The sequence below is a fragment of the Magallana gigas genome, chromosome 5 (assembly GCF_963853765.1).
Source record: "Magallana gigas chromosome 5, xbMagGiga1.1, whole genome shotgun sequence".
Classification (NCBI taxonomy): Eukaryota; Metazoa; Mollusca; class Bivalvia; order Ostreida; family Ostreidae; genus Magallana; species Magallana gigas.
The window spans coordinates 4,410,094-4,482,182 of NC_088857.1; the positions used below are offsets into that span (position 1 = coordinate 4,410,094).

The window sequence follows — 72,089 nt, forward strand, 5'->3', positions numbered from 1 at the left end:
AATACAAAAATATGGCAATTTTCGGTAAAATTATCAAAAATAAAGATAAAATAGCAAAAAATCTAGCGAGAACACATATCATTTTTTTACATCAATTTATTTTAAATCACTTTTTCTTTACGCATAGAAACAGTTGATAAATTTGTCTAAACTGTTTAAAAGTTACTTGCAATTTCTCAAAATAACTCCATCTCGAAAAATGCTTATTTTCCTATGTAATAATTAGAAAAAGCGTCAAAACAGCACCATCAATAATACATGTACCAAGCTCAAGACGGCACTGCATAAAAACAGCGTAGACAAATTTGATAAATATTTTATATAATGAATTGTAAATCCTACAGAACGATTTGACAAATTTTCAGGGTATGTTTTCTCGTAAGATTTTTTATGGGGTAGACCTGCGACCCACCTTAAAATTACTGATTTTAATGTGGGGAAAACAATTGAAACATTTTCATACCTTAGCTTTATGATTTTGATTTGTAAAATAATTGTCAAGCCTTTCCCCTGTTTATTATTAATTATAACCTACATACATGACCTGGAAAGTGCTAAGATATTAAACAAGAATTTGTATGATGTCTTCATCATGGAAACATTATTGTTCAATTTAAGTTTGACAAAAGTTTACAGCAAGCTAATTTCAGCAAAACCGTATTAACTATTTCATTTTTGAGAATTTTACTCTACTTTGAGAGGAGTTATTCCCCTTTAATTACTCCCCTTAGAATGATAATCATTGTGTACGGTAAATAATGGGTCATTTGAAGAGAAATATGGTACAAAAATATGTTGTGTCAGTATTTTTCAGTTACTGTTTGTATTTACACTCAAATTAAATATGTATGGAAACATTTTAAGTTGTTGCCTTGGATATTTCTTTATGCACCTCCCTATATTGCTTTCTTGTGCATTGAGGTAATTTTATAAAAAAGAAGACTCTACTGGTGATATACTGCATGCCATTATGTTGATCATGATTGGGTGATTATTTAAGGCTCTGAGGCATGTTATATGAGATAAATATCTGAAATTTAAGCTATTGAATATTATAAACCTTTCTATTTGCTTTGAGGCGTAGCAAGTTTATTGTTCCGTGAGACAGCATTTACAGTATAAAGGGTAGTTTCTGCGTCTTAAAATTTCTGCAGACTTGCCCATAAAAGGTATCGAATAATATTCTGCATTTTCATCAGAAGGTAAAAGATATTTTAAACAAAGATCTTTTGCATTAAATTTTGACCCCACCAAGAGTTATCGGACTTAAACGTAGCAACTCTGAGTTTTAAATGAGGTAAATTACATGCCGCCAGTGAATAATTTTATTGACTTCTCACCATGGGCAGAATCATGGAAACTATTTCACTTAGCTTATATAAACAGTGAAAATTCAAAATTGTTAAAAATGTGACACTCAAGAGTGGCTCACAGATTAACATGAAAATATATGTTGGAAAATAATAAAATTTCTCTTGTCAAGCATACCAGTAATATTAATGCTTTAATTTTGTGAGAATACTATATTCAAGCATTCTCAAATAATGTATATTTCATATCGTTAAAATTGTGACTCCTGAACTTATACTAAAACACAAGAGGTTCAAAGTTTAACATAGAAATAAATAGGAAAATATTTTAATCAGTCCTCTTTAAAACTACGGTACAATCATAACAGTGTGTGATATTAAGCAAGCATACCAAGATTTCTTATCATTGTCCAAATAATGCTTATATCAATGTATATATAATATATTTAAGTAATCATTGAAACAACTTTGTTATATACTAAGTGAAAAAAGTAAAATCTAGTCTTTTGGTATTTATTTTTTCTTCTCTAATTACCTACTCAATGTCTAATGATTTACACGTAGAATGTAGGCAAACACTTTCAAAATAATTTTAAGTTGTGTTAAAACATTTTAATTCAATTTTTAAGGGGGGGGGGGGAGGTGAGAAGTAACTATGCAATGCATCATACGTTCAGCATTAAAATAATAAAAGCATGATGTAAACTGTTGTAAAGTGTGTTCCAATTTCTCTTTCTAGTCACCTGAGAAATATATTTTTAAATTTACAATGTGCACTTTTTAAAGTGAGAGAAAATTCCTTGGCTATAGTAGGGATTTATTTACAATGTGTATGAACAGTCTTAAAACAGAAATGCTAAATTGTTAATATGCTGTATTAAACCTTCTCAAGTTTGTAAACGATAATGTACAATTAAAATAGCTATAATATTAGTATGTTAATAAATGTTTTATATCCATAAAAATTATATTTAAAAAACCTATTTAATGCATCACCCTTTTTTCAGAAACGTTGCTGAAGCTGAAGGTCAAAATGGAGGAAGACGATCCCGACGACGGGCAGATTAACAATAGTGAAAAGTCAGTAATGATATAGTAGCGGAAGGATCTTATACTTTCATCATTGTATTATTTTATATTTTTACATTTAAAATTTATTTTTTGCTCTAAAAATGTTTCACTTAAATGTAATTTAGAAAACGTTAAATGTTGTATTTTTTCGTTAGGCCATGAGTTGCGGTCGTGTTTGTAATCTGTATTCTGGAAATATATTTCATCTATAGTTCATTGTTAAATGATAACAAATAAATAATATACAGGGTTTTTTTTTTTTTATCTTTTTTATTTTGGTTTCGTACAAAGAACTTATTAAATCGGGTTCGTTCATTATGGCTTGCAGAACGTTGTCTTCTTCTAACAGTTGTTGTCCATCCGTCACGGATTCTTTTTCTAACAGCGCTTTATCAAGTCTTGCTCTTCTCATTAGGCCTATATACATGTAAGGAGACAAAGTTCTTTTACTAAAAGTCTCTTGTCAATCTGTACGGAACCACGGAATTCCGTTGTCACCTACTAAAAGATGAAAAAACTTGATCTCTTTTAGGAAAAGATGATAACGGTAAGGATCGGGTTAACCAACTGGCGACACCTGCGACTCATGTCGGCTGAATTTAGAGTCTCAATTTTAGACAAAACTTTGTTACTGGTCTTTTGTAGGGACTTACGGGAAGGAGCAGGAGTGTTAGTGGAAAGCAGTATTTTCCTCATTCCATCATTACCAAGGGGTGTATGGCTCAGCCCGACCTGAAGGGAGTAGTTTAGAGACGCTGGTTTTCTGTCGGGTGCACTGGTCTCTACTTCTGTAAAGAGGTTGTGTCTCTTAGACGTGAAGGACACACACCGCATCAGAGCCCCATCCTTGTGGAAAGCCCTCGCCTTTCCTCGGTGGCCAGATTCCAGGTCAGGGATCCATTGCAGCCTGGATTCTGCACCTGATGGCTCCGAAAGTCTTGGTTCAACAATGCCAAAATATAATCTGTTTCTGCTCTACAATATTTACATAGTGTGTAACTGTGTGTGTTATGAAGATGGTGTAAATTTATTTTAGAGTTACCCCCCTTAGACTAGTTGTAAATTTTGTAGATTTTTGAAAATAATGTAATTTTACATCAACTGCTTTGAAACCAATTTTTCTGATACACGTGAGGTGAACGATTTAAACATACATGTTTAATTACCCCAGATTACATGTAGTGTCATGTAGCCACATGTTAAACCTCAAAAAATGGACCTACTGTCCTAGAGCCCCATTTTAATTGCCATTAAGTCTTTTAATTTGTATAAAAATGTTAATTTCACAAAAGTTTATGTAAAATTGTGATTTTCATTCATTTTAGCTTACTAAAGATGACTTACTGCTCAAAGTTCTGGTCTTGATGATTTTCTACTTCACTTTTACAGGCATCCCCATTAGTCTCAGGAGATGGTAGTTTCCCAGACGCTGGACCATTTCCTCCCTCTCTGAAGCGGATGGGGGTTGTTAACGAGATCCGTCACATTTCATATCTAGCTGGTATGTAAGCCTCCTGGCGATTTTTTTCTCCTTGTTATGAGGGAGATTTTGGGTTTTGAATCCATAGGAATGTTCTTTTTGAAATTTTGGCATGGTTCAAATTAAGCCTTTTCTGAATGCAAATTTATTTTTAAAACTAATTAATTGTTGATGCTGTTTCACATTGGGAGATTAAGCTGTTATACTGTATCCAAAAATTGGGCTATTGTTTATCTGTGAATGAGATGGGGGCACCTGCTATTATTTTCAGTTACGTCATGTAGGGGGTGGTAAAAGTTTTATCCCCTATATTAACTGCAGAGGGTCAGAGATAAGGGATGATTTGTTCATTAGCTTTCCAAATAATAAACAATTCATAAGAATACAAATTTTTACAAATTTACTCAATGTAAAAGTCTTAATTTTGCATCTTGAATTGACATATCAGTCATTTCAGTATCATTACTTGAAATCTGGGTAGAATCTACCCTTTTTGAAAAATCATATCCAATTTGTTCTAGACATCCTTCAGTACAAACGAACACATTCATTCAAATTTTACATGTATTTTATTTGTTACAGACATCAAAAAGCAGTTTATTCATTCTGGATTTCACTGTCAGTCCACTCTCATCACAGCATTTGCAGAGGGAAGGAGCCTCGTACTCGGATAAACACTGCATACATGTATCTGAAGATCCAGGACTTATGTTAGATCTGGGGTGGGGCCAATATGGCCATATAGTAAAAATGTATTCTTCTTCTCTACTCTTATATATATCTGTTAAAAACTAAATGCATGATTATGATGTCCATTAAGCCCTCAACCAAAATTGTGAAATTCATGGCCCTTGTGTCATGGGTTTAGGGTATGGGGTGGGGCCAATATGTCCAATGTATTGAATCTTAGAAAATCTTCTTTTTTACTCCCATATATATTTGTTAAAAACTAAATGTATGATTATGATGTCCATGAAGCCCTCAGCCAAAATTATAAAATTCAGGACCCTTGTGCCAAGGGTACAGGCTCTAGGGTGGGGCCAAAATGACCATATACATGTAGTTAAAATATATCTATGTCTGTCTGCCTACCCTCATTATTAAAAATAGAACAACTCCTCCATAAAGATAAAATAGGTCATTTATTGAATATAAATGACAATAAACAAATAAAATACACACAATAGCCTATTGCATGAAATACACAGTATGCTAAATCAAAAGGCGTGCAACTAGGCTAACAGTCCTACTAAAAAATACAAGATCGCATGAACATATTGTGCATCTGCTAAATAAAATATGTACAACATGGAAATGTATATGTTTAAGTAAAAAAGTAAAAAATACTTGGACTAGTACATTAATGGGACTAGAAAAAACAATTACATTACATAATGCAAAATATGTTATGGTGCGTTACTTCGCCACCTTAACAAGATAGTCAAACTTGCTGAGTCAATGGTCGCGCAAATATTGGCTAGTTTGTTAACGCCCCATCGAACAAACCCATCAGAAAAATTGAAGAAATATGGTGAGACATGCGACTGTAACACACTTTAAATGCCTCCATCATTGCTTAGCACCCAAATACGATGGTATGTACAATCATAACAATAGCTAGTCCTAACATGACAACAAATGGTGATTTGCGTAAAAAGTTTACCAGTCTAATTCGTGCTGTTTACAAACGGGGATTATTGATGCGCATGCGCAATTCCGTCAATGATGATATTATGTAAACAGTCAAGTTAAAAATAGCATTGAACTAAGGAAGACACATGGCAACATACATAAACCATTTATTACCATAAAAAAATTTTTAATCTTAGAGAAAATATTTTTGTCTACTCCCATATATATTTATTAAAAACTACATGCATGATTATAATGTCCACTATCTCCTCTACCAAAATTGTGAAATTCATGACCACTGAGTCAGGGGTTCGGGCTATAGGGTGGGGTAAATATTGCCATAAAGTAAAAATGTATTAAATCTTAAAAAATCTTTTTCTTTACTCCAACACATGTGGGCGAAAAACTGAATACATGATTATGATTTCCACTATCTCCTCTACCAAAATTGTGAAATTCATGGCCGTTCAGGACATTGGGGGGAGGGGGGGGGGGCAATAAAGTGTTAATGCATATTATGTTTAAAATTTTCTTCTCTCTTCTCACACATCTGTATGAAAAAATAAATTGACTTGATAATTATGTTAATCAGGAAGTCCTTTACTAAAGTTTTTAATTTCATGTCTCCTGGAATATGAGTTTTGTCCTTATGGCAGGGCCTAAATGGATGTATAGGTGTTAAAAATTATCTTCTTACTCCCACACACCTAAAAGGAAAACTGAATTCATGATGTTGTAGACCAGATCTTTAAGTTTTAACCAAAATTATAGGTTTCATAGTTCTTTTTGGAAGATATCAGGCAGGGAGGTGGGCCTCATTACAAATGTATAATTTTACTTCTCCAGAATGAAACCTAATTAAATGCATATATGATACTCCTCGACAAGTCTGTGTGTGGGCTACTCAGGTGACCGTCAAGGCCAATAGGCATCTTGTTTACAATTTTTTTTTCTTGATCGATTTTAATTCATTGAAGTACGACGAATTTATAATTAAAAAGAAAAGAAACCATACTTATTATGCTTTTAATTAAAACAAAAATATTACTCTGTTTTCCAAAGAAATCTTCCTCTCTAAATTTAATTCAAAGATTGCTAGAATTGCATACCCTGTTGCGCTTTTCTGTAGAGAAGATAACATAATCACAATGTTTACACAGACGACTGTCAAGCAGAAGAGATGTTATATTATGTGTGATTTTAAGAAATATTTACCTAACTGTGAGTGTAATTCATTGGACACATCCTTTAACAATATATTTGAGTGTGAAGGAGACCTGTCTAATCACTTTTGTAGCCTCAAAATCGCCCATAAGAAATCTTTTAAGTTGTCCGGAGTATTTGGTAATTTTGTATAGAACAGGATATTTTGTAATTGAGAAACATGTACTTAATTTAAAAATATGTTACAATCACCGAAAGAAATTGGGTGTGCAATGGAGGAGAACAAAGAAAGAGAACATGTGCATATCAAGGGCATGGAGGACATGCAAAGGACGACCGAGGGGCGCCTCCTGCACTATGTAAAGAAGTCTGGTTGCAGACGGGACAGACATTGCCAGTTGGGTCAGATATTTAATTGTAAAACGATATTAATACTATTTTTACTATAACTGGATTGATTAAAAGATTATGAAGTGAAAATTAGTGAGATATAAATCAACAAACAGACAAAATTAATATTTTGAGATTTTTTTTTTATAATACTTCCTGATGCGTCAAGAATGGTTTTTTATTTGATAACCAATCAATAATGACAAGATAAGTCTTAATTTCGGTTTTGGAAATATACTTTTTGAATACATGCTTTTTTAATGTCAAACATACAATTTAAAATAATGTATGTTGTGTAGTATTTTGACTTTACTTTATTTTAAATGTTAAAAATTATTGCTACTCATAAACATTTCTTTTTACAGCCTTCCATCTGTTCATATGGAATTTACTAACTAGGCGTAATATTGGCGTAGGAAAATATCACGTTTTGCAAATCAGAATTGCTGCAGATTTATGAGTCTGTTTTCGCATTTTAAGAACAATAACATTAATGTTGGATTTTTTTTTTTTTTTACAAATGTGAACTAACGATATGATACTTGGGTTTCAGAATATGTTTTTTAAGTATGATTTGTCTTACAAATTACATTTTTATAAGCTTTTTAAAGTGCCCATTCGATACATTGATTTTTGTAAAAAAAAAAAATTACTAAAAAAGTTTTTCTCTCTTATTAAATGGTCAATATATTAGCTTATCTGTCATTTTATATCTTTAAAGTCTTCATAATACATAAAAATCAGAGATATTTTTTTTTATTGGAAGCATAAAAAATAATCAAAATTTCTCCAAAATTTAAGAAAATTAGAGAAAATGCGGGCTAAGCAATATCAATTTTAGTATAAATATTTATACCAATATACATGTAGTAGTATTAGCCGATAGACACTCTGATAGTCTATGATTTCATTGAAGATTAAAATCTTCAAATTAATCTTAAACAAATGCCTACAGAACTACATGTACAAAGAGCTACACTTATTTTTATCATCCTTTACGTTGAGGAAAAAGATAGTGACCTTGACCTGACCTTTATGCGAAAACAAAAAGGTCAAATTTGATTAAACTGATAGAATCATTTGGTAATATGATCCGTTTGACTGTGACAAAATTTTATGAATTTCTTATTATAAGGTTAGATGTTTGATAACGAGAAGACTCCTTTTTAAGCCATATCTGATGGGTACCGGTAATTTACTGGCCATCCATTGTTTTTTAATTCAAAAAGCGGTAATAGCTGTGGAAACGATAAAGAAGGCTGATGGCAGGTCAAGACCTGAGGATAAATAGTAAAGGGAATTCCTGATGTAAAATTAAAGTCCAAAGAGAACATACAAAGCGCTTTTCCTGAAATACGTCCTGAAAATATCAGTGTGGCCACAAAGAAGAAAGACATTAATCTTCAAATCAGCGAGAATGTAAGAATCTAGCAGTCACTAGGATGACAATGGCTAGTCATAAGAGATATCTGTGAGCCAATACTCACTAGTACACCCCCGCGCTGATCTGAATATGCAAAATAAACCAATTCGGCATTAAATAGGATCCTGACATCCAATCGGTACAAAAGTAAATCCCAGCGTAAGGCATGGCTAAACAAACAGTGTGTTCAAAGGTGGCAGGGGTTAGTATTTTTGGTCGAGGAAATGTGAGGCAGATAGTGCTCATATATGTGATTTAATTTTTCAGTGGATTTTTAAATTTGCTAAAATTGGTTTGCATGCAGGGGACACATGGTCCCGACTCTTGAGAATTTTAAAACATTTCAGAATAAAACAAGTACAACTTACATATAGCACTATAAAGAATAGCCAGGGACGGTCTCAAAATTTTCTGAAAAATTGCCCTTTTTTCTCATTTTCACGGGTCCAGAACCACGCTCCAGTCCCGAGCAACTGCCATAAACTACCATAGGATTGGTAGCTTAATGTATACCCATGCAAATAATCACCAATTGATGGGGGGTCAATCACCTTCTTTTTGAGTGACATTTCGTGTTCTGAACCTACCCTACTTTTCAAGCACAAAACCGAAAGTGAAAATTTTGGCCACAGTTTCGCATTTTCATACCATATCTGATGAAAAGTGCTACCAGTATTAAAGTGTCATATATCAATGAAATTGACATGAGCTCCTCAATAAATATTCTACCAATTTATACCCCTCAAATAACAAGCCAAACCCAAGGTTCTCCCTTTATTTCAAAATTTTTTGTGAATAATAAAACCAGAAAAATAGAATTTAACAAAAATCGTGCCATGCACCTTTAAGTTGTCCAAAAGAATTTATCTAAAAGCAGATATTGGTAATTACAGGCAAGAAAACATTGTTCAGAAACTTTTGGGAGAAACGTACAAGCTCACAATGCAATTTCAGACGTGGAAGTTCTCAAAAGACTTTTTCACGAAAAACTTTAATTTAACCGTGATAGTGACGATCTTGTTACACTGTCTTATTACAGCTGCAAGTCATTAGTAGAGCCTCTTGTTCAGATGAAGGTTATTTCTGCAGCAACTTTGAGTAAGCTAGTGGGACTTTTCCTAAATTTAGCCAAGCTTAAAATTAAACGGCATAAGAAATGTCTTCAGTCACCCATTTGCTAATTCAAAAAGATGCAGTGTCTAAATCAAAAGCAGTTTTCTAAAAATTGCAATATCTTTCAAACATCTGAAATGCTTTTAGACGTTTTGTACACTAAGGCTTGTTAAATTTTGTGTTTTGCTTTTGTCAAGATGCCAATTAAGATAACTCCATACTCGTTAAGCTCTCCCATGAAGTTAAAAACAAAACTGATTTCAACTAAATGGACTTGAAATTTAATCAATTTTAAGGGAAAATATACATGACGTCACACTTTTTGATATGTCAAATAAACAAAAACTTAAGAGTATACACAAACTTGTCGAGGAGTCTCTGATATATGCATTTTATTAAGTTTCATTCTGGGGTAGACATTTATAATATTGTAATGACGACCACCTCCCTTTCAAAAAGGACTGTGAAACCTATACTCGTAGCGAAAAACTTAAAGATCATAATAGACCTGATATTGAAAAAGTGCAAGACTATGATAAAAAAAAAAATTCCAATATTTGTAAACTTTCAAAATAGGTTTAATGTTTCGATAATTGTATGATTCCTATGGTTTCAAAGATTAACTAAACAAGGTAGCTAGTGTACATGTTTTTTAAAATAACCTCCCATTCCCCATCCCCATTATAGGTTATTTACTTACACTGTTCCAGCTCTTGATACTCAACCTTCATTAATTATTCATCACCATCTGGCATTTATATCAAAATCATTTTACAAGAACTGCTTATCAGTGATTTTGTTTAGCTAATCATTAATTTACTATTAATAAGTCTATTTGTTTAACTATTAGTTCAAAAACTGTGTTTGTTTTAAATATAAAAAAAAACCCTTGCATAGCTCTTTTGACCATACAACTTCTTAATTACATTATACTCCATGATTAATTACTAAATATGAACAAGCTAAATATGAAAGGTAACTCCATTAACTGTTACCCTCACCCCTCCCCCCCCCCCCAACTCTTTCCGAATGCTTTCACAATGTCTTAACTACATTCTTTCTCTTTACAAAATATGTGAATTTGATTAATTTCTTTCATTGAAATTCCTGAGCCGGATAAAATAATTAAGACAAATATATACTCTCCATAACAGCCAGAACCCTTGCTTTACATCACCTCAAATATTGTTAAAGATGACAGCTTAATGCATTAAGGACCCTTACCCTATACCCGTGTTTTTTCAAATCCCTATATTAGCGACATGAAATTAAAAACTTTGATAAACTTTTTTATTTTCTTTCTTTATATGTAGTCAGTAAAGAAAACGATTTTTTAAAACATTAGAGGGGCATGGTCACGATTTTGGTCAAACTTTATTTTTCTGTTTTTATTATTTACAATGCTTTAGAAATGCATTTTCTTATGATCAAATGAAATTTGGGTGGCAGTCGATGAGTTTTAAGCAAGATGCAGGGCTCACAATTCTTCCTCATGTAAACAAGGCTCGTGCCCTGTTTTTGTTTACATACTAGGTTCAATATACAATTAAAAAATCTTTTTCAAGCTGATTTGTCTATTGTTTTATTTATTTTAAGCATAAGTAAACAGTAACTAATGATTAACACATTCATTTGAGGTCTAAAGCTGGAATTTTCACTTCAACATTCAAAATGTAAACAAAACCTTTGTTTACATAGCCAAGAATAGTAAGCTCTGTAACTCGCTTATAACTCAACAAATGACAATCAAATTTCTGTTGCCTAATGAAAATGCCTTGCTGAAGCATTGTAAACATCAAAATCGAAAACATAATTGTTGACCATGCCCCTTTAAATGCATTAACACTTTATGACTATTTGGTACAGATGTGTGGAAATAGAGAACATAATTTTTAATAATTTTTTATGCATAAACACTATTCGCCCATTTTGGCCCTGTCCTAAAAACAAAACTCATACTTCCATAGGGGACATTACATTAACAATTTCAGTAGAAGTCTCCTGCATAATTATAAAGATAATTTTTCTTAAAGATGTGTGAGAGTAAAAAAGATTTTAAAAATTATATGCATTATTACTATATGTCCATATTGCCCCTACCCAAAGGCCTAAACCCCTGACCCAGGGGCCATGAATTTCACAATTTAGGAAGAGGGGTTCGTGGACATCATAACCATGCATTCAGTTTTTTTTCCAACATGTGTGGGATTGAAGAAGATTTTCTAAGATTTAATACATCTTCACAATATGGCTCAACTGGCACATGGCCTAAACCCCTGTCCCAAGGGTCACAATTTAGGTGGAAGACTTCATAAATAATATAACAATACTTTTAGTTATTAACGAATATTTATGGGAGTAGAAAAGAAGATTTATAAAAATTTAATACCTTTTTACTTAACGGCCAAATGGGCCGACCCTAGAGCCTGAACCCCTGACCCAGGAGCCTTTTGATTGCGGGTTTCATGGACATCATAACCATGCAGTCACTGTTCACCTCAAATGGGCGGGAGTTGATAAGAAGATTTTTGAAGATTATGTTGTTGTTTTTTTTTGCATATTTGGCCCAGCTTGTGGCGCCTCGGGGGTGATAGAGCCATGCCTTTCAAAATTAAGATTTCTCTAACCATAGAGATGCTCCACATAAAAAATGGTAACAATACGTCATGTAATTTTCAAAAGAAGTGAAACATATGGAGAAATAAGTCCGATTTGTCTAATTTGCATACGGCCGCCATCTTGAAATTGAGGTTGTAACTATTTCAAAGTAATGTATAATGAACATTTAAAATTTCTCAAATAACTCGGAAACGCTTACGCCGGAACATTTTGCCATGGTATGAATTTCACCTACACACCGGTAGAAAAGAAATGACGCTATTCGATTAAAAATTGGTTTATTTTTTATTGTGCCGTTTGAATATGAAAATTTGAAGCGAGAAATGAACCATTTTCATAGTAAAATAGTGAATTAAGTCGATTATTGCCAATTTTGACACAGAATTTCGATTTTTTTAATTGATATAAACGAGTTGCCATGGTGCTCTCTAGTATTTGATATTCCATTCTTTAAATAAATGTACGTTTTAATTTCTTTCTAACTAAAATGAATGTGCCAATTAGTTTTAAAAATTGTCTTTTTTGGGGGTGCTGCTTGTAGGAAAAGGGGCGCCAAAGGGGCACAAACCAGAAAACCTCTTTTAATGTATATTTGATTTAAGCGACATTTCAGGGGCACACAAAGGGTGTTTTAACTAGCCTATGGAGAGAGAGAGAGAGAGAGAGAGAGAGAGAGAGAGAGAGGGAGAGGTATTAAGATTATTCTTACGTTATTTAAGTGAATCAGCCTCAGTTTTAAAATGATCTGTTCCAAACCACGGGATGTCAACTTGGATATATTCAGTTATATATAAATATACTTCGTACCCCAACCGCCCGTAACGCACATTCCATGATAAGTATGTTGCTTTTTGTCGTGCTAGTAAATTATCAGACAACAAATAGATTTTTTTCAGGTTTGCAATTCTTTTTATTTCAGTTCTTAACAAATATAAACATATGAACATAAAACTCATTATTATCTTGTAACTTGATTCATATAATATATATGCGTTTTACGATAACAATTTAAAAACTATAAATAATACATATTATAAATTTATATTAATTTAAGAATAAATAAATGATAAAATGAACTCATCATGTCAATGATGTCATGTTGTTCTATTTCAATCCAAAGTCAAAGTCAGAACTGTGCAATTCAGTATAATTGTCAATATTTATATAAACTGCATCAATATGTACATGTTCGTATGTACACGTACTGTACATATATACATGTATGTACCTTTACGTAGAGACACCATGTATACTAGTATAGTATACAATGCATACACTTCAGTCGCAACAGACGAGGCCGGTTAAATTTTTAAACGTTTAATGTTTTAATTTTGCTTTATATCTCAGAAAAACGTGTCGTTTTCCTCCTCCAACCCAATACACTTGATTTTTTTTGTTGTATTTCCGCTTTATACGAGAACATTTTCGATTTAAGTATTTTCGATACCTTACACGCAGAGCCTCGGATGTAGCCGCATGTTTATTTGTTTTTCGATGATAAATCAGCTTAATATCATCATTGGTTTTTTCGACACCTTGTCCTGTGAATTGTTTTATCCCACCATACATTTTCATTAATTGTGGGACATGATACACTAGTATATGCATGTAAGGAGTTATGCATTTTGAGTCGTACCCTTCTAAACTTCGACCAAGGTCCAAAAATTCGTTTATCCATTTCTTACTTTCCTCGAAAAAAAAATCGATTTTGTCTAGAGGAGGGTTCCACTCACTTAGAGTTGAGTACAATTTGCCGAAAGCTACCCATAACTCAATAACTTTGGTCTTGTTGCTAGTGTCTAAAATTGTACTGTTTGCCAGCTGTTCTGGGCGAAACTTCAACAATTTTTTGAAGTCTGAACCTGTTAAACTTGTCCATTCTAAATTTTTCAAGAAGTCTCCCCTCCCATCCTTAACCTTTGTTTCCCATATACAAAAATTAACGCCACAATTTTGTATACAGTTTACTAACTCCGTTCGTTTTAAACTTGCCTTTGACTTTGTCGAAATACTGCTTTTTTGATCTTGATTCACCGAATTTTCAATCAAATTTCTTATGAGAACATCGCCGATGCGCATCAAAAGATGTAACTCGTCTACTATGACATGGTCTATTGGTATATCAAGAAGAGGGAGTCTAACACAGCCATAGTTAAACTTTCTAGTGGACAGTTTTTTCATGTCAACGATACTTCTAACCATCGATTGTCCCCAATAATACATCTCATCTTTCGTCATATCATAACGATCCTCTTTTGCAATTTTGCAATAGAGACACGCATATTTGGAATTAGCAGCATTTAAGCCGAGAGCCAACAACAAAAATTTCATATCACCCCCTAAAAACAGTTCCAAGTCAAATTGTCTACCACTACTTGTTGTGTAAATTATTTTGTCATTCCGTTTTGTTTTAATGATATCGTTTATATCATCAAATATGTTGTTGAAAGAGTCTTTGATTGAAATGTAAGACTCGTCAGCGCTTACAATAGCGAGAGTGTGTTGTCCACTAGCAGACATGACCTCTTCACCGGCGTTCAAAACCGCAACGGATAAGACTAAAAATGTTGATAACCGTGATACTTTTGCCCCATCCGCAGCAAATTTTACTTGGGCTTTCGGAGGATTTGATTCATCCGATTCAGAAACTGGGATAGTTTCGCATAACAATTTATCTAGGCTTTCTTTGAGACAAACCTGTGCTCCAGGAGAGTCACCTGGAGTCTGAGAAATTGTACACATTTCATTTAAACTGTCCCTGCATTCTTTTATTAGATACGATCTAACCATGGAATCGTTTGCAACTGATAACTCATGGTAAGCATCATCAGAGATGCCAAAAGAATCTAAAATGTAAAGGATGGATTTTATTTTATCCTTATCAGACTCTTCCATATCTTCATAATGAACAGGCTTGTTAAGCCCCTTTCCTAATTCGTAGGATTTACCGGCCATGTCACTAAACCTTACAGATTCTATTTTAACACCAAAAGATTTGGCAAACCAAAGTGCTTTTTCGACTCTTGATTTAAGAATTGAGACCTTATTCATCTTTTGTGACCGTTTACACTGATCGAGTGGTTTCCCTTTATTTACAAAAGGTAGAATATGTTCTTTGATATACGCGTTGAGTTTTGCATTTGTTTCTTTAAAATATTGAAGATCATCATTCAATTGCACTTCTGTTAGAACCTGCTTGTTTAATCTTTCCTGAACTGTTTTCAATTCATTATAAAGGGATGCAATTGTTCTGTGGTAAATTTCATTTTCCCTTTCATTTAATTCTTCACCAGTGTACACTTCGCTTTCATAGAGGTGCATGTGTACCGTTTTTTCAAAAAATAGTTTGCGTTTTGTACCTGACCGTGTTCTTTTAAATTGAGTAAATGTGTCTGAAACATGCTTTCTTAGTCTGTCCGACACGCGGTTTGCATTCTCTTTAATAGGCAAAATGCCTCTTGGTAAGTTTGCATTTACTATTTCAATGTGCTCGACACTTTTGATTTTTTCAACTGTATCGTTCATGAAAAGAAGAAATTTGCGGGTTAGGTCGAGTGAGTAACAATATCGATTCTTGTCCAATTTAAGATTGTTTGAACATCGCGACTTATCAGAACAGACTGACGAAGTAGCAATGGTAGTCCCATACTTGAGGTTTTCCATTTCTAAAATTAATGATTTGAATGACTTAAGCTAACAACGTAAAAAGTAAAAAGAAAATGTACACTAATGGTGGTACAACATTTAAAATTCTAATATGATATGAACACAATCATACATGCGTGCAAGAACAATAGGCCTAATTCAATATTGCCAAGAAAACGTCATTATTAAACATGGTATCTGGCAGTACTAATTTCAACTTTCCATGACTCCAGTGGCCTTCGTGGGGCTTCAACCAAGGACCCAGACACTACTCTATAGCATTTTTTACTCCACCTTAGAGTCGGCGTTACTTTGATTGGAAACGAAACAGCTCGTCCCTCTCCCAGTTTCGTGTATACAAAAATGTCCCAGTCCTCTGGAAGCAATAATCCACTAAAATCGTCTCTCTGTAGAAGTTTTCTCCCCTTTTGGACCTCCGTTCCTCTGTTATGGAACAAACGGCGGAAGGAATCAAACGTTGAGGAAATGTAGAAGTGGGACCCAACCCTTTGTGAAAGTCTGGCCTGCACTGCGGTGCGGAACTCGTCGGATATTTCCTGCAAAGTGTCTGGATCTATCTGCCAAAAAACATTACATTAAAAATATTTTATTAATACGGTTTTGAAATTACATCTGTATTTAACTCAAGTTTGTAAATGCGGATCTCGATTAAATTTTGCCAAAACATCTGGTACATACCGGTTCATTTTTACTTTTCTTTTGATTTTAAAAATATCATTCTAACTGATCAGTAAATGGCTCGATAGTTATATGCTTACCTCAATTTTTGGCGTACTGAAATCGTCTAAAATTATTTTGGGCAAATGGAACCAAGGCTCCCAGGTACATTCGTACTCCGAATACGACTCCCACTTTACTAGGTATTTCTGAATCTAGAAAAAATATGGAAAAATGAATTTATATTCATGATTAATAGATAAACAAATAGATAAATAAATAAATAAAAAAATAAATAATTTGGATACTTTTACTTACTTTGACACTAAACAAAATTTTGTTTTATGATATTTTTTTCATTCCAATAATAACACTATTAATTGAGCACCCTGTCGTGGGCCTCTCATATTTGTATACAAGATAAACACAACGTAATAATCACTGCTCTGACTTTCTATTAAGTCATTTCACAAAAAATGTTGCTAATCTTAAATAAATTATACTAAAAATTAGTTATTCTGTTACATCACACCAATATATCATAATATTTGAGCGAACTGCAGCACGTCGCCATTACTGTACCCATTGGTGCTTAAACATATTCCCCATATTGAATTCAATAAATATGATAATAAATTCTTACTTACCAATCCATCTTTTCGTTTACATATGAGCCTCTCTACATTAAATTTGTTTTCATACACATAACACTTGGATGCTTTCCTAAGTTTCCTTTTATTCTCCTCTTCTGTTTGACCCTCCGACAACTTTTTAAAGTCAATATTACGTCCTCGCGTTTGCATTTTGGCGCCCTTTGAACTATATGCATTGTGACGTCAGGATTTACGTAGTGTGGTTAATGAATATTAATGAGAAAAAATCGGACTTATTTCTCCATATGAAATGCAAAACTGTTAATGGTCGACGCACAGATTGACGACGACGGACTAAAACAGATATCAATAGGTCACATGAGTTTACTCCGGTGACGATGAAATATAACCGTCTGCACAAAATTTGTTTTGCTTCGGACTAGAATGTCTCGACGTCTTTGGGTGAATCGCGTCCGGTAATTGCCTTATAAATTTCTTTGCACGGCAAGCGTCAAAATTTTATACGGCACCATGGCGGACGTAATGTTATTTGAGCTGAATTTTTATACAAACGTTCAAACATACCTTTAATTTTTAAACCCCATAATATAAAGAGAGGTCCCTCTTTGCCCGTGACGTAATATTATGATCATACAATGGCATCCAGGTTTGCACAGACGACTGACGAGGAAGGTAAAAAATTAGAGATTTAACCACTTCTGTGCCATGGGGCCGATTTTGGGCCGATCACAGTTGCGTAGAGTGGCTCGGGGCCGATTTGAACTTGACACTTTTTCCATATGATTTATCCATTCTATGTCAATAATTATAAAAAGCATGTATGTGAGACTGAATAATGAAATAGTATTTTATAATTTGTCGACATATTGACTGAATAATATATGACGTAATATATTATTTTTTAAAAGTAAATAAAATTGATGCTACAATCTAAACCACATATGTGCCATATATGCGAGTCGTTATTTGTTGGCAAGTTGTATTTTTTTGCTGCAAGACATTGCGCGGAAAGGCACATTTTGTAAAGATTTCATGTAATATTGTACATGTATCGGGATTTATATTTTATCTGTCCATAATTTTGTTCCGCATATATTTGTTTCTCACTCTTGAAAATCAATCACCAGAAGATTGTTATTCTGTCCGAAAGGCGAAAGTATATGAAAAATACGTCTGAATAACCGTTCTGATTTAAAATTAATTTTTTTAATTCCATATATTTCTTGTAAATATTACAATAATGAATAAATTCAACATTTCACCTCCATAACTGTAAGCAATAAAAAAAATGACTGCTAAGTACACGGCGATTTATTATAACGTCATTTTACGTAAATGACGTCATAATAACACGTGCGTTCTGCTATACGCTGTGCAAGATGGCTGGCGTTTGGTTCCGTGTAATGCCACCTGAACCATTGCAAAATAAACCGTTTTCCGGTAATCCGAGGCCTAAGAATATGCCACCGCGAAATGCATCTCCTCTGCAGTACTTCCTGTTGTTTTTCAACCTAAACCTCATCAGAGAAGTTTTGCGACAAACTAATAGGTAGTGTATTCCATAGTTGTTGTGAATATTGTTATACTGCATTATGAATATATATAGATACTATATTGATATAACATGAAGTGAATGTTTGTTTAGGGTTTTTTTCTTTAAATAATTACATTTCGCTAAAATTTAACAGAAATTACCCTAGTAACAAGACGGGAGAAAATAATATATAAAGTTAATTGAATAATGAATACTGTGACACTTTTTTTAGCTACTAACACCCTTGTCAGAATTGCGTTGAAGTTCTTAGAAATACATAACTAGATATAATATGAGGGATTTCTAGTTTTTATCAATGGCAGTTTACAAGCCTTTATTTGAACACGTGCTTTGCTCGTTGAAAAAATATTGAATGCTTTTAAAATATGCTTTTTTGAATAAAAATCATGTATACAATATGGAAACATCATGCTTGAAATTCCTTTTATTATATCTACAAGAACATGCCACACTTTCACATCTACATGCATATGTTCCTAAAACAAATGCGAATTTATTTCACACAACATGACTTTGAATATCATAATCTACTTTGATTTAAGGTACGCTCGGACTCACATTAGAAACAGTTTTCTCTCTCGATTTTCGAGAGCAAGAAAATGGGTTCCTCTGACGATAAATGAAATGAAAGGATTTCTCGCTGTGATTTTGAACATGGGTATTGTGAGGAAGCCAACAATACCTGAATATTGGAATAGGAGTCATGACAGCCAGTTAAGCCGTTGGTTTATGAAAATGTTCTCACGAAACCGCTTTCAACTCATATTGAAGTTTTTCCACCTCGTGTACAACAAAAAAATCCGAACCGTAACCGTCCAAATTACAGGTGAATTGACCCCTTAGCTCTCCCAATTTATGTTTTAGGTGGAATAACATGCCTGGAAAAGGTCACTAAAATTAACAGTTTATTATTTGGTTATGAAAGATGTAATGATAAATAAACTGTACATATGTCAATTAAGCAAAGCAATTGCAGTTTCGGGATAAAAAACGATTATCTAAACAAAATTAATTCAGTAAGTAACAATTAAAGTCCCTGCGGGATTCGAATTCGGGCTTCACGGTTCACAAGCCCGACACTTTATTCACTCGTTTACTTATTTTATTTACGTATTTACTAAAGGAATAAGTTACATGTATCCGTCTATAAAATGTTGTATAGCAAGCGAATTATCGTTTCGATCAGAGGTCAGCCATTTTCTGATGATGTGTTATTCCGCCTTCAGGAGCAGATTGCATGTATATATTTACATCTACCAAGCATAATTTCCTCTATTTTTTACGGAAACTTATTAATAGCTAATTTATAGCTCTATAGAAACAGCCAGACTGAAATTGACACTCCCTGTTTATCGATTGGTCTGAACCTACATCGACCTTATAGTCTGTCCCAAGATATTTATGCTGCATATTTGAACGATTTTTAATAAAAATACAAATACCTGTGACTGAAGTGCAATTAAAATCGATGAAAGGGAAAATTCCCAAGATAACTTCATTCACACATTATCATTTTTCCCTCGTAAAAATTCACAGGAACGAAAACAGATTTCCTACGGAGATTTATAATGGGGAATGTTGACATCTTTTCTCCATTCGGAAATACTCGGGACACCTCGCGCAATTTTTCAACGTTATCATCCGGGCGTCTTCATCTCCTTGGCAATGGAAAAACCTCGTAGACTTTTTATTTTTAGCCGTGTACTGATACCCGACAAGCTAGAGGATGCGTTTCAAAGGGGATATCTTGGGATTTTTTCATACTATTGAATGAACATCGTCTGAACCAAGAGGTATTTATAAATATTGAATAATTTAAGAAAATATGCGGCAAAAATATCTTGGGACAGACTATACTAAAATCCCGGACTGAACAAAATAATCATGACGATGCCAGACTCAGGCTCACAAGAGACGATTTGGCTGCTTCTTTTAGCTAACGTACTTTTATACATTAACTGTAATTTAGTGAATTTCACACAAACTTTTCATAATCAATTTAATAATTAGTTAAAGAAAGACGTAATATGATATAAACAATAAAATGCTTTCTTTGATGATTCATGCGGGTTATGTCTTATGAAGGTAGCGATCATCCGCCTCGCCTTCAATGGACTTTTTCGACCTTACAAATTTCAGTAACAAACCGCCTTACCTTCTATGGACTTCACCGACCCCACAAATGTCTGTAAACAAGTCAGTAACAAACCTAATATTATGTAACGCCTACGCTGGTATGATAAGGCAACTGTCGTCTATCGTTAGAGTAAAAATTCCTTTGATAGATATGACGTCACAATAAGCAGCATGGTGTCATATATTACTCAAGAAACCTGTCAGTTTTAACTTTATCTCTGTTCCAAATCATAATTACTTAAGGCGTAAAATGTCACTAGAAACTCTTCTGTCTGAATACATCTTCGATTTTTGTATATGTATCATTGATGACGTTACACGCATGACAAATCATCGTAATGCAGTGTAAACAATGCTGAAATACGACTTATTTTTAAAATACAAGTACCCAAGATTTAGATGTCTGTCTGTGTCAGATAAGCTATAATCAAGATAATACAGGCATGGCTATTTTGTTTTATCAGCGAGTGTTATAAGGTAAGCAGATACACATTTATATGGTTTGACTTACCTTTCCTCTGTCAATGTGTACAAAAAAGGCAGAAGTGATGATCGAACAATCCAAAATTGGTTTTTTTCTTAAAAGACGAAGTAATTTATCCTGAATTTATTTCACTTAAATATTTCTGATGCAATTCATTTAGGATGCGTAGCAAAATTCTTTTCTGCGTGTTTGTCTTTCTTTCTTGTAACCGTATCTTTAACTCCTGAGGTCAGACGACTATTACTAAAACCGATTTGGTTTGACTTTTCCGATCGCGTCGTGTTCAACTTTTTCAGCTACGTCATACATAAACAATACCCGCACCTTTAACCACAGTTTTTTTTATTGGTGGATTCAGCTTATCGCTGATTGGCTGCTGGTTAACTAAGACTAAATTATGCACGGACAGAACAACAACATATCAGAGAATGAAAAATTCACATGGGTACTCGTGACTGTCGAAATTGGGCTATTTTTCGAAAGTGTATACACTTGTGATAAAATAATACATACTGTACATAACATATATAGCTGTAGCTCTGTGTATAAATTTTGGGTTAGAAAATATAAAGCGACAGTGCATACAATACTTACATGTACAAAAAACTTTACGGCAATAAATTGCCGCGTATAAAAATAACACTATTTTTTAAAAATATTTACATCATACCATACCACATTTTGTGCAAATAATCCATTTAAATAATTCTTCATTTAGTTTACTACTGTTAATAATTGTAGCTTTACCCGCCCCAAACTTTCTCCTATTAAACAACCTTTAACCGTACTCGGAAAGCGGATCAAGAACTGTATTTTTTATGTATGTAAACAAACCAGTGTTCATGTATGGAGACGGTGATTGGGGGGTTCAGAGACAGGTAAAATAAAGAAATCTGCAGTAAATGGTTTGTGGATATTTTAGTATATATATTTACACCGAAAGTGATAGGGCAACAGAAGAGAAACGAATCGGACACTTGCCTAATGAAGACGCACGTGTACAAACCTCCTTGCACTCTCCACTTCCGTCTCGTTCTTTCACACCATCGTTCAATACTTTTATTGGCTGTCGATTGCCGATCGAAAGGTGTAGAAATCGAGGAATTCATACCTATCACTTTGACTGGCAAGTTAGTAGGTAATACATGTGCATTATACATTTACGGTATTTACATGAAATGAACGCTTAGCACATGCAACTTTTAAATATTATATTTTTTATAACGCCGTACTCTGGACCGTAGCTTGAGGCTAAGGTTTAACGCCCGTTTACCCACACAGAGAGAGAGAGAGAGAGTGTGTTTGTTTAGCATAGAATTTAAACATACGGGACAGTCGATTTTGAATGAATAAAATTGGGGGGAAATAAACTGTTCTGAGAAATCATTCAGCTCTGGCATTGCATAAGCGTATACTGATAACTCGGCCTAAAAATAGGAGTTAACCAATCATATAGTTTTCACACCGGCGGCGTGTATAATTTATGCATGACGTAGCTGACAGACATGATCGTGACGCTATAGGAAAAGTCAAACCAAATCGGTTTTGATAATATTATCGCCTCTTTCAAATAAACTTGTCAAATCCTTATCCATCCTTTGAGTCAAACTGTATTTCCACTTTTGATATTATTTGTTTGCGTGGCAAAGTTCACTTTTGCTCTGTTCGGAGAGTAGTAAAGCATTTGACAATGTACATTTAAGTTGTTAACAGCCTCAACTAACTTTTGAGTTAAAGTTTCGTAAGCACAAAGTGGAACTCTAGAGTTTTTTTTCTTTTTAGGCGAAAAGTTTAATTTCACACATTTTAACATTTTCTTGAACTTACAATATGCGGTGATTCAACTATACATTCTGTGTTTATATTTTATTTGGTAACCCGAATAAACTTAGGTGACTTATTGCTATCCGGTTTTTTTCCGTCGTCGTGCGTTAACAATTTTACATTGTTAACTTCTTAAAAACTACAAGTCCAGTTGTTAGCATTTTTTATGTGAGGCATCTCTATGGTAAGAGGAATTTAGATTGTAAAGTTTATGGCTCTACCACACCAAGGGTCCAACAGGTAGGGCCAAATATGCAAAAAAAAAATAAGCCAAATTTTCAAAAATCTTCTCTATTCCAACACATTAGGAAAAAACTGGTTGCATGTTTATGATGTCCATGAAGCCCTCTACCAAACTTGTGAAATTCATGACCCCTGGGTCTGAGGTGGGGCCAATATGGCCATTTAGTACTTTGTAAATCCTCTTCTCTACTCCCATGTATATTTGTTAAAAACTAAATGCATGATTATGAAGCCTTCTACCAAAATTAAGAAATTCATGAGCCCTGTGTCAGGGATTCAGGCTCTAGGGTGGGGCCAATATGGCCATATAGTAAAAATGTATTTAATCTTAGAAAAATCTTCTTCTCTACTCCAATATATATTTGTTAAAAACTAATTGCATGATTATAATGCAAAGAAGCCTCTACCAAAATTGTGAAATCCATGACCCCTGGGTCTGAGGCGGGGCCAATATGGCCATTTAGTAAAAATGCATTGAATCTTTGTAAATGCTCTTCTCTACTCCCATGTATATTTGTTAAAAACTAAATGCATGATTATGATGTCCATGAAGCCTTCTACCAAAATAAGGAAATTAATGAGCCCTGTGTCAGGGGTTCAGGCTCTAGGGTGGGGACAATATGGCCATATAGTAAAAATGTATTGAATCTTAGAAAAATCTTCTCTACTCCAAAATATAATTGCATGATTATGATGCAATGAAGCCTCTACCAAAATGGTGAATTTCATGATCCCTGCGTCACGGGTTCTGGCTCTAGAGTGGGGCCAATATGGCCATATAGTTAAAATGTATTTAATCTTAGAAAAATCTTCTTCTCTACTCCCACACCTGTGGACAAAAAAACTGAATTTATGGTTATGGTGTCCACTAACTCTTCTACAAAAATTGTGAAATCCATGGCCCCTGGGTCAGGGGTTCAGGACCGGGGTGGGGGGAGGGGGTTATACTGTAAATGCATTATAATGTTGAAAAATGTACCTTCATAACATTACTTATTAGGTTTGTTACTGACTGTTTACAGAAATTTGCGGTGTCGGTAAACCTAATAAGGTTTTTGTTTTGTCGAGGACCTACAGTTTGATATATAAATAAGCAAAAAACAAAAAATCATAGCTTAATTCAATAATGTTTTACCTTCCTCGTCAGTCGTTTGTGCAAACATCGATGCTATTTGTAGGATCATAATAATTACGTCACGGGCAAAGGGGGCTCACTCTAAATATTTTGGGTCTTAAAAATTAAAGGTATAGTTAAACGTTTGTGTAAAAAATCAGCTCAAATAACGTAACGTTCTCCATGTTGCCGTAAAATTTTTTACACTTGCCGTGTAAAGAAGTTTATAAGGCAATCACGTGACGCTATACATCTAATGACGTCGAGACATTCTAGTCCGAGGCAAAACATTTATGTTTACCAGTAAGTCCTCTACTAAAATTTTAAATTTCATGTCCCCTGGAGTATAGGTTTGATTCAGGGCAGGACCAAAATGGATGTACAAGTTGCTGTCCTTTAAAAAAGAATTGCAATACGTGGACCATTTGCAAGTGTTTCCAACGATAACGTGAAAACCTTAAAATTATCACAGATTCCACCGACTCTAACCCCCTGCTTTTAATCACTAAAGATGTACGTTGTATTACGTATATGTATAGTTGACTTTTAATCTCAGAATTTAAAGGGTTCATATATCTAAAATAATTATGATCTATATTAATGAATATTGCATGTACAGTATCAGACATTCGGTGAATTCTACTATTTGCGCACACATTACGCTTCGCACTACTTTGTTAACTATGCAGTGGCGGCTTTGTGTATATCAATTTCATATTTTGATGCATTTATTTTTCTTGAGATTTAAACTTTTATACAGTGACATAATTATTCAATCATACTGAAATGCTTAAATAATTTTAATCGGGAAGTACTCTTGCCTCGCCTTCTATAAAAGTAAAGTTAAGCTACATGTGCATGTGTATTCGGAAAACAACAAAACATTGCAAATTATGCTATTTGATGCATGTTGTAGTTTCGGCATAGCATTACCTTATTTCATAATACTGACAGTTTATATCACATGCTGATCATTTCTATAAAAGGAATACTCTTTTTGTAATGTTTACCAACTTAACAACTTTACAATTACAGCGCCTTTGAACTTATATGTGCATATGGCATGGAATCCCGATCCCGATTCAGATAAACCTGGGCTAGCCTGGTTCCCTGAACTATACCCATTACGCACAGGAACCAGGCTAGCTCATGCGCAGGCTGAATTTTCCCCCATAGCATCCGGTTTAACATCGCTTATATATTTTCTGCTTGTACCTCAGGGTCCACGCAATAAGTGTTAATGCATACAATGTTAAAAAATTATCTTCTTTACTCCCACACACCTGTTCACACTCATTTTCAGATATTTCATTATTTTGGGTATTGCTTATCGGTGTTAGCCTAAAAAATATCCCCGTTTAAATAGTGAATTAATAATTGAAAAGAGGAAAAATCCACCGAAATCTATGGCAATCAACTATGTAAATTGCATGTATTTGTAAATGGTAACACTATTCTGGGCGATCCCAATCCACAAACTTTACTTCTCGTACTGGGTTGCTTCTGAAAAAAAGATGTCAGTTTTAATTTGAGGCTCATATCAAGACATACTTATAATTGATGGCATCAAAATGTGGTTGCAAAAAGAAGGATCTGTATCACTAAATTAAAATTAAAGGTACTTATTATCATCTTGAGCACTTACGCACCGGCTTCTTCTTTTGCCGTCATTTTTCCCCATTTTCTTCCGCCTCTCATTTCCTTGGTTCACATGAGCATCATGAATTGTTATCATTCAAAGAAAGGGCACTGGTTGGCACTTGGGTGGAGTCTGTGCTGAACACTTTCTGGTAATATATGTAAGTTCTTTAAATTCATATTCATTTCTGATTTAATACAATAAGATTTTTTTTTTCAGCCTTCCAAGTATACAATGTTAACATTCTCAGCAGTTATCTCTCTTTGCCCATTATTATTATGCATAGTTAAGGAATCTACCCCACCACACCAGCTCCAAACCAGAAGACATAGAGAACCAAGCTTAGCATTAAAATATGTATTTCTGCTTACTGAACTACCATACCAAATTTGAACTTGATTGGGCAACAATGAAAAAAGTTATTAGAAAAAAACAGAAAATTTGTGGATGGAAGAGTGACAGACAGAAGGACGGACAGAGTAATTACTTTAGGGCACCCGCAAATCCTTGCAGGGCCCTAATTATCGTTTGATTCCAGTCATGTTTGTTAACATGAGGACGCAAAGTCCTCATGCATAAAGAGTTGAGTTGAAATAAAATGAAATTAAATGAATAGAAATTTGTTTATGTACTCATATTAGCATTAATAGATTTAAAAAAAAAAAATAGAGCATTATTTAAAATGGACACTTAAATAGATTCATCTGTTATTATATATTATAGAAAAAAATAATTGAGTTTTGGTCTTTTCTTAGCGGGGGTTGTACCTTTATTCTGATTAAAACAATTAAATTTAATCTTATGGTTTTACACCAAAAAACACTAACCAAACTCATTTAATACAAATTAAATTACTGAAATGGCCTGTAATTTTTTTCTTTTAAGTGTAAAAACTAACTTTGAATGACCCGGCAGACATCTGAAAAGCTTGGTTAGGGTACGTCATCAAAGCTTTCAAATCCACAATCTCTTCACGCAGGTTTCTTTACTGTTTTACAGTATAAAACCGAAAAATATTAATATTTAACAATAAATTTGGCCCGACTTTTTTTTTTATAAAGAAAGATTAGCACAGCCCCCCACCCCTTTCAGATTAAGGAAAAAATGTTTCAAGTACCGGTTATTAACACATTTAAACTTCTGAAAAACAATAGATGTGGCGATGAACATGTATTTTAATTAATTAAACAAGATCCTTGACAGCTGCACAACGATTTAAGATTAATATATAAAGAAGGAAACAGAGAATGATAGAAGAAATTTGGGAATGGAGAATTTTGTAGGTAATTTGTGAATCGGGGGCTATTCTTGACAGTGACACATTACGAATTTCAGAGGAAGTTCATTTAATAATATTGCAAGCTGTGGGCGTATCGTATGCTTTAAAACATTGATATTGCTTAAAAAGACATCTTTCAATAACAATATCGATTTACAAAATCTATTAAATGTGAAAAAATAAATAATTTAAAGTTATTCAGTTTAAAATTTATTTGTATGTTGTGCTTAATGAAACATATCATGACGTTATGAAAGAAAATGACCTTTTTTACGTTACCAAAATTAACACCAACACTGTGCGCGACGTCATAAGGTTTACTATCAATTGGTAGCGGTATAAAATGTATATAAAGAGGTCCATGGACCACATAGCTCATCTCGGCTTGATTCACGTACAGTTGAATTGCAGGAAATTAAATGCCATCTTCAAATAAGTAACAAAGATTTATTTTAAGGCAGTTGCGTTGGATCTGGCGCATGCTTTCCAGCCTTCACTTGTTACGTTGCCAAATCCAGATGTGCATGTAAGAACTCTAAGATGTGTTTTAAAGTTGTGTGAGCAGTCTAGATTCTTGCACAGAATTTCCATTACGCTCTGGATAAGAAAACCAGAACGGAATATCATTTTCAAACTCTTCTACTTTTACATCTGTGCCGATTGTAGACTCCTTTTGCCATTGGTCAAACATGGGAGGAAAACAATAAGAAGCATATGCTGCAGATAAAGCAGACTTAGGGTATTTTTTTGACTGCATAATTTGAATTACGAGCTGTTTTAGAGATTTGACATTTTTTAGTTTGGGTTTACGTTGATATTGTTCTTGACTAATGTCATTAAATCGTATAAAAGCTCCAAAAATTTCCAAGAAACTTTCATATCAGGAAGGGTCGTTGGCAACACCGATTTCAGTCCTCTGCAAATCACATTAAATTCGTTATGCGATAGACAGGCAAAAGACGTTTTAGACTTCAATTTCTATTCTACATCCTTTATAAGTAAATTGCTCCAATGTTTTCTAGTTTTTTCATCAGACTTAGGAAATTGGAGAACTGTGTTCGAAATGAAACCATTTACATCAAAAAAGTATTTCTTGTCAGAACATTTTCATGCGACTGTTCTTTTGCAATGATTGCAAAGGTGTCTATTTCGTCAAGGTGTGGCTCGATTGCTTCTGTGAAAGCTATGCTTTCGAAGTTCGTATGAGTATTCCTTGAATGATTACTGTTTGCCATGGTTTCATTATCAACAGTTTCCAAAACATATTGTATATCGCAATCGTCATGTTCCTGGAGTGATGAAACAATGTTATCTGGTAGCCAGTCTGTATCAATTCTTTCTAAGGCATGCGTACTTGACTCTTGATTTTCTGCGCCTTTTTTTATTGATGTCTTTGGGGGTAGCCAAACCCTTTTGTCAGTTGAAGTGCGAATCTTTTCAAAAGCTATGTCCTTGCTTTTGACGTATATAACTGTTTTCAGTAGTAGACTAAGAATGTTTGTTTGAAATGAGAGGTCAATTTTATTAATTTTTGGATACAAAGACATGCATGATGGATGCATAGCCGAAACCAGTTTGCCCATCTCGTTAATCACAAAATGAAAATTTGCAGTGAATTCTTTCAGTTGAAAGAGGGAAGCTTGTAAACTGCTGATTACGTAGACGTATTTTGAATCTCTCCATTTTTCACCACTCATTGTTTTGAATTTTTGAAGACCAAACTCTTGCTTATATTGCAACTCCCGTCCATCCTTGATGCGTTTACAAATAGATTTAATAGAATCAACCAAATTTTTACCTTATTTGGCAAATTTTCTAGAGGCAGAGAACAAAGATAAGATGTAAATGAACTTTTTATTTCTTTGATTCTCAAAGTTTCTTCTTCTAATGACCTGTTTCTCCCACTCAAAAAAGTACCGTCTTCATACCCAAACATGTCAACATCCCCTCCGACTATATCGACACCTGCTGTTACCTTCTTGGCGTCTGCACACATCATATATTCATTGGCTCCTTGTGTCTGAAGAGCATCAAGAATTAGATGTAACACTCCAGGTTTACCCAATTAAATCCATTCAATTATATCATAATACAAGTTTGCAAAAGCGCAATTTCTAACTATATTCATTTTAAATGTATAAAACAATGATACAAAATAAATATTGCATTAATTTTTGGTGGTATCAAATCCATAGCGATCACCGGTGTGAGATCGGTTTGTCCGGTGTGAGACAGCAGTGTGAGATTTTTCTGTCTTACACTGTGTATTACTGCGCCGTTTTAAAACGTAAACAAACATTGTCTGCTGTAAAAAAAAAAATGCAAAATGGTGGATTGAAATTATCCATTAAGTAAATGATTTGCTAAATTAATGCAAAAATGGTGGATTGAAATTATCAATTAAGTAAATGATTTGCTAAATTAATCACAATTTATATGTTAAATATATATTGTTTTAAATAATTTTTAAAAACAAATACCAGATTTATTGATATTTTAATTTTTCAGTATATTGAAGTCTGGCATAGGAATACATACACCTACAAAAAATATTTGAAGGGCATGGTCACGATTTTGATCAAATTCTATTTTAATGTTTTTAGTATTAACAATGCTTAAGAAATGCATATCTAATAATCAAATCAAATTTGAGCGTCATTTGTTATAAGCAAGAAACGGGGCTCACAGTTCTCTGTCATGTGAACAAGGCTCGCGCCCTGTTTTTGTTTACATAGGTTCAATATACCAGTAAAATAAATTCAGCTTATTTGTCTATCTTTTGATTAATTTTATGTTAAAATAAGCAATTCCTAACGTTTAACACATTCGTTTTAGGTTTTAAACTGGAATTTTTACTTCAACTTTCAAAATGTAAACAACAGCTTTGTTTACAATGCGAAGAACTTCAACCTCTGTAACTCTTTTATTACTCAACAAATCAAATTTCGGTTGCCTATTAAAAATGCCTCTCTGAAACATTGTTAATAAAACTAGAAAAATAATTTTTGACCAAAATCGTGACTATTTTCAAGATATTTATAAATAGGTTTCCTTGAAAAACAATGCTTTAGCATACATTACTTCGAATTCATCAATTATTTTCAAGAACTAAGTCTTGTCAGCAGCAATGATTTGTGCTGAGGTCCAAACACTGTTTTACTTTCAGTTTGTGTGGGTAACTGCATAGGAGAGTTGATTAAAATCAACTCCCAAAAGCCACTGCGTTCCAAAAACAAGGCTCGTGTCCCGTTTTTTTTACAAAGGTTCAATATACCAGTCAAAAATCGTTTTCAAGTTGATTTGTCTGTCTGCTTATTCATTTTAAGCATGAATTATTAATGATCATTAATTTGATCGTAAGTCGTAAGATCTTTTAAAAGCACCCTGGGCCAAATTACGACCAAAATATTCATGACTTTGTTGTAAGTTAAAAGTTAAATGATGAATTACTTCGAATGGCTCCAAAAATAATCCAGTAGCCACTGCTTCTTTTCGGTGTGAGAAAGTGATTGCACGTTTTCTCTGCTGGCCACCATGAGATCTTGAGAGATACTTCCCAGACACATGGCAGCACAGCACATGATGGCAACATGGCAATCTAAAGCCAGTATTTTCTTCTTCCTAGGCTCTCTCGCTATTCAAAAGAATATTAACCTACGTTATATAAATAATGATCATGGTCATTTAAACATTTTAATCAAAATTGATATTAATATTCATAACATATGAACGTTTTGAGCTGAAGCAAGCTTTTCTGATTACTTTTTGTCAGGCGTCGGTCCGCCTGTCTGTAAACTGTTCAAATTTTTAACTTCTCCAGAACCACTGGGCCAATTTCAAATAAACTCTGCCAATGCATTTTTGGTTGAAGGGAATTTAAGTTTGTTTAAATGAAGGGCCATATCCTGTTTCAAAGGGACTTAATTAAGAACAACCTGTTACAAAATGGGCTCAGTGTTACAACATAAGTATATCAGAAGAATATCAGGAGAAAATTTGACACTTTTTAAAATACAGAATCTATTCTTGTACGTACTGCATTATCCAGATACTTCATATCTGACTCAATAAATCTAATTTTATTATGGCTATTGTTGCTCAGGTGAGCGATATTGCCCATGTGCCTCTTTTCAAAAAGGCATGTAAAATTATGACCCATAGCAAATTATATGCGGAAAATCAATAAAATATTTAATATACCTCGAAAATCTTCAGTAGGGGATTCTGATCTTCGGCGGGCTGATCCTACCGGTCTTCCACGCTTTTCTATAATATAGGTTCATGTATCATACAATGTATTGTGAAACAAAAATAATTTTACTTTATGCCGACTTTTATCGGACGGTGAAATAAAATTGGAAATTTTCTTGTAAAAAGAATTTACTTTTTGCTGCATTTTCTCCAGCCCTATTTTCATCCATATCCGAGCCTTTTTTTATGAGAGAAAGAAAGAAGAATATCAGGATACAAGTTTCATACAAAAATATAATCATCTTCTTTTAAACATAACTAATCGCTACATCAGCAGGCTGGTATACATTTCTTTGCTTTAGAATACTGCAGTAAATGAATTTTTGCCTTCTTTTGTTAATCAAGAAGATATCACACGCGATGAGTGTTTTACATTTATGTTAATATCATTTTCAAAAATGCGGTTACCATGCACTTAAGATACCGTATATTTGATTAAAATCTTTGCAACATGTATCATATTATTTCGATTGCATGTACCTGATTCACTTCCCGATGGATCTGATGTTCCATAGCTGTCGGAAGAGGCTAGATCTACATGTACATACAAATAACATTTACATACACTGCATAATTTATAATTATTGATTTCTCTACTTATGTAAATAAAGTCATAAGTTATAAATAAAATTAATATAATTTCATATCATCATTTCATTAGCATTATTACTAGGATCTTAGTGTACAAATAAGAATTTTACCGATGTCATCGTCCATATCCTCCACGTCTATCCACGTATCTGTGTCCATGTACGTATCCATATCCTTTTTTTTTTCCAAAAATGGATATCAGTTTTTCAACAAAACACCTCCTCCTCTGTATCACAAGCAGGTCACTTATCCAACTTTTTAAAATTAGAGCGTGGTTGTCGTCAAGGTGATCCAATTTCATCATATATCTTTTTACTATGTGCTGAAGTACTAGCTATTAAATTAAAAAAATAATAAAAGTATAAATGGTATTAACATAGATAATTCAGAATTTTTGTTATCACAATATGCAAACGATACCCTTATTATATTAGATGGCAGTGAGAGATCTCTCAGAGAAGCAATTAGAGAGTTAAATAACTTTTATCAAATTTCTGGTCTCAAAATAAATATATCAAAAACTCAACTTGTCTGGATTGGTAGTAAAAAATACTCTCCTAATATAATATGTGAGGAAATGAACTTTAAATGGACAAGCACCTTTAAACTTTTAGGTATATATTTTGATGTGGACTTAACAAATATACCAAAACCTAATTATGACAAGAAATTAGTAAAAATCAAGCATATCATTAATCAATGGAGTAAACGACGACTTACTCCACTTGGCAGAATAACTCTCATAAAATCATTGCTTATTGCACAATTAAATCACCTCTTCATTTCCCTACCCTCCCCATCAAATACTTTCATGAAAAATCTGAATGAAACTCTTTTTAATTTTTTATGGCATTCCAAAGTAGATAAATTTAAAAGAAAACAAGTAGTGCAAGACTATATTAATGGAGGTTTAAATATGCTTGATATTAACAATTACAATCTGGGATTAAAATCATCATGGATAAAAAGAATTCTTTATTCCCAAGAAACAAAATGGAAAGTGCTGCTTGGCAAAACTGTATCTATAGAAAAAATATTAAAAACTGGATCAGACTATATTAATGTTGTTAAAAAGGAAATAAAAAATCCTTTCTGGAAAGATACATTTACTGTCTTTCAAATAATTCAAGAAGAATTAGAAGTTCAATCATGGGATGAATTTATTACTCAGCCTATTTGGAACAACCCGAAAATCAAAATTGAAAATAAAACAGTTTTCTATACAAACTGGCTTGATAAGAACATAGTATACATAGCAGATTTGCTTGATGAAAATGGAAATTTTTATTCGTTACAAGATTTACAAAAAAAAATTAGGATAAAAACAAATTTTCTGAATTATGCATCACTTTGAAATTCAATTAAAGCAAGTCTCTCAAGCTCAAAAACTCAAATTGGAACAAATAGCCCTAGACCATTTCTTCCTCATAATATTAAAACATTTTGTAACAACAAAAAAGGAACGAAACATATCTACAATATTCTTACAACAGAAAAAATTACTCCTCTTGGAAAAGTAAAATGGGGAAAGTTTTTTGAAATTTCAGACCTTCAGTGGGAAAATATCTTCACATTTCCTTTTTTATACACCAAAGATTCTAAATTGCAATGGTTGCAATTTAGAATAAATCAGTATATTTTGACAACAAACTCATTTTTATTTAAAATAGGTAAAACTGACACAAAGTTGTGTTCTTTATGTCAAAGTAATGAAAGAAACTATCGTGCATCTGTTTTGGGACTGTTTACATGTCCAAAATCTTTTAAGCCACTTTTTATCAATATGTGACAGAAAAGGTTTACATTTTACATTAGAAGAAAAATCATCTGTATTAGGAACCCCTAATTCAATTTATTTGGGTATAATTTTTCTTATAATCAAATCTTACATATACAAGAAAAGATGTCTACAGGAAAACTTATCAATCCATGAACTTCTGATTGATCTCAAAAGCCATATAACTACACTTAAATACACTGCAACAAAACAAGGCAAATATAATAATTTCTTAAGCCAATGGACTGACTGGCTATTTCTCATGTACATGTAGATCCTGACCATTGACATATTTACATAAGGCACGATTTATATATACCTTGTCTGAATACAACAACTCGGTAGTAAATATTTTGATTACGCCTAATTATTAATAAAATATTTCTGACATGATACATGTATCCTCATAATTCCCTCACTCCCTCCTCCCACTCTCCATTTTCTACTGTCCCTCATTTTCTCTCCCTTAAATTTGTTGAAATTGATCGTCAACAGACTTTTCAATTGTGTTAAATATACTTATATGTATATATATATTGTATGATATATTGTATGTGCAAATGAAATTAATATCATAATAAAAAAAAAATACAAAGCAGTCGGTAGCTCATTAGGAGGGGCTAGCTAGACCTTATCATAAATCTTGACAATCAAACAGAAAAAATTGAAACGGCTATGTCTAATTTTGCAAGTAGGGGGCACCCCCCATCCCTCAGTTCCGACGCCTGTGCATTGATAATTATAGCTCTATCATACATCACATGACAACATTTTTCATTCGAGTGTATTCATCGATCAAGTGAGTAAGGTTATAAAACGTCACATGAGTTCACGCCTGGTAAACAACAATCGTTTATAATGCCGAAGACCAATTAAATTTTTGAATGTTTTTAATTTGAGCGCCTAGAGGTACAATTTTCTTCTTTCACTTTTAGGAATTAATCTTTAATAAAATACGATAACTAACTAGTAGTTGAAGACGAATATGTACCTATATACATGCTCTCATATATACTTTGACCGTTTTGTAAAAAGGGGGGAGGGGGGCAGAACTTAAATAAAGGGAATTGAAAGTTAACAGTGTACTGCTACTAAAAATTTAGTTTTATATCTTGCATAGGATTTAGTTTTTGGTAAAAGTAGTATTTCATAAGGGTACAATGTTTAAGATTAAGTGTAGGAAAATAAGTGTAAAATTTGGATACAGTTTACTGTATGCTATTAAAGTATAATGTTTAAAAATCAGATTTCGCACTTTCCAGGCATGTAGCATCCTTTTAAGAGTGGAAAGGGGAGGCATACTGATCCAAAAAATCTTGACAAGCAGAGGGAAAATGGCCTTATCTTATTTTCACTTTCTTTTAAATATGCAAATTTTTAAAAATTTTAGGAAAATGTTCGCTGCCAGAAAAAGTAAGGGGGGAGTTGGGGCTCTGATGCTACATGCCTGCTTTCATAAATAGTAAATTAAAAGTGTAGGATAAGAAACTTTTGAAGAAATAATGTTAAAATTCAATTTTTATCAGTGACAAGACTTTTGGATACATTGCATAATTTCAACTCTCTCTCTCTCTCTCTCTCTCTCTCTCTCTCTCTCTCTCTCTCTCTCTCTCTCTCTCTCTCTCTCTCTCTCTGTGTGTGCTTCATTCTTGACTACTAATTATTTTAATTTCAATGTAAAGAAAAATAGCTATTGATTCTTTTTTTTTTTTTATCAAATTCATAATCATTTTACCAAAAAGAGGTACCAAAGCGATAGCTTTATCAAATTTTAATATTTCCTGTTTATAAAGAATAATCCTTACACATTATACATGTATATATTATTTTATCTTTATTGATTTCAAAAAAATTATGACTTGTTTTCTGTAAATGCAGATAGCAGATTTCAAGGAGTTCTGATGCACAGAAAAATGATATATTTCATTAGTCATTCTTGGTGGCACATTATAATTAGAGCCCTTATATAAAAATTGAGGCCAGTACCACCACAACAAGACAATGAACAAGTTGAGATTGTAAGCTTATCTGGATAAGTTTAAGCATTGACGTCGAAGAGAGAAATGAAGGAACCCCAAGAATCCCTTGATCAAAAGGTAAGGAGAAAACTTCAAATTGTTAATAGTAAACAGCCTTCAATTTGAGTATACTTATATATTTTGGTAGCAATGAACCATTTTAAATAACTAGAGAATTAAGATATTGCTATAATATGTTAACGATAAGCTCAATATAATATTGAAATGATTAGCCAGTATGTTTAGCAAGGATATAACCTTGTTACAAGATTTAATCATGTACCACCAATAAATCCGTTTGGCAGTGAACCGTGCTCTGAAAGCACAAGATTAAAAAAAAGTAGCAAAGCGAAACTAAAAAACAAATCAAGATCACGAGAGTCGCTTTATTCTGTAATTAGATTGAATACAATAGAATTATAAAATTGAATTGATGGCCATAGGAGACATTTAATTTTGGGGGGGGGGGGCATGTTTACAATCCAGGCGAAGTCATGATGGATAATCTGACATGATTTTCAATCCAGGCCCTCCAATTATAACCGGTCATACAATGATGTTAATCACTACTAAGCTTAATATCCAAAGACTCATTTGCCAATATTTATACAGGATCGAGATTCAGCCAAGAACAAGTATCACTTGTGAGATTTAGATATTCAGAATGCTTATCGTTCAGAAAAGTGTATTTATAAAAAAGCGTCCAAACAGTACATTGGAAAATGATGCCATCAATGGTGAGAGACTTGTGTTTTCTGTAAATACAGATAGCAGATATCTAGGAGTTATTTTTCTTTGTTCCAAAAATTGCTCATCTGTTGAAATAACCTCTATTATGAATGTGTTGTTCAATCAAAAATCCGGGGAGAACTAGCAGATCTTTGTGAACTTACTGCTTGTTGATTTCAAAAGAAGGACTTATTTTTTATTGTTGTAAATACTTGTGAGAGCAATGTTTTTTGGGGGATGATGATGTTGAGTGTGTTTAAACCATGATTGACAAAAATTCAAAAGTCACTTTATACATGTACCTAGTTTTTGGCAGTGTTGGTGAGACTTTTTGCATAGAGACATTTCAAGTACCTTAACTTTGTAAAGTATTTGGATAATTTTTTTATTTAAATTGCTGTATGCTAGCTGTATTTATTTCTATTCTTGGACCAATTATTTTGATTATTAATGAAACATCTGTTCATCATTAAGTTGAAAAGTTAAACTACATATTTACATATTTTTTTCAGGTTTTTTTGGGCTGAACACAGGCATTTAATGAAGTTGAATTACTGAAATTATTTTAATGTATGCTAGATGTAAGTTTTATTCTTTGACAAATTATATTTGATTATTCAGGAATCTTGTTATTCACAAAGTTGGTTACTTTTAATATTTTTATATTTTTTAAATTGACTTAATTTTCGTTTTGCTTAACAAAGTCATTTATTGATTTAGATGCACCACATATTTCAGAAGCGATGTGCCATTTAAAATATCTTGAGAATGAAAATATTGTTGGTAAATGTTAGGTTAATTTGGTGTTTCATTTAATTCTGAACATTTGAAGTAAAACTGTGTATATTCAAACTTGCTATTTTTTTTATTGAACTAATATATCATTTTTTTCTTATTTACAAGCGTTTAATGTAAATTAAACAATAGCAAAGTGAAGCTTTTGAACAACGCATGATCATGAGAGTTGCTTTATCCTATACAAAGATTTTATGCATTAAAATTTTAAAATGGAATTAATAGCCATAAGGGACCTTCAGTCTTGGGCGGTCATGTTGCAATCCTGGCCAAGTCATAATGGATAATCTGACATGATTTTTAGCCAGGCTCTGCTGAAAGCAGAGTCCTGGCTGTAGGCAGGCAAATTGCCAATGTTACTATAAATAGCCAAACTTGAAAAGTAAACAAAAAACGAAACAGCATCAAAATAAAAGTTTTCGCCGTTTTGTGAAAAGTGTTTGCATTTCATTTCTTTTCTTTAATTTAAAAAAAATTGTCTTTTTTAGTTTTCTTATTATAACGTGTTTTAAAAACAAGACTATGCATGTTTGACATATACAATGTGCATGAATTTCCATGAACTACTTTGCTGCGCGTTGAAGAAATGGGGGATGAATATACCGGTATAAGGCTTGTTGCAAAATTCAAGGCAGCAACTGTTGAACTTTTTTCTTCTAGACAGACATATTTTTGTTTATAGCCGCTTACAAAATTTGTTCTCTCTCTGACGCTTTGCCGACATTAAAAGCATGAGAGAGAGTGAGAGATATTTTCAGTCTACTATACAATATGCATAAAGACACATTAAAAGAGCCCGGCTTTTAGTAACTCAGTAATTTGATTAATCCAGGTCCTCCAATCCAAGCTTTTCCAAGTTTCACTTGCAAATATTTATATAGGATCGAGATTCGGCAAAGATCAAGATTCTTTTGCCAAGATGTCATTGATCGTGTGATTATCGTTCTCAAAAGTGTGTTTTTAAAGATAGCGGGTTTTTTTTCTGATGCAAAAAACTCGTTATTTGTTTGAAAAATCTCTCTTTAGAATTGTATTGTTTAATCAAATGCAAGAAATGTTACAAATGAATGTTTAAAGGTACTGTGCTAAAAGCAGTTAGCATAAAAACATTTAAAGTAACTAAACTTTGTAAAATATTTGGATATTAATTTTGAATTTAAATTACTGAAATTATTTTAATGTTTGTAGCCCTTAATTTTTATTCTCTGGCCAGTTTGATTATAAATGAATATTCCATTAATCAAGAAGTTGAAATTAAACTATACATTTATATATTTTTTAAAATTAATTTTTTTAGCTCAACCAAGGCACACAATGATTTAAAAACATCACATATTTTTTTAGTCATTTCTTAGTGGTACATTCATTAGTGGCCTCAAATATAATTGGGATTAATACTACGACATCAAAGACAATAAAACAAGTTTGAGATCGTAAGCTTATCTGGATCAGTGTCCATTGCCAACCTTGAAACTCAGAACTGTTCTTGTTTTGCTAGCAGTCATGACATCAAAGGTGTTTGCCTATTGTTTGTAACATGGTTGCACAACAATATTTATCGTCGAAATAAGGGAAATGAAAGAACCTCAAGAATCGCTTAATCAGAAGGTTAAGGACAAACTTCAAGCTGTTAATTCAATTGTAAACAGCCTTCAATTTGAGTAATAACATTATGATTATATATTTCAGTAGCAAAGTACCAAATTTAAAATATTGATAGTGAGTGTTGATGTTAAATTAACTAAGAATAATCACTTATATTTTTACATTCAAATAAAATAATATTGTGTACAAATAGAATAATATTGTGTCTCTTTAAACTTGCTATGGTTAGGCTTTTATATTTACGGATTTTTTCCAAGAAAAGTCAAGTCGGAGGACGAAAAACCAAGGACCAAAATACACATTCATTTTTTATTGATACATGATTTTGTTATGTTTCAGAGCATTTTGTATAACTGTCATGTGCCGCGACGTTTTTTAAGTTTTTTGGCACATCTAGTGGCTGGTTTTTAGCCAGCAGAATAGCAGGTTTGTCAGATTGGTCTAACTATCCCATATTCTTCCCCCAGTTGCCAAATTTTCCTATTCCTGGTGATCTCAGTGTCCCCACCATTGAAACAAATATGGTCGAAAATCGGGGATTTCCCTGAAATGATAATAGATTATCAGATGAAAAGTTGTGCTTTGTTTCCTTTTTTGTTGAATAAAACATTATAGTTTTGAGAAAAATCACTGTAAATACCAGAGTAATATGTCGTCTCAATGGGTGACCCGCAATGCAAGGACTCTTTTACAAGGATTTTGTCTTGCATATCCCCTCCTGGGAATACGGTACTACCACACACGTAGAGAAATTCCTCTTTTACTCTCAGCCCTGCTCGTTGTTTTCTGCTCTCAAGACGACGCTTGTGACGATTATCTTTCAATATTTGCCTTCAGTTCTTCTGACCATATCTAAAAATAAACCCAATATTTTGGCCTCAGTATCAACAAAATAAAAATACTTTCGGATATACGATTACTATTTTTAAATGCATGTACCATATTAAATTGTATGAAAGTTTATAATATTCTTTGAAAAGCACAAAAATACTGATCACCTTGGAAGCATTATTAAACAGCCTTTAAAGCTACATGTATCAATTTCAAAGTTTCAACTGTTCAACCCTGAAATGCAAATTGACAATTTTACAAAGCATAAACATACAGATAGCATCAATCTACACGAGGCTCTTTTTTAAGTTGCTCCTTCCATTTTCTATAGCCAGTGAATTTCTCAAATTCCTTTGGAATTTGCCGTCCCCGATCAACAAAGCGGCCATTAGGGGCCAAGAGACTCGTAAACTCTATTACAAGTAACTTAAAAACGATAAAGATATTGTTATCCATCATAGAAGCAAAGTTGTTGATAATACCAATATCTATCAGAAAAGATCATTGCCACGCCCCTTTATTACGTAATAAGGGATTTTAAGGGGCCAAAGTACTTAAACTTTGACGCAATATATCTAGAAAAGGAGACATATTTTGTTAGACATCATGGAAGAGAAAATGTTTGCATTTATAATTTAAATCGATTCCACTTATCAAAACACCAATGTCTGTCCCCATTAGGGATCTACAAGGCTTGCCCCTAAAATATTCAAACATTTGTATCTCAAAATTGAACATCAATTTAGGATGGGTGTAAGGGCAAAAAATGTTTGTTTTCTTAAGACCTTTTCAAAGAAATCAAGAAAAAGGAGACATATTTTGTTTAGCATTGTAGAAGAGAAAATGTTTGCATTGATGATTCTAATCAATTCCACTAATCAAAAGACCATTGTCTGTCCCCATTAAGTATCTGGAGGGCTGGCCCCTAAAATGTTCAATCATTTGTATCTAAAAAAGAACAACAATTTTAGATGGGTGTAAGAACAAAAAGTGTTAGTATTTTTAAGACCTTTTCGGGGAAATCAAGGAGAAGGGGCTGACCCCTTAAATTAGGGGCCAAGACACTCGTAAACTCTATTAAAAATAACTTAAAAACGATCAAGATTTTTAAATGCATTATAGAAGAAAAGTTGTTGATCGTAACAATATCTATCTGGAAAACTCATTGCCATACCCATTTATTACGTAATTAGGGATTTGTATACATTATCTGAAAGTGTGTGTGTGTGGGGGGGGGGGTATTTCTGAAATTGTATCAATTATTCATGGTATGATTTAAAACAGAAATCGCATGGAAGACCTACTCGTTACTCGTAACGAGATCGTATCTAGTTTACAATATTTTTCTAAGGTATAAAGTAATGATTCTTTTTTTGTAAATTGCTATTTCTAATTGTTGTAGGTTTTACCTATTTTTTATATAGAGGCAACGTGTACCTCACAATTTAACATGAAACCGTGTGACTTTTGTTTAACGTTTTGTGCAGCATGGTTAGCTATGTGCATGCACCATGCAGAGTATCTCTCAAATAAAGCTTTGTCACCCAAACATCCTAAACATGTATAAAAGAGGTATAAGTAGTTTTTACTGTAATGACATTAAAATGACAACAACTACAGCAAAATAATTTTGAATATTATCAAATTGTGCGTAGTATGTAATTCGCCGGAGGGGAATGGAGGAGACTTACAGAGGCATTGCCTGCTGCCTAATTCATTTATATAAATATAATGTACAATGTATATAGAATGTAATGTATTTTGCATATTAAAATATGTTTAAATCAAATCAATTGGCCGTAGGCTATTCACAATTTCACCATTAAAAGCGTTGTTTTCGTAAGTCTACATCCCATATTTTTTTTCTCGGAAAAGGCGGAGCGATGTTCCGATTACTCAAAAACGAGCTTGGAAATAAAAAAAAATGAGGTGTAATGTAGAACAAAAATAATTTTGTTAAAAAATCAGAAAATGGAGTGTTGTTTACTGGGATCTAATAAATTTGAATATTTGGCCTACTAATAGTTACAAATGCATGAAAGAAAAAAAATTATTTGAATTCGAGGACCACCTTAAAAGTGTTTGCATTAAATTGTTTTAGGAAGGTTGAATATCCAGAATACCTTTTTTTGCTATTTTTTTATTTGATATGAACATATTTTATTATGCAAATATACATTTACATGAATGGATTAGGCAGCAGGCAATGCTTATGTAAGCCTTCTCCATTATTTTTTTAAAATGAATAAACTTTTGAATTTCCCAAGGGAAAGGTAAGAGAAAGAGCCTAGATTAGGTCGTTAAACTGAAGAACGTTGAACAGCGGTATGACAAATCGATCTCTTGCTCCGAACACTATTCATTTAAGGGTTGCATGCAGGTGACCGCGACTGTATGGTTTTACCGTTTTATTGAGGGGGGGGGGGGGTGGTTTGGTGGGTGAGTGTATATATATCTTAAATACGGATTTTACCTCCCAAAATCCAAGTTCATCTTCATATATCCATTTACCTAGCTCATTGACTATTTGCAAAGGAATTTGCAAACCTATCTGGAGGTGGGAGAGGAAATAGCAAGTGAAAAAAGTAACACAATCACCTATTTATCTCCCCTCTCCTGATGAGTGCAGAATTGCTGCCATGTTTAAATGGACTATAGTGATCTTGAACAAACTACTTCAGATTAAACGATGTGAATGTAGTTTCGGATGACAAGTGTGCTGTTCGTAAAATCTCCTATAACGTTGGTAATCGTCTGGTCTCATGTGCTTTTACGAGTTCTAATGTCTCTGATTCCACTTTATCATTTCCAAAGCAAACCCTCTTCCTATCAATCTTGCAATAGAGATGCTTCAATATGATTATTTTGTGAACAAGTCACAATCACTCTAATAACACCCTTCCATTATCAAGGTAGGAAGTTCTTTTGAAGACCTATTGTACATATATCAAAGTTGTTCATATTGCTGATATTTTTAAAACAAGTGAAAAGCTGTCAATGTGACAGCAAACCGGGTTTTCTTTTATGTGAACTGTATCCATAATCCATGTCAATCCTGAATTGATAAACACTACCTACCGTTTGCAGTGAAATGGAGTACCCTATATGCACTTTTTTGCAAAAAATGACTAAGTTCAAAAGCTGGTATTTTTTTCATGAATTATCAGAAATCAAAATCCTAGCAATATGCACATTTCTGATATATGTGCAATTGATCTGCAAAAGAACATCTTCCTATTTTGAAAACTTTAGAAAGAGTTATCCGTACAATGAGGGTACCCTATATGCAATATTTTGCCACAAAATGACTAAGTTCAGAAGCTTGTACTTTTCCATAAATTATCAGAAATCAAAATCGTAGCAATATGCACGCCTCTGATATATGTACAATTGATCTGCAAAAGAACAACTTCTCATCTCAAAAACTGTAGGAGGAGTTATTCGTACAATGAGGGTACCCTATATGCAATATTTTGCCAAAAAATGACGAAGTTCAAAAGCTGGTATTTTACATTAATTATCAGAAATCAAAATCCAAGCAATATGCACACCTCTGATATATGTGCAATTGATCTGCAAAAGAACATCTTCCTATCTTGAAAACTGTAGGAGGAGTTATCTGTACAATGAGGATACCCTTTTGGCAGCCGCCCACCTGCCATTTTCACCATTTTATGGTCTTGAGTCCTTTTACTTGTCAGATGTTTACCTCCTATGTCCGATTATATCCGATCTTGTTTTCTTGATACGGGAGCTTTTCGTTTTTTCTATTGGTCAACTTGAGAATTTTTGAATATAGATTATTTGTATTACATTAAAACTAACAAAATATTAGGCTTACAGCAGTATAGTATTACGTTAAAAAATAGCGTGCATAACTGTGTGCCTGGTATACATGAAGATGCAAACTGTTGTAGACACATAGTGAATATTATGTGTATAATTATGTATTTGCATGGAGCTTAGTTATTGTCTTTTAATCAATACTCCTGTCGTTGTTTAGGTTGTACATGTATAAATGAAAAATTCTTGAACGATGTGGAGTCTCCGGGTTATTTCATCCTCATTCTAAAAAACAAAAACATTCAATACATAATGAAATGTTTCATCTGCATATATAGAATAATTTTCTTTGATAGGAGTGTTGATATTAAATGGATATATTGATTATTACCAAAAACCACAAATTCTATACTGCTTTTCAAATTCAATCATTAAATCCTTTATATTGATAGGTAACTCAGCCTAGTAACTGTAACAAAATGTCTTATTCTCGGACTTATTAAAATTGTTAGCAAAGCATGTATTTTGACCCATTATATGAAAAAATAAGCATATGCATCTTGTGAGTTAAATTGACAAGTGTACTAGTATATACAAAATTTAATTTATCTGGTTATCAAGTTTCCGTCTGAATAGGCCTAACATAACAGCAGGCTTGGCCAAGATTGCTCTCGGCAGCAAGATAATTGTCGGTGAAGCCATTGTTTGGCATCCTGAGTTTTTCTAAAGAAATTCTGCTTCTCACCATGGATCGGAGAAGCTTATACCTCCACAATTGATTCATTTAATGTATCTCTTACTTTGATTGTTGTGCTTGGCGTAGAATGAAACTCTTTCTTTTCCTTGTAAGAGGTCACCTGTAAGCATGTGGCCTCAATGCTTGACCGAACTGCTGGGTAAAGGAATGACTTCGATACCCATAGCCTAATGGCAACACCACCCCCTTGATCAAGTCTTACTACTCTGTGCGAAGAGGTTTTTGATTTGAAGACATCAGAGACCTGAAATACAATCATCACTAAAACAATTAATGTATACTATCAATATCCATCAATTATAAACAAGAAAAATGTTTATTTAGACAAATGAAGTGAATCAATGTCAGAGAGTTGATGTTATTTTGCAGTTATGGATATTTCAGATGTGTTAAAAAATGATGTTAGAATAATTAAAAAGTTAATGCAGCCAAAATAAATTACAAGCTGTTATTTGGTTTATGTTCATTGTCAAAAAACATAACAGTAAACATTTAAAAAGAATTATTGTCTCTGCAACATTGTGCTTAAACCAATCTGGAGTTGTATAAAAAGTCCTAGGGTCAGTGTGTAAAAGTAGGGTTACTCAGGTTACTGGAAACACAGATTTTGTTTGAGTGAACAAGGTTCTGTATCTTTTTATTGTATTCCTTTTAGACAAACTGTACATGTTTGAGGAACTTCAAGTCTGATTTTCCATATGAATAGCCCCTCTGACTGTAACTCTTGAGCCGTCTGTCATCTCCAAGGCATCACCATTGGAAATGGCACGAAGAAAAGGAAACGACTTTATTTCTTCCTCCCATTTCTTGGTAAGTACATCCTTATTTGTGTCTGTGAGCTGTTTGAGCTGTAAGAAGAAAGAAGTATTAAAACTTTTGGTAAAATCTGTGGCTTGAATGTATTTTACATTTTTTGAATTGCACCCCAGTTAGTTTACTATTCAAAATCTCTTTTCTTATAAAATTCAAATGATTTAGCTGGACCTGAAACTAACAGTTTACTGGTTTTGAGATCCCAATAGTATTAAGGCATTGTGTATAGTATGTTTGGAGACAAATTTATCTTTTCTTACTGGCAATAATGAAAAGCCGTTCTCTGGTATTTGCTGACAGCACAGCCTCTCGATGTCAGTAGGCATCTCTCTACAATGTGCTCACGTGTACCAAGATGGTGCATCACCTGGTGGTGGGTGGTACCATGCTGTGAGGTTTGCCCTGACGATTCTTGCATATTGTCAAAACACCATTGATGGGTTAACTGTATTCGGCGCGTCCATGCGCTCGCGCAACAGATTTTGTTTGTAAATTAGATTATCGATTATACGATATTATTTTCATCGGGCACGATGTTTCACTCTGCCAGATTGAGTAGTGAACAACGATGGTAATTGATGCACAAAGTAATAAATAATCCTGAAATCAATGAGTTTGATTTAAATGAGGCACTTCGTGTTTTTTCAATAGAAATAAATTGGAAACATTTAGTATATGAGAATGTAGAGGTGATAAATGAATGAGAGAAAAATCTAAAAATGTTTTTATACTGCCGTATATTGTTTGTGTGATGTGTTAGTAATAATACAATTGTACGTTATTTTGTCATCAAACTTCATGTTATTTTCATATTATGCTAAATACCACTAGAAATCATCTTTATTTTTTCTCGAGAGTATTGGGGAGAGGGAAGCACAAGCAGCTGGATGATGTTAAAATTATTTCTTGCGATAATGAGATAATTCTCTGTACTAAAATAATTATTATTGTATTATAGAAAATTATCATATTTCTAAAATAAATATTACAATGTCAGACATATGTGCCCTGGACCACCATCCACGCGGTGAAATTGGTACCCTGGATAAGTATTCATTATGGGCCGGCACGAGCCGGCCCATTATATGAAATAAGTTTAGAAAAGTCGCATGATTTACTGCGGAGCTGTGCATAAGTTGCGGAGGTGTTTTTTTAATAAATTAATATAAAGTTTAATTAAAATAAACAAAATTATGGTATTTTGGGGGAAATATACGTGTATAATATTTTTTTCTCGCAAGAAGCAAAAATACAACAACAAAAACTTATTATCATCCAGACTCTTTCGGACTCTTTTACTACAAATTGAAGAAGCGTCTGGATGATCGAGATTTAGCATATAAAGTACGAGTGACAGTTAGTGTTTTTAAAATTAATCGCCCGTGCGTTGTAAGTACATGTTCGTGCAATATTTTAAAAAATTGTAAAAATTAATTATTTTATACAGAAGTCATGATCTTCAAATTTCTAAATCATAGTTATTCAAAAAATTAAGTTCAAAGTTTAGTACAGGATTATTTTATGAATGGGAAACATAACGTAATTGCAGGAATAACGATCCATATTTGTTGTTCATTGCCGCGCAAAATAGCGGCACATGCTGAGGATTTCCCCACGAAACATCAGAATGGTAAGGAGCGTTTTAGCTAATATGCATCAAGGGTGCAATATTTTTAGGCCTTACAATGGTGTACAGTGTACTGCAATTGCACTCATAGCTTTAATTGTCTTTATGCAGCGTATGCCACATATATCAAATTTGTCTAGCGAAGAGCTTGATTTCATTCTCAGAGATGGGACTGATTTATATACGTACATCCAAAATCACGGTGGGTCCGGGGGATATCTGTATCACAGAGATTTACCTAATAATTTGCAGAACTGGAATCGTGATTATGGTGAAGTTGAATATTTTTATGACAGATATTATGGGCCAGTTAGTTCACAACATGCAGTTGACAGGAGTGCAGGGCAAATGCATTTCCGCGATGCAATTTTACAAGCATTGGACATATCATCTTTCCATCTTGTTACATTTCGTGATAGTACTGTAGCAATATACTATGACAATTTCAATGATGTGGTACATTTGTTTGATTCACACCAACGGGATCAATATGGGGTGTCTAGTCCAAATGGCAATGCTGTCTTGCTGACATTTGAATCTTTAGAAGAATTTATAAGGTACACAATAAGCGTTTACGGTGGTTACCAGTTTGAAATAACACCTGTTCGTTTTGGATGGTTTTCCATTAACAACAGGTCATGTGATGAACTGTCACACTCTGCTAAAAAGCAAAAGCAAGAAAGGTTGAGTAAAAATTTGAATTGCTTAAAAAGTCACAAACCCTCAACAGAAAATAAAAAGCAAAAATTGTCACCTGAGCATTTGAATGGTGTTAAAAAAGAGGGCAATATTTCATTTCACAACTATTGGAAAACTAACAAAAATGGTCAGAAAGCATGTCAAAAGAAGAAAAATAAGAAATTGAAATTTTCAGACTTTAATGTATTTCAAGAAGTAAACAAAGAAGTGGCTAGTATTGAGTTTCAAAACTTTTTTTCTGTCGATGATGATGGTGCACCGACATTAGTTTCTAATTGTTGCATTGTTGAGAATAGTGATTTCAATGATCAGAAGATTGATTATTTAAGCGATTCAAATCACATTAGAAAATTTGAGGAAGAAATTAGACAGTCTGCAGATTTTTATTGCATATGTTGTGAATAGTGATTCAGCGATAGTCGCCGACGATCGAAAAATCGTCGTTAGACTGCTACCGATGCCGACAATCGATAGCTGAAAGCTGACATCGATAGTCGGTAAACATTTGACTAAAATGTGAACTCGCGGTAAACAAATCCGTTTTGTGCCGGTTCTATTCATTTTTTAATTTCCGAAAAGAACGATAACTCTAAATAAAGTTCAAAGTTAAAATGGCTGAGCAAAGTGGGCAGGACGCGAAGACAGGGTCTCAGATCTACCCTTAACTAAGGACAACCCGGTCGGTAGTCCGAAATATTTGACGTTTTCCTGGCTTTTAAACGATTTTGATATTTAACATGCCAGGCAAGTAAAATATCAAAATCGTTTAAAAGCCAGGTAAACGTCAGATATTTCGGACTTCCCGGTAGGTTGTATGGAAAAAAAAAGTAGACAGAACTTATATGTCAGTTATTCTGCAAGCTCTGTAGAAAATCGTAAAAAAGATAAAGAGAAAAAAATGTCAGCTTCACACCACGACTTGCACGTCACATGTTAGACATGTTTTGTTGCTTTGCGCGGTCAGTGAAGTTTGCCAGTTCTATTTTATAAATTAATTTTTTTTTATGATCAGCGTTTACGATGATTTAAAATCCAAGATCTAGAATGAGATGGTCTTAGGAGGACACAATAGTGTTTTTGAAAATGAATAAGGATTTGTACTCGTGAAAAATTGAAAACTGAATAGTGGTAAATGCCTGGTACATGTTTTGTATTTTTTCTGATAAAAAATTGATACTTGAACAGAAAGTTCATAACTTACTACGGCTTTTATTGTTATAATAGTAATAACACTCTGTCACATAACAGAAACTTTTAATCTGCAAAAGCTGAATGCCTATAATGCCCTATATTGAAATACAAAACTTCTATTGACTTATTGTGTTTTTTATCTCGAAACAAAATCTATCTAGCTGAAAAATAACTTCTTGTTTATGATTTAATAATAATAATAATAGAGGTTTGAAACAGAAGTGCATTTATGACCATATTTATTAAAGTTCATTTTGCAAATGCCTATGTTAGTTATATTTGCTTGAATATACTATAAGTACGTGTACATAATTAATACATGTAACTATAAATTCAGTAAGTTGAAAATCTCCGATTATTTTCGATTATGAATCGAAATGGTGTTTCCGATTCGATTCGATAATCGATAGTGTTTTCTGTCTGATTCTGAAACACTAGTTGTGAAAGATTTTTGTTTTCAAATCAGATATATCATTTGAGTCAAACTGTCAGTTTAGATGACCTGCAAATTAACCAAGATGACAATTTGTGTAAGTTTTGCTACACTTCATTGAGTAAACAACAAATTCCTTATTTGTCATGCAAGTCGAATAATTTAAATGTAAATGAAATTCCTGAAAAATTGCAATGTCTTAGTCTTGTAGAAAGGAGACTGATTGCCCTGGTTCAGATATTTATGAGTCTATTAATTTTGCCAGGTGGACAGTATGGTGAGAAAGGTCTTGTCCTTAACTTGCCTTCCAATGTCCAACTTGTAGCTAATCAGTTGCCTCAAAGTACAAGAGATGTAAATTTAATTGGTGTAAAATACTTACATGAAAGTCATGTTGCAGATGAAGAATGGAAATATTTTGCATGTCCGTCAAAACTTTTAGAGGCTTTGAATTGGTTAAAAGCAAATAACAAACTTTATGCTAATATTTCTGTAGATTTATCTGAATATGATCACCATGATAGAGGATTTCATAATGCTTACAGTCTGAATGAAGTACTTGAAGTAGAGTCATATACTGCAACCCCTGTAAATAAAACTATTCCAATTGCTAATATACAAGAGTTTATAAATAAAGGGTGTATAGAAGTTCCTAAAATTGAGGAAGGACCTGTAAATGTATATGAAATGGAATCAGGAGAAGAGATGGCATTTCCCTGGCTCTTTCCTCACGGTATAAATGGATATAACTTTCCTAGACAAATGAAAATTCCACGTGCAATGTATTTCAAACATAGACTCTATCACAGACATGGTTATTTTAGAAAAAATATGACTTACTTATTACATGCTGCAGTTAACACGGACCTGATGCTGCTGAAGTCAGAGATCAATGTTAATATGAGAATAACCAAAAGTACACACAATTCTGAATTTGTAACAGCTTTTGATGTAAAGAATTTACAGCAAAATAGTATGTTATATCAAAATTCTTATATGTTCATGAAAAACATTAGAGGTACAGTAGCATACTTTAGAAACCAATTATACAATCTTTTGGCAATGTTTAAATTCTTAGGTCCCCCAACTCTTTTTATGACTTTATCCGCTGATGATCTCCATTGGTGTGAATTAGGAATGTTGTTAAAGAATGTCAATTATGAATCTGCTAAACTTCATAACAATTTTTTGGATGACATGAGAAAAGATCCACTATTAACATCGATCCATTTTGAAAAGAGATTTAATGCTTTGATGAAAAATATTGTTTTATCAGGAAAACAACCTCTTGGTATGGTACGTGATTACTTTGCAAGAGTAGAGTTTCAAAATAGAGGGAGCCCACATATACATATGTTTTTGTGGATTGATGGTGTTCCAAATGAAATAACCAATGAAAGTGTTCCTAATCTAGTATCATATATAAATAGTACAATTAGATCATGTCTTCCAGATAGTGAAGATGAAGAACTGAATTATCTTGTTAAAAAATTACAAACCCATAGTCATACGACGTATTGTACAAAATCATATAAAGCTTCTTGTAGGTTTGGATTTCCAAAGCTCATTTGTACACAAACAAAAGTACTTGGCAATATTGATTTTAATTCAGTTAACAAAGGAAAGTTTTATTTTACTAAAAGAAGTAAAAATGAAACCATGATTAATTGTTACAATCCAACTATTCTGCGTCATTGGAGGGCAAATATGGACATCCAAATGATATGCAATGCAGAAGGAGCAGCTTACTATGTTTGCAGCTATATCTGCAAGTCTGAACCCGACGAACTCAAAAATGCTTTAGGTCAGCTTATAAGTCAGGTGTTTCATGATAATCCAACAATTCCAAAATATCAACGTTTACTTAAAATAGGTCTTACTGTATTGAGGCATCGTAAAATGAGTAGTCAGGAAGCAGCATATCGTTTAAGCAATTTGAAATTAATACACACTAGTCGCAGATTTATTTATCTCAACACAAGAATGCCAAACAAAAGATTTAAAATTTTGAAAAGTAGAACAGATATTGAAAGTTTATCAAATGATTCTACAGACATTTTTCAATCAAATTTGATTGATTATTATCATTATCGACCTTCAGACTTGGAACAAATGTGTCTTTACAGATTCTGTTCATGGTATTCAAAATGTTATGATCCACCACTTAAGAAAAAGCTAAGTCTTGAGCGAATTTATATTGACAAGTTTGAGATATGGATGAGGAAAAGTAAAAATCCAAGTGTTGTTCGCACTCCAAATTTTCCATTGTTTTCAGAAGAACATTACTACTCATACTTATTTTTACTTATTCCCCATAGATCAGAAACTGAATTGATACAACCATATTTAACTGCAAAGGATGCATTTATCCAGAAAAGAGATATTATGGATAGTGAAATGGATTTTACTTTCTTTTCATTTACACAGCATATTGAAAACACAATGAGAAGAATCAACCTTGCTAATATGGCTAGTGAAGAAACATATGTTCAACCAAATGCTACAGTCAATAGTACCTGTGATGTATTTAATGATATGGATTTTGAGACTGTGTATATGACAATGTGTCCTCAAGAAAACAACAAGGATGATAAAAGAACAGATAGTTCAAAAAATTTTACTTTTGATGATGATTTTCACATGCATTCTTTACACTGTTCAGTGTCCATTGATGAATTTAAAAGAAGCATTGAAAGTATGACAACCTCTCAAACAAAGGCTTTGCATTTTGTGAAAAGTAAATTTGAAACACGAAATTGCCCATTTCATTTGTTTATTACAGGTGGAGCTGGCGTTGGTAAAACATATATAACAAAAGTTTTAATATCTTACATTCAACTCTACTGTGCTGAAGTTCCAAATTCTAATCCTGTCATTGTATGTGCACCTACAGGAACTGCATCTAATAACATTAATGGCCGTACTTTGCACTCTGTATTTAAAATTCCAGTTGCAAGTTTTCTTCAGTATGGTTCATTATCTAGTTATAGCATATCAAAATTAAGACAAGAATTTAAAAATGTGCATACAATTGTTATAGATGAAATCAGCATGGTGAGCAGTGAAATGTTTTCGTTTATAAGCCGAAGACTATCAGAAATAAAAAACAACAATAATGTCTTTGGGGGTTGCAATATTATTGTTATTGGAGATTTTTTTCAACTTCGACCAGTGAAAGGTAGTTTCTGTTTCAAAAATATGTTAATTTGGCAACTTTTTGATTCAATATTTTTAACAGAAAATGTGCGACAGAAAAATGATCATGTGTATTCTGCATTGTTAAATCGTGTAAGGATAGGTTATCCAAGTGACGAAGATATTTTGCTACTGAAAACAAGATTAGTATACAACACACAGGTAAACTTTTCTGAACATTTGCATATCTTTCCAACTAGAAAGCAGGTAGAATTATACAACAAAGAGCAACTGACAAAGTTATGTAACAAAACATATGTTATTCATGCTGAACATTATTTTTCTTCATCTGAACGAAATGCACATGCCCTTGTACCCATGGAAATGATACCAGTTGATAATAGTCTTGCTGGTGGTTTGGAAAAAGAGTTAATGATTTCAATTAATTGTAGAGTAATGTTGACAAGAAATATTAATACTGATCAGGGATTAGTGAATGGAGCGATGGGCGTTGTAACAAATATAGACTGTATTGGAAGTATACCATCTATTATCCATGTGAAGTTTGACAACCCTACAATTGGCCAAGTCATATGTAATGGTAGAAACACAGTTCATACACCTGTACATATTCAGCGCATTGAAACTGAGTTTATTTATAAGGGGCATCACATTGTTAGATCACAGTTCCCTTTGATTCTGTCGTGGGCATGTACAGTACATAAGGTACAAGGTATATCATTGGACTCTGCAGTTGTAGACCTGGGAAGTACAGTGTTTGATTATGGAATGGCTTATGTAGCTCTTAGTAGAGTCCGAACTCTGTCTGGTTTGATACTCATTCGGTTAGATCCCATGAAAATCAAGGCTAGTGACTCCGTGATAAATGAATATGAAAGGTTGAAAAATTTATTATTATAAAATAAATATCGGAACAATGAAGGAAGGTCTACATTTCCAAAATTCTTGATGTTGATAGGATGCAATTACAGTAATTTGATAAAAAGAAAAGTATACCATATCATGCCTTATTTTTCTTACAATTTGCAAAATTGTATACAAAACTTCAGTTTATTTCAGTGTTAAAGGAAAAGTTATTTCCCATAATTTAAATGTAAAAAAAATATTACATTTTATGAAATCATATAACAATAGCATTGATAATCTTGATATTATTAGTATCTCCAGGCTTCCTTTCATTATTAAGTTCTATAAAAAATTATAATGAAATTCAGAATTGGAACTCTTTAAATTCATTGTGTGAGGTAAGAAAAAAAATGTATCATCTGTTTTGAAATATTCTGCTATATTTCTTACGCAACCTTCTTAAGACTTGTTCAGATCAAACATTTGAATTATCTTAAATTATGTTTGAATTTTGTATGTACATTGTAAATGTACCAAACTGTTGTGTACTATATTTTCTTAAGTTTAAACACATGCTCATGTGTCTGTGTATTATTAAAGAGTTAAAGCTACAAAATTCTCACTGCTAGTATTTAAATTTCCATGTAATATAAAAATGTTTTCCTTTTCTTCTAAGGATGACACAAAAGTTCTTAAAGTATGCAGAGTTTCTAAAGAAATTCAAGCTTATAAAAACTCCAAGACAGATAAAATGATGAAATACTTTAATCTGGTGTGTGCAGAAAACATGAAAACCTACCATGTCAGAGTATACCTGACTGGAAAATATGAAATGTTCAAGGAAGGCATGACATACAAGTTTAAAAATGCTGTTGCGAAAGGAGAGAATGAACTCTGGGTGACCAAAGATACTACCATTGCATATGCTGTTCCTGTGACTGTTCACCCTTCACTGCAAATTCCACCATTACCAGAAGATGTCCCACCACAAGGAGTAGTTCAGGACTTGCCATCAGCATTAAAATCACCATCAAAATCAACAGTAACTGGCAAAATTGTAAAAGTAAGTAACAAATAATAAGAAATATACACAATTTTTTACTGTCTTCAAGTTGATTAGTAAATTCACAATGACAAAAGATATGCTTGTTATCAATTGCAGGTTTCTCCTCTGAAGCAGGTCCGAGATGGAACATTAAGCGTAAAGTCCTTACTGATGAAAGATAACGATGGGTTGGCAAAAGTTTGTCTATTCAGCAAAAATGCAGAAATGAATTATGAAGAAGGAGATGTTGTACAGATAACATCCGTGTATCCCAAGCAATTCTTAAATATGCCTCAACTAACTACCACCTCAGAGTCCAGATGCCAGGTAACAAATTTTTCCATTAATTTAGGTGCATTGTACTTTTATTTTCAGTTTTCTTGAAAACATTATTTATATCATGTTCAAAATTATGACGGGCAAATACTGAAAAAATAATGAATGCATAGTGTAAAATTGAAATTTTAAAAAAATTACACTCCACAATCAAAATTTAGGGAGGGGTAGGGTGCTCTATTTTAATTGTCATGTATGTCAGTATGTCTGTCCTTCTCAGCTCATTTTCAGGTTATCACAGAGAAGCTTTAACACTGATATTGAAACAAAGATTGCTAATAACTAATGCTTGACTCATAACCAGAAACAAGAGGCTTATCTTAACCATATACATTGAATCATACTGTTGGGTAATTTTGTAACTTGTACATTTACAATTTTCTTTTGTAGTTCATTCCAAATACCTTGAATGTTTCTGATCCAACAAGTGAGGAGTTAAAGGCGTTTGAAAACGATACAGACTTCCTCAATTCCACAAGTGACATTAGCACCAAAGCAATTACTCTGACTGATGTCTTAGAAGCTGATGTGTATGAAATCTGTGCAAAACAAGGTATTTGCAGAAAAGACCTCAATAAAAATATTCCTAGATTCTTATTGCTGATGAATAATGTTACTGCAAACTTGCTAGGGTTCTTACTCATGGACTTTATGTGATTGATCAATATAAGACACTGGGAGAAAACAGTATTTAAATCATAAGATTATAAATGTTTCTTAGAATCTGTATACACAGCATAGTTAAGGCTAGGAAGAATAATCTAATTGTGACCAGGCTACACTCAGGTCATGGTAAGAATTCGTCCCATATACTCCCAACTGCCCAATGTAGCAGCCACGAAGCGGATCTGCTTCGCGTCAATTTTCATTTTGTAAAAAATATTCTGCAGGGGGAAAATGCATATATGTACACTACAAACCTTTGTGAATATGTACATGCCATTAAATCCACTGAATATCCACTCGGGATCATATTAAGACATTACAATAAATACACATTAATTTCCCGGAAACCAGACTTGGAACTCCTCGCTGTTTTTCCGCTAAAATGGCAACGTAAATCCCTGTTTTCAAATTGACAAGATGACTTTCCTTCAAACATCAAATACAATGCACATATGATAGGCGTCGGAACCGGGGGGCTAGGGGGGGGGGGCTTAGCCCCCCCACTTTTTTTGCAAAGTTATACCTAACCATTAGAAACATAGCATGATAGAGGGTTGAGCCCCCCCCCCCCCCCCACTTTTTCTCGCAGGAAAGATAATTGTTCCTAAATTTACCTTGAAATATTGAGAAGTTGGATTCAGAAGTATAGTAGTTCTCCCCCCCCCCCCCCCCCCCCCCCCCCGGATTAGGAATTTCATGATTTTGAAAAAAAATGTTAGGGTAGGAAGGATTTTTTTTGGGAAGTATAGGTATACTCCCCCCCCCCCCCCCCCCCCCATGTGCTTTTTTTTTAACTTCTTTTGACTTTTATTGATAGAAATCATGTAACAAATAATGCAATAATTACATTGTACTGATTAAAAATACAACGCTCTAAGTTGACAACTTAAAACTATGTGATCTTATTGATTCTTTTAGTCTTCTCAAAGTTACATGAGGCTACAAATCAGGTGACAAATTATAATATTTATCAGGCCATATTGAGGTCAATGTCACATAAATTTCCGTCAATTACAGTGAAGAAAACGGGTTATATTTTATGCTATATATATGTATATATACAGCTATGCCCAAAATTTTCCATTGATGAATTTCAAACACACATGCATCTACTGTCCTTTCAAGATATTTGGGCAACAGTGCACTCACTACATGTATGTACTTTGGCTGTGAAAATGGCACTGCATGACCTTAAATTTCTATGGAGATTCAGGAAATATTGATGACCCCTGTTACAAAACACTACTTCGTTCTATACAGTTACCTAACTTTAATTATTTAATTTTGCACTGTTTAATTTTTCAAAGGTGTGGGTAAGAGTTCAGACATTGAAAAATTGTGTATTTAATTTTTTTTTCCCGTAATTTACCGGGGTCCAAGCATTGTACATGCAAATATTTTCACAGTGCTTATGAAAAATGTGTGTTGCACTGATTTACTCATTCCCTGAACACACCTTTCCTGCTGTATTTCACTGTTCGCAAGTTTACTTAAAGATGTTTAGAAACAGTAACATTCATTTTTTTCTCTCCCAGGATGTCGCCAAAAGAAGATGATAAAAGGACAGTGTCCAGTTTGTGGCGGGCAGGAAAGTGCCACTGAAAAGAACATCAGAGCTTTGTTTCTTTATGAATCGGAGGGTCAGAAAGATAGGAAGATAACCATGTTTAAAGGTGCCATCGAAAGTGCCATGAACAAAAATGTACCAACAACAGACAAAAATGAAACCTTGATGTTCCTGATTGAAAGCTTGCCCATTTCATTTTCTGGATGCATTAGTGCATCCAACATTGTTTACAACATAAACACAGATGCATAAAAAAAACCTCAACATGCTTATTCAGTCTCGGCATGGATAGAAATACTTTATTTTAATCCAAGACAAGTAGTCAATACTGTGGTTTAAAATGTTACTACGGGATTTGCAACATTAAGAATCACAATATTTCTGTTATTTTGTAACCTTTAAAACCTTTTTTCATCAGTTTGCATAATAGATCATATTCTTTGTCATTTATTCAAATTTGTATTATACGATAAAAATTTAATGATGAAAACAGTTGAACTTTCAGTTTACTGAAGTCTTATGTCTATCAGTATTATTCAGATTACTATTGTATTATATAAGATTACATTGGCCTATCAAAACACATATTGATTTAAAATGCTAGTAAATTTTCTTCTTTTGTGTATTGTAAACTTCATTTTGGATATTCAGCTGCTGTTCGTGTTATTTTCTTAATATTTGTTAATCAGAGCAGTGTTATGATGATGCTTTTTATATCATGTCCATATTTTAAGGTTTCCTATACAAGTAGTGGCTGTTCTTTGCTGATGCTTTATAACATCCTCTGAAGAATGATACTCTTTAAAATGCTACCACAGTACTAAAATTTACAAGTTTTACAGATGAATCAGACAGTCATTTATCATTCATCACAAGTTCAAATTATTTTTTATATTGCACTAGATCCTGTACCAGTAGTTTTCCTTAAAAGTTTTTTTTTAAAATGTTCTTAAGTAGTGGCTGTTCTTTGCTGATGCTTTATAACATCCTCTGAAGAATGATACTCTTTAAAATGCTACCACAGTACTAAAATTTACAAGTTTTACAGATGAATCAGACAGTCATTTATCATTCATCACAAGTTCAAATTATTTTTTATATTGCACAATAGATCCTGTACCAGTAGTTTTCCTTAAAAGTTTTTTTTTAAATGTTCTGCTTTGATATTCTGTGCTGCATTGCCTCGTTTTCTAGAGATGTTATCTTAATTCAACATCACTTTTAAAAATTCAATAATCTAGTCATATTTACAGAAAATTTTGGCAATTACTTCTCCATTAAAAAAAATTGAAGGGTTTCTTCACTTTCATTTTTTCAGTCACATTTTTGATACTCAGCAATTGTTGTTTATATTATTTTTTCAGAGCAGTGTTTGCTTTTATATATGTTAAATTTACATACGTTTGAACGCTCAGCAGTTTATTCTGCATAATTTAATATTTGTTCAGGAAAACAGTTATGATATTTTTTTTGTCATACATTTAGTAATACATGGTTTTTTAAATGTTATAATAAATGTTTTCTTGCTAATATCTTATGTTTTTTGTCTATAAATATTGTATTCAAATTCGGATCAAACAGGTGATATCACTATAGCATTGAATCATGATTTTTTGAAGTATACACTCTCATAACTGCAGCGGTGCGTGCATACAAATTTTCATAACGCGCTAACGCGCGTTACTCAATTTGTATGCACGCACCGCTGCAGTTATGAGAGTGTATACTTCAAAAAATCATGATTTAATGTTATATTTACATTTTTTAACTTCTTGCCTCGTCTGCAAATGTGATTCCTACCTTTAAATTCATATCTTATCCTAAGGGTAAGTTAATATTAATGGAAGAGCCACAGTAACAGCCATAAGCGTGAACTTTGATTATCGCTTGTGACGTTGCAGTTTTCAGCGTTCAACGTTTGTGACGTCATAATTAAACTCGTCAATTTGACCTTTGACTACTTGTTGCATTTAGAGGCGTTTGAAGATCACAGAATTTAATGGAAAAACACAGTAGAATGTAAATATTTAATGATAAATGCCGAAACAGTACTTCATTGCACATTTATCCCATTCGCTACCTCAAGTATTTTTGTACCCACAGACTTCACATTTACTACGTAAGTGGAGGATGGTTGGACAAAGACGCTTACAGAATTTTAGTCGTCAAAAGGTCAAGGCATTAAATACTCGTATATCCGCTGCACATTTATGTGATGTGATGTCTGAAAAAAATTGTAGCCTTAACGGCCATGTTCACTATCCTCAACTATCCATAGAAAAGACACCTGTAGATATTGCTAAAAAATAGAGGTAGTTGGTACCCTTTAAACCAAACTTTCAGAATGTGTGAAACAAAAATACTGTAGGTAATTTTTCTCGGCCCATAAATTTGGTGCTTGCACCAATAGTTTCTTGTTAATCATGTAATAAGGTACGGGTTCAAGGCTGAGAGGGAAACATATTATTTGGTTATCCTGTGCGCATTTGTATAGTAGTACCTTGTATTATTAAAATTGGCAAGAAGTTCTCACTTGATAAAATAATAACAATATATCGGGAATAGGTGCGGGAGAAAATTTGTAGTTATAGAAAATGTCTGTACAAGGCATGGGCCTTCTTGTCATTAACCTTCGATATCATTGCTCAGACGACGATTAGCCGTGTGTTAACATATATTTGATATCATTCACTCTAAAGGCAGTATGAAGAAATCTTGCGATTACATCACTTAGTATTGTAATACATGTAAATTTACATACTGGACGACCCCATTTATAATGTTTAGGTCAGTTGGGCTATTGACTCAACGAGTCCAATTTCTAGACGATTATATATTCTAAGTTGGTATTAATAAATACGGACAGTACGGTTTGTAAAACACCGATACCCTATATGGCATCAGAGACATAAAAACATGTGTGTTTATGTTATTTATGTCTCTGTTTGCATTTTATGCCAAGATAAGTCTTACAAAAGTAGACTGGACTTCAGGATCAATGTTCTATTAAAGATTTTTTTTAAAATGTTAGCTGATGTCCAAAGAAAACAGAAGCAAAAGCTCTAACCGCTCAAAGTTATAGCAAAATAGACAATATCCATTGTAAAATCATGAATTAAAAATGAAATGCAAAGAATTTTGGTTTGTGTCACTAAAGAATAAATCTGCAATTTATAAAATCTCTACCGCCTACCGTTATAAAAGTGAATCAAAACTATTTGTCAAGGTAATTACTATCGGGATCGAAATTTCTTTACATGAATGTCAGCGATAATGCTTCAAAATAAAGAAAAATCGACGTCATTTGAGTGTTTTACTATGGGAAGATTTTACTTGGAGTACTAGAGATGAGATGGACGCGCGGGCGCGCCGACGCGCTGAATACAATTAGCCCATTGATGGCTCTCTATCGCAAAGCTTGATGATGAGTTGTCTACAATTCTCGCCTGTAAAAGTGGGAACTCATTCCTAAATTAAACCAAAAAAACAATTGATAGCCAATAGCATTACTTCTCAATGACTGAATTCAAGTGATAAGCCATAAGATTCATGAAACTACTGGTTAATTCACACCAAAATATCTTTTCTTCTGTTAAATGATTAAGAAATTGACAAAGGAACCAAATTTGGATATGTGAAGTGGAGAAAATTAAACCTTTTTAATGTCAATATATGTCGTATCAAGATATTTTGACATTAATACTGTTGATTTATGTATGTCATACATGTAGTTTCTGCTTTCGAGCATTCACGGCATCCTGGAGGTCTTGAGCCCTTTAACTTGTCAGATGTTTACCTCCTTTGTTCGATCTCGTTTTCGATACGGGAGCTATTTGTTTTTTCTATTGGTCAATTAGAGAATATTTGAATATGAATAATTTGTATTACACCAAACCTTAACAAATATACGACTTGGCTTACAGCAGTATACGTTAAAAAAAAGCATGCATAATTGTGTGCCTGGTATGCATGTGAACTGGTTAGACACAGTAAATATCATAATTATGTGTATATGTATGTGCATGTAGCTCAGTTATTATCTTTCAATCAATATTCCTGTCGTTATTTATGCTGTACATGTATAAATGAAAAACTCTTGAACGATGTGGAGTCCGGTCCGTCTCCGTGTTATATCAAATGAGCAATTTGAACAGGACATACCCCATAAGTATAATATATAAATTTGTTAACTTTTGTGTGTTAACCTTTAAGCATGTAAACAGTATAAACTTAATATCATAACGCAATCTCCTCACAATACCGTTTGCCACACAAATATATATGTAGGAAAATATCCAAGTTTATAGAACACCGTTTCACAAAATCATCGTTTATCTTACGTACTACGTATAACTGCGACGTAAGTAGTTCAAAATGTTGGCGTTTCATGAAAGCGTCTTTATTCACGTTGCGTCGTAAGTTACGTCGTAACTCATCTCGGTGGTAACGTAAAATTACTTCTCGGCGTTAGTTTATCAAAATGGCGGCGTTCATGAGGGTTGTTGATGAGCGACTGCGATGGGATTTAAGGCGGCAGCGCATTTTTAGGGACAGACAGAACCCCCTTGACGCCTACGACGACCTTAAGGTCATTCAGCGATATGGATTAGACAGGCAGTCCATCATTTCCATCATCGATTAGGTTAAAGGCCGCTTAGAGAGGCCCACCCAGCGATCGGTCAGCCTTTCTGTATCTTTGCAAGTCTTCGCAACTCTAAGATTACTTGGCTCTGGCACCCAGCAGAAACTGGTTGGGGACACGCTAGGGATTTCTAAGTCTTCAGTTTGCAGGTTATGAAATTTACAAGCCTACTGTAATTTGTCCATAAGGGGTCTCGCGTATCAAACTTAAGGTCAAGGTCTACATCAAAAAGGTAAACAGAAGACGAATATTTTTCCTGGTTCAAACACCAAACGTGTACAATCGTCTTTGTTTTTTAATAAAACCATCGCTTTTCATAGCATATAATATATCTTTAATTCTATATCTGTTTAAATTGTATTAATAACACTGCATTTGTCAATTCAACAGTGGTTTTTCTTCAACTACGACAGAAGATGTACTTATAGGCCTACCGATATCTTTGGGTTAAAAGCTAATTCAAACTTAAGGATGTATAAAAATAGTGACCGATTTCAATAACTTACGTGTATAGCAGAGTCCATGTAATTATATATATACTTAATTGTTGATTGTTCCTTATGAAATAATTGAGCAACTCCGAGCAGTGGGGCACCTTTAGGGGGACCGGGTAATAGTATAAAGTGCCCTTAAACTAATAGCATATTATATATATATATATATGTATGCACATGCATATTATGCAGTACATGATAAAAGAAAACATATTTTATACATACACGCCACAGATATCCTCCCAGCAGTTATTCTTTCACTGAATGGTGTTGACATCCTTGTGCGGGGCAAATAAGATCGATTTGGCTTTTTTCGACTTCCTCCACAAGGAGGTCATTTCTACGTACCTGTCTTGAAACGGTCTTAAAACTCTTAACTAAGTGCGTTCGTAGTACTTAAGGATGTCGTAACTCGTTAAGTAGTACCTAGTTTACGATGCTTTTGTGAAAATGTGTCCAGGTACCAAAGATCCATTTCTTTGAAATGTATCAATATATTTTAATAACTAAGTAGTTATGTTTTAGATATGAAAAAATGTATGTATTGTAAAATTATGTACCATGATAAGTTCTTTCAGAATTTCTCTTACTAATTAAATAGTTGCGTGGTGTTTTATATTTGGACTATTAAATAAACAATTTTTACTTCTAATTAAGAAATATTGTGATTAACACTTACACAGAGCGGAGACCGACTCCACTATAATAAAATCTTGCAAAGAGATATAAAACATATGAAGCGTGCTCGGAAGCACATGGTGATGCTATCCCAAAACGTTTGTACAACGATCCTATATTAGTCAGCAAGATGTGCGTTTATTCGGAGTATATCGGGAGTTATCTTTACATTGTATTTGTCAGTTATCGGGAAAATAACAAATAAACTACATGTACATGTATGTATTGATATCAGCTTATATATAATATTATCTGACTTAACGAAAAGTGAACAAAAAACGAACGGTGAACGTTTTATGAAAGCATAGTTAGTGCGAACGGAATGGAGCGGAGACTGCAAGTGCAGCATTTCGGACAAAATGTGTAGATGTGAATTTGACCCGGTGAATTTTGATTTCATTATTGTAAAGATAATGTTGGCCGTTTTGATTTTTTTTCGGGGATTACCAATAAGTTTTGTGTGTGGCAGGTACTGTGGCAACGCACTTTGAAAAAAAATACGCACTTTCAAAATTTTTAAAATTTAGATTTCAAGTTGTGTTCAATATGAAATATTAATTGATATTTCGTTTTTGATGAAGCGATACGGCGGTCCATTCTTTCAGTAAGGGAGATAATAGGGTCAGATGGTATTGACAAGAAGAAACCCAACATGGAAGCACCACAGAGTAGATGTATTGTCACGAAAGGAAAAGAAAAAGGGAAAAAAAAGTAGCATGTAGAAAGTCAGTATCCAAGAAGAAATACTACATTATCAAGACCAAAATCGATAAGATGAAAGAATTAGACATTTGCAAAGATGAAACAATTTATGTCATAGAAAATCCTTCCGACTGTGGTAATTGAAAATTTGCCTCTGTGGCTCATCAGCTATTGCGATTCCGGGTATTCAGGTCAGCACATCAGCTTAGACTGGAAGCAATTCAACACATTCAAACTTGGCGAGATCATTATGAAGGATTTGAAGGATAAACCACTGAACACTTATTTATATATTTTTGAAATCTTATTTTAACATTCTTTATACTGAATCTACATTTAAGCTAATTGCGTTATAGACATGTTGAAATAGCCCTTCAATTCGTAAAGAAAAATACAAACTCGAAATCGACAAAACAAAAAATTCAAAGTGCGTTGATAATGTCGATATTTACGCACTTTGAAAAAAAATATCAAAGTGTGTTAAGATGGTCCCAAAATGTAACAATTTAACACACTTTGAATTTCTTTTTCAAACTGCGTAATTTTTCAAGTGCGTTGTAACAAGGCACCCAAATAGTCAATCAAGATCACCACTAAGCGGAGCATCACCTCGCAACATGAATTTTTTTTGGGTGAAAAGCATTTAGCAATAATTATATACATGTAGTTTCTTAATGGCGAGTTTGTTTGATGCAAGTAACGATGCGGTGGATTATTATACCCCGTCAAACGAAGCCTAGGGGGTCAACCCAAATCTTTGGGATTTTTTCACTGAAGCTCTTTCTTTACACATGGATTGCTTATAACCTAAAGTTGGTCACTGGCTAAAGAGTGCATAATTCGTATCTGGTCCTCTTTAAACAAAGATTGCTTTTGACCTGAGGATATGGCCCATGTGCCTCTTGTTAAAGCTCATGTATGCTTTGTACAAATCTTTTTAATTTAATTGTTAAAAGCTACCACTTAATTTGTAATTAATGGGTACTTACAATGGTTTCTGTTCTCATTTTAAAGTTAAGTGCGTGACAAAAAAATTTGGCAGCAGTTTTTTATACTTCGCCTGGAACCTTATGTGAACTTAATTCTCTCTAGAAAAAATCATCCTTCTCCATTTTTTTTAGGTGGAGGAGTGTAGTCAGGAACTGGGAGAATTCCTTCCAGTCCTGGACGGGAACTTCCTCTCTTCCCCTTCCTCCAACATGAAACAGAAGTCGTAGGTGGATTTGAAAAAAGGAAGCAAGTTTGACATACTAGGTTAAAAAATGTAAATTTTCAAACAAATTTTGCTGCGAGAGAAAGTGGTGGGAGGGCTTGAACCCTCCCTGATGCTATGTTCCTAATGGTGGTCTAACTTTGCAAAAGGAGTGGAGGGGGGCTGACCCCCCCCCCCCCCCTTTCAAGTTCCGACGCTTATGGTTTGATAACTGAATTTTATTTTCCAACAATAACACTTTTAATGACATAATTTATTACAAAGACAAGATCACAGAAAACGCCTTTTTTTAAATGACAGTTTTCAATTACGACACCTAAAAAGAATTCCTTGGTACGATTTACTTTGTATCATTTATTCATATTTATTATTTATTTCTATCAAATCTAGTATTGCATTCAATTTGCTTTAGTTGACTACGAAACGGGAAACAAATCAAATGTACACATATTGTGAAATATTAAAGGGGAAGGAAAGTCAAAAACATAATTTATTTATTTTAATAAAGTGGTGTAAATTATCACATGTGGTCATGCTGTGTTGAAAATAAAATACGTAATTAACTTTAATGATCGTTTGAAGTTGGAGAAATCGTATTTACTGGAGGCTGACATGATGTAGAATTCTTTTGTGTTAAAAACCAAAAAATTAATTGTTTTGACGTCACAGCATCTATTCCGGTTTGGTTTACATATACAAATGAATGTACACAGTGCTCTGGTTTATGCCTTTCTGTTACTCAAATAATCGACTAAACAAAATTGATACTGTTTGAGTTCACACATCAATCTAAAGAATAAATACATGTTTCATTGTATGCATAAATATATGCATTTTCATAAGTAAATGACAGCTGTTAATCTGCTATCATTCAAAGTTGAAAACGACCTCGATTAAATTTTTTTATTAAAAGTCAAGTTCTTCGCTAACTGAATAAATGTTATAATTGTAATCGGGATGTTTAAAATTCATTCTTTAAAGTCGGAACTACCATGTAGAAATAACGACGGCAGACATTTTCTATGATACTTGGCATCTATTGACAATTTCCACATTTACGCGGAGATTTCTCCGACACAAACCTCCGCTTTTAGATTTCAACGAACATGCTCCATTTGACGTTAGTTTGTAGTTTGCAAAGGTAAAAGAACGGTCTCAAATCAATATTGTTTCAAATTTTCCAGAACTTGTCATTTAGAGCGAATATCATGATGTTATGTTGATAAGACAAACCGGAATAGATGGTGTGACGTCATAGATTAAAGTTCAATGGCAGCCCCCATGGCGGCGGGAAGTTTTAAATTAAGCGTTCGATTTTCTTGATTTATTCATTGTTTCGGGGTTCTTAATGAAAATAAATACGATTTACAATTATAGTAGATGATAATTAATTGATTTATTGTACAACATATTTTTAGTTTCCTTCCCCTTTAAGAGTAAAGAACTAAGTACAGTTTCAGTCATATTTTGCCCTGTTTTAGAGTGATTTATAAAAATATCACCAACAATTGGAAATGTAACATTTATTTACAAAACAAATACCCATAAGCTAAGAATCTATAAATAGTTACCTGATTAGACTTTCACAAGGGTAATTGTGACGTCACAAACAGTGTATTTTCCCGTAATTTTCGTAAAACTGTGCAGAAGACACCAATTCCTAAGTGGTTTTTTGTATAGATATCTATGTCCGCAGCCGTCGCCCACGATGAAACTCATATCATAACTTTATCACGTTAAAACACATAAAATATATTAATTTTGTTGTGGGCGACGGCTGCAGACACAGTTTCCTTTTCAAAAAACTCTGAGAAAATGTACCATTTTTCACAATTTTACTAAATCTTAGAAATGTGTCAAAATGTTCAACTCATAATTATCTTTTGAAACAAGATAAAAGTATATAGCTTGGTATTTCATATACACACATGTTCAAGAGAGTATATGTGGATTTTTATCAGATTTGAACAACTTTTGAATTTTAGGGCAAATATTAAAAAAAAACTGTACCTTCTTCTTAGCTATAATCTTTTGACTTATTTTTTTATATGGTATCATACGCTGGCCTTAAAGCATAAGGCAGTTAGTGAAAGCGTTTCAGGCATTTCATGAATATTATTTCATTTCAAATATGATGTATATACTTACATCGATATTGAGGTTTTGGTGTTCTATACAATCTTAAGCCATATAGACAATATAGTAACATGAGATAAAAAGAACAAGTGAAAAGCTGTCAATGTGACAGCAAACCGTGTTTTCTTTTATGTAAACTGTATCCATAATCCATGTCAACCCTTATCCAGTGAAATGGAGTACCCTACATGTATATGCAACATTTTGCCAAAAAATGACTAAGTTCAAAAGCTGGTATTTTTTTCATAAATTATCGGAAATCAAAATTCTAGCAATATGCACACCTCTGATATATGTACAATTGATCTGCAAAAGAACAACTTCCTATCTTGAGAACTGTAAGAGGAGTTATCTGTACAATGAGGGTACCCTTTTGGCAGCCCCCCGCCCGCCCGCCATTTTCACCATTTTAATAACCGGATTTTTCCGTTGGAAAACCCCGTTAAAAACAGTACATTTTACGACATTTCTAATCATCTCTATTATGTCTTTCTGCATTATCTATTTTTAATCATAGTATAAATGTATCAATATATGCGATAACATCTGGCTAATCATTATAATATTGTTCGACTAAAATTTTAAAAATTAATCTTATATTCTATATGCATAATATATAATCTATATTCAAACCTGTCCCGCTAATGTAAATATAATTTTACCAAAATAGCGTCATTTAATTGGACCAAAAACAGTGCTGATGTTGTGTTGTCTTGTTTCTCTCCCTTTAATATCGGTGTTCGTTGTCTGAATCTTTTACTGTCTAAATCTTCTACTGATTTAAAATACTAAATGAAACTAGTATTTTTAGCAATGTAAATTTGTTTACGTGTGCCTTACTTGGCAGTTGTGCATTCCTGCAGCTACATACACATGATCCGAATAAAGCTCTAGACGTCGTCTTGTTTGGTTATGAATTGGGACTATAGTCGGTGGATCCCAAAATAATTATGCAGCACATTTGGACAATTATGAAAAAATACATCCGGGAAATATTTAAAGAAAACCTTTATTGACACATTATCACTTTTTAATCGGAAAAAATCACAGGATCGAAAACAGATTTCTTAATTACGGAGATTTATAATGGGAAATGTTGACATTTTTTTCTATTCGGAAGTCACTCAGAAGACCTCGCACAATTTTTCAACGTTATCATCCGTGTCTGTTGCAATGCAAAACCCCGTAGACGTCTTTTTTAGCCGTGTATTGAAGCCTGATAAGCTAGAGAGGACGTTTTAAAGAAGACATCTTGAAAACTGTTCATACTTCTATACGTCTATTTTCTGGAATCTGGGCACCTGAAGTCAATTATAAAATCTAAACTTTATTAATTTTAAACTTTATGTTCATTAATTGGTGGATAAATGAGTTCTCGAAATAATTGCGATAATAGAAAATACACGGGTTTTTGGCTGTTGCAACAGTTAACATGCTTAGTAGCGATCCTTTCTAAGAATTAATTTTTCGATCCACGCCTGACCTAGCAATAACATCTATAGTGAAACAGACTATACTATTTTATGGAGAATGTTCCTTGAAAGTTACTCAATATACTAAGTTTTTATACAAAACAGACCCGGTTTTGAACGGCAAAAACATCAAAGAAGGCTGATTTTTTTAGGCAACCCAATGTTTATGATTATACCCCCGCTCCGAAGGAGAGGGGGTATACTGTTTTACCCTTGTGTGTCTGTCTGTCTGTCTGTCTGTCCGTAACAAACATTTCTGTCGCATTTATCTCAGCATCTATATATCGCAGATGCTTGAAATTTTTACACAGTGTTTGTTAAGGCATGCCATATCGTGTGATATATTTTTGTACCAATCGGACGTCAACTTCCTGTTAAATGACGACTTTGCTTATTTTTTAACCAAAATTTTCAAACAAATTTTCGTCAAAGATTTCTCAGCAACTATTTATCGCAGATGCTTGAACTTTTTCCACAATATTTGTAAAGGCATGGCATATCGTGGGATATATTTTTGTACCAATCAGACGTCAACTTCCTGTTAAATGACGACTTTGTTTATTTTAAGCAAAAAATTTCAAACAAACTAGAAAACTGACCAGTCAGGAAGGGCCCCGCTATGACAATTAATATAGAGAAGTGAAAAAAACTTTGAATTCCATCCTCTTTATATTAACAATGATGAAAAATAAATGCCCGGCAGAAGATGTAAAGAACTGGAATATATAGGATCTCGTGATTTGTAGTTGGATATGATTTTCATCCAACAATTAAAGTGTTTTTTTCTTGAGCCTTTGTGAGGGGATAAAACACACAAGTTGGATAAAAATCATATTATACTACAAATCATGAGATTCTATTTATCCCATATTTTATACACCGCAATCAATGTTTACACTGTTTATAAAACTCTACATTATTTTTACTTCATTATGCCTAGGCAAATCCCATTGTAAAGTCACAACTGTGGAATATCAAAAAAATATCCAATGAGTCATATCCACGGGATAAAGTGGGTTAACATGGGATGAAATAAAATTTGTTAAAAAAACAAAGAATTGATACCAATGCAATGATACCTAGGCTTTGCCTCTATTCAATAAAACTATCATAAATCATTGTGTACGGTATTTTAACCAAAAAAAATATGAATATTATATTTCAAATCCATATTTCAAAGAATGTACACAATACTACACATCATTCAAAATTGACCTTAACTTCAAAACAAAGTTCATTTGCAGACACAGGCAGTGCAGTAATTAATCTCAATGTGACAGATAAAGATAAAGCTTAGGATTTTCTTCCTGTGGAAGGTTAATTAATCCCAAAGGACAAATATTGCACAGCCTTCCATGTATACAATGGTAACATTCTCAGCAGTTATCTCTCTTTGCCCATTCATTCTCAGCAGTTATCTCTCTTTGCCCATTCTTCTTTTGCATAGTTAGGAATCTACCCCACCACCCCAGCTCCAAACCAGAAGACATAGAGAACCAAACTTAGCATCAAAATATGTATTTCTGCCTACTGAACTACCATACCAAATTTGAACTTGATTGGGCAACCATAAAAAAAGTTATTAGAAAAAAACAGGAAATTTGTGGACGGAAGAGTGACAGACGGACGGACGGACAGAAGGACGGACGGACAGAGTGATTACTATAGGGCACCCGCAAATCCTTGCGGGGCCCTAATTATTGTCAAAGAATTCTCAGCAAATGTTTATCACAGATGCTTGAACTTTTTACATAATATTTGTATAGGCATGTTATATCGTGGGATGTATTTTTGTACCAATCGGACGTCAACTTCCTGTTAAATGAGTACTTTGTTTATTTTTAGCGAGCACAGCTCGCCAGCGCGAAGCGAGCTCTACCGGCAAGGCGTGTGTCAATAGAAAATTCGGACTATTTGCACATTCATTCAACGGATTTTTTAGGCGTTAGTAAATCGGAATAGTAATGCCTTGTTTTCATCGTCCCAGTAGTTCCCTATTGTTATGGTTTCCCATTTCACACTCTCACGAGAACAAGATATAAGACTATGTACATACATTGTAAATATACTGCTGACACAACGCAAATTCCATTACATAAGGCTAACGGAGTTTTCGTCCTTTCGAGTGACGTCACAATGGATTTCTTACACATTGATTCGATAGAATTTTTCGGCGTCAGTAAATTTCGACCCACAATGCAATTCCTCAATGTCGGTCGATCTCACTAGACTGGATACCATCTCGCGAGAATTTAAGAAACAGATAAATTATGTAATTTCAAGAACATCATGCTTTTAAGTAATCAAAACAGTATATTTCACGTAGTTCTTTTTCCAGTGTGTTTTCAAAGAGACAGACGACTCTTGACCGACGTCAACTTTGACATCACAATAAGGGGAAATTACTCGAAGTAGTTATTGTAAATCTGCTGAAATATAAATACCAAAATTTTGCAGAGCTAACGAATTTCTTCAAGATAGGAAACAGCTGTAACTTGCTCTCATTTGGATGAATGCTCACATTTATTATACCCCCGCTCCGAAGGAGATGGGGTATACTGTTTTACCCTTGTGTGTCTGTCTGTCCGTCCGTTTGTCTGTCTGTCCGTCCGTAACAAAATGTTCTGTTACATTTATCTCAGCAACTATTTATCGCATAGCGCAGATGCTTGAAATTTTTACACAGTGTTTGTTAAGGCATGCCATATCGTGTGATATATTTTTGTACCAATCAAACGTCAACTTCCTGTTAAATGACGACTTTTCCCTTTTTTTTACCAAAATTTTCAAACAAATTTTCGTCAAAGATTTCTCAGCAACTATTTATCGCAGATGCTTGAAATTTTTACACAATATTTGTATAGGCATGCCATATTGTGGGATATATTTTTGTACCAATCATACGTCAACTTCCTGTTAAATGACGACTTTGTTTATTTTTAGTAAAAATTTTCAAACAAATTTTCGTCAAAGATTTCTCAGCAACCGTTAATTGCAGATGCTTGAAATTTTTACACAGTGTTTGTTAAGGCATGCCATATCGTGGGGTATATTTTTGTACCAATCGGACGTCAACTTCCTGTTAAAAGACGACTTTGTTTATTTTATGCCTAACTTTACAAACAAATTTTCGACAAAGATTTCTCAGCAACCGTTAATCGCAGATGCTTGAAATTTTAACAAAGTATTTGTAAAGGCATGCCATATCGTGGGATGTATTTTTGTACCAATCGGACGTCAACTTCCTGTTAAGTGAGTACTTTGTTTATTTTTAGCCAAAGTTTTCAAACAAATTTCCGTCAAAGATTTTTCAGCAACTATTTATCGCAGATGCTTAAAATTTTAACACACTATTTATTTTGGCATGACATATTGTGGGATATATTTTTGTATCAATGGGACGTCAACTTCCTGTTAAATAATGACTTTGTTTATTTTTAGCCAAAATTTTCAAACAAATTTTCGTCAAAGATTTCTCAGCAGCTATTTATCGCAGATGCTTGAAATTTTTACACAGTGTTTGTTAAGGCATGCCATATCGTGTGATATATTTTAGTACTAATCGGACGTCAACTTCCTGTTAAATGAGTACTTTGTTTATTTTATGCCTAACTTTACAAACAAATTTTTGTCAAAGATTTCTCAGCTACTATTGCAGATGCTTGAAATTTTAACACACTATTTGTTCAGGCATGGTATATCGTGGGATATATTTTTGTACCAATCAATCGTCAAGTTGCTGTTAAATGACGACTGTTTATTTTCAGTAGGGGTGTGCAATATTATCGATATTACGGTATGCAGCAATATCAAACCCAACGAT

At 33.4% G+C, this 72,089-nt stretch overlaps 2 protein-coding genes and 2 long non-coding RNA genes across 4 annotated transcripts; 1 reads left to right on the forward strand and 3 right to left on the reverse strand.

Moving 5' to 3' along the window:
• Window positions 1-13,115: 13,115 nt before the first annotated feature.
• Window positions 13,116-17,425, reverse strand: LOC117690183 (uncharacterized). The gene is made up of 3 exons (XM_034473612.2): window positions 17,173-17,425; window positions 16,627-16,740; window positions 13,116-16,425 (listed from the first exon to the last, which is right to left on the reverse strand). The coding sequence occupies exons 1-3, from the start codon at window positions 17,326-17,328 to the stop codon at window positions 16,033-16,035; spliced, it is 663 nt and encodes a 220-aa protein (XP_034329503.1). The 5' UTR covers window positions 17,329-17,425; the 3' UTR covers window positions 13,116-16,032.
• Window positions 17,426-39,519: 22,094 nt separating this feature from the next.
• LOC109621168 (uncharacterized) lies at window positions 39,520-42,894 on the reverse strand. Its single transcript, XR_010714077.1, has 3 exons — window positions 42,609-42,894; window positions 39,820-40,031; window positions 39,520-39,723 (listed from the first exon to the last, which is right to left on the reverse strand). It is a non-coding gene; the product is annotated as an uncharacterized lncRNA (long non-coding RNA).
• Window positions 42,895-42,901: 7 nt separating this feature from the next.
• Window positions 42,902-46,369, reverse strand: LOC136275496 (uncharacterized). The gene is made up of 3 exons (XR_010714078.1): window positions 45,624-46,369; window positions 44,594-45,398; window positions 42,902-44,078 (listed from the first exon to the last, which is right to left on the reverse strand). It is a non-coding gene; the product is annotated as an uncharacterized lncRNA (long non-coding RNA).
• A 459-nt stretch (window positions 46,370-46,828) lies between these two features.
• Window positions 46,829-58,392, forward strand: LOC136275742 (uncharacterized). The gene is made up of 5 exons (XM_066085650.1): window positions 46,829-46,993; window positions 53,992-54,378; window positions 54,478-54,687; window positions 55,087-55,249; window positions 56,898-58,392. Exons 1-5 carry the CDS (start codon window positions 46,961-46,963, stop codon window positions 57,179-57,181), a joined length of 1,077 nt encoding a protein of 358 aa, XP_065941722.1. The 5' UTR covers window positions 46,829-46,960; the 3' UTR covers window positions 57,182-58,392.
• The last annotated feature ends 13,697 nt before the right edge of the window (window positions 58,393-72,089 follow it).

Coding starts and splice junctions, on each gene's coding strand:
- LOC117690183 (XM_034473612.2), bottom strand. CDS start 17,328: ATGCAAACGCGAGGACGTAATATTGACTTTAAAAAGTTGTCGGAGGGT. Junction 16,741..17,172: donor GTAAACGAAAAGATGGATTG/GTAAGTAAGAAT, acceptor TATTTTTTCTAG/ATTCAGAAATACCTAGTAAA. Junction 16,426..16,626: donor TCAGTACGCCAAAAATTGAG/GTAAGCATATAA, acceptor GTTTTTTGGCAG/ATAGATCCAGACACTTTGCA.
- LOC136275742 (XM_066085650.1), top strand. CDS start 46,961: ATGCTGAGGATTTCCCCACGAAACATCAGAATG. Junction 54,688..55,086: donor CCTCAGAGTCCAGATGCCAG/GTAACAAATTTT, acceptor TTTCTTTTGTAG/TTCATTCCAAATACCTTGAA. Junction 55,250..56,897: donor TGAAATCTGTGCAAAACAAG/GTATTTGCAGAA, acceptor TTTCTCTCCCAG/GATGTCGCCAAAAGAAGATG.